This window comes from Pan paniscus, chromosome X, assembly GCF_029289425.2.
Source record: "Pan paniscus chromosome X, NHGRI_mPanPan1-v2.0_pri, whole genome shotgun sequence".
In the NCBI taxonomy this organism is placed as follows: Eukaryota; Metazoa; Chordata; class Mammalia; order Primates; family Hominidae; genus Pan; species Pan paniscus.
In genome coordinates, this window is record NC_073272.2 from 62,664,462 (window position 1) to 62,736,550 (window position 72,089).

At 38.0% G+C, this 72,089-nt stretch overlaps 1 long non-coding RNA gene across 3 annotated transcripts; it reads left to right on the top strand.

Moving 5' to 3' along the window:
* The first annotated feature begins 25,254 nt into the window (after window positions 1-25,254).
* On the top strand, window positions 25,255-51,166 carry LOC117977611 (uncharacterized). Of its 3 annotated transcripts, none has more exons than XR_008622760.2 (3): window positions 25,255-31,672; window positions 32,316-32,382; window positions 32,641-51,166. It is a non-coding gene; the product is annotated as an uncharacterized LOC117977611 (long non-coding RNA). The 3 variants fall into 3 exon arrangements; XR_008622761.2 differs by having other exon boundaries at window positions 25,255-31,588; XR_008622759.2 differs by having other exon boundaries at window positions 25,255-32,382.
* The last annotated feature ends 20,923 nt before the right edge of the window (window positions 51,167-72,089 follow it).

Here is a 72,089-nt window from a genome sequence, read left to right on the forward strand (position 1 = left end):
GCTGATAAACAACTTCAGCAAAGTCTCAGGATACAAAATCAATGTGCAAAAACCACAAACATTCTTATACACAAATAACAGACAGAGAGCCAAATCATGAGTGAACTCCCATTCACAATTGCTTCAAAGAGAATAAATACCTAGGAATCCAACTTACAAGGGATGTGAAAGACCTCTTCAAGGAGAACTACAAACCACTGCTCAATGAAATAAAAGAGGACACAAACAAATGGAAGAACATTCCATGCTCATGGGTAGGAAGAATCAATATCATGAAAATGGCTATACTGCCCAAGGTAATTCATAGATTCAATGCCATCCCCATCAAGCTACCAATGAGTTTCTTCACAGACTTGGAAAAAACTACTTTAAAGTTCATATGGAACCAAAAAAGAGCCTGCATTGCCAAGACAATCCTAAGCCAAAAGAACAAAGCTGGAGGCATCACTCTACCTGACTTCAAATTATACTACAAGGTTACATTAACCAAAACAGCATGGTACTGGTTCCAAAACAGAGATGTAGACCAATGGAACAGAACAGAGCCCTCAGAAATAATGTCACACATCTACAACCATCTGATCTTTGACAAACCTGACAAAAACAAGAAATGGGGAAATTATTCCCTATTTAATAAATGGTGCTGGGAAAACTGGCTACCATATGTAAAAAGCTGAAACTGGATCCCTTCCTTACACCTTATACAAAAATTAATTCAAGATGGATTACATGTTAGACCTAAAACCATAAAAACCCTAGAAAAAACCTAGGCAATACCATTCAGGACATAGGCATGGGCAAGGACTTCATGTCTAAAACACCAAAAGCAATGGCAACGAAAGCCAAAATTGACAAATGGGATATAACTAAACTAAAGAGCTTCAGCACAGCAAAAGAAACTACCATCAGAGTGAACAGGCAACCTACAGAATGAGAGAAAATTTTTGCAATCTACCCATCTGACAAAGGGCTAATATCCCGAATCTACAATGAACTTAAACAAATTTACAAGAAAAAAACAAACAACCCCATCAACAAATGGGTGAAGGATATGAACAGACACTTCTCAGAAGACGACATTTATGCAGCCAACAGACACATGAAAAAATGCTCATTATCACTGGTCACCAGAGAAATGCGAATCAAAACTACAATGAGATACCATCTCACACCAGTCAGAAAGGTGATTATTATAAGTCAGGAAAAACCAGGTGCTGGAGAGGATGTGGAGAAATAGGAACACTTTTACACTGTTGGTGGGACTGTAAACTACTTCAGCCATTGTGGAACACCATGTGATGATTCCTCAAAGATCTAGAAATAGAAACACAATTTGACCCAGCAATCTCATTACTGCGTATATACCCAAAGAATTGTAAATCATGCTGCTATAAAGACATATGCAAACGTATGTTTATTGCGGCACTATTCACAATAGCAAAGACTTGGAACCAACCCAAAAGTCCATCAATGATAGACTGGATTAAGAAAATGTGGCCCATATACACCATGGAATACTATACAGCCATAAAAATGGATGAGTTCATGTCCTTTGTAGGGTCTTGGATGAAGCTGGAAACCATCATTCTCAGCAAACTATCACAAGGACAGAAAGCCAAACACCACATGTTCTCACTGATAGGTGGGAACTGAACAATGAGAACACTTGGACACAGACTGCGGAACATCACACACTGGGGCCTGTCGTGGGGTGGGGGAAGAGGGGAGGGATAGCATTAGGAGAAATATCTAATATAAATGATGAGTGAATGGGTGCAGCACACGAGCATGGCACATCTATACATATGTAACAAACCTGCACGTTGTGCACGTGTACCCTAGAACTTAAAGTATAATAAAAAAAAATTTTTTTAATCTTCCAGAAACAAAGCTAGTCAGTTGAATCCACCTTATACCACAATCAAACTTTCAAGGTCATCAAATAGAATATAGAGAAAAAAAATCCAAAGGTCAGCAACCTCAAAGACTGAAAAAATATCATCTCACAAAGAGGAGAAAGAACCAGTGCAATAACTCTGACATCTCAAAAAGCCTGAGTGCCTTTTTCCTTCAAATGACATCACCTTTCCAGCAAGGGTTCTGAACTGGACTGAAATGGCTGAAATGACAGAAATAAAATTCAGAATATGAATAAAAACAAAGATAATTTAGCTAAAGGAGTACATTAAAATCCAATTGAAGGAAGCTAAGAATTATGATAAAACAATCCAGGAGCTGACAGACAAAATAGCAAGTATAGAAAAAATATATAAATGATCTGTGTCAGAGCCGAGAAACACACTACAAGAATTTCATAATACAAACACGAGTAGTAATAGCAGAATAGACCAAGCAGTGGAAAGAATCTGAGTTTGAAGTCTGGCTTTCTGAAATAAGATAGTCTGACAAGAACAGAGAGAAAAAAGAATGAATAAAACCACCAAGAAATATGGGATTATGTAAAGAGACCAGATATGTAACTCATTGGTGTCCCTAAAAGAGATGGGGAAAGTGTAAGCAACCTGGAAAAATATTTCAAGACATTATCCACAAGAACTTCCTCAAACTAGCTAGAGAGGAAAACATTCAAATTCAGGAAATGCAGAGAACCCCAGTAAGATACTTTACAAGAATATCATCCCCAAGATACAAAATCATGCTAAAAATGTTAAAAGCAGCTAGAGAGAAAGGTTAGGTTACCTACAAAGGGAAGGCCATAAGACTAACAGCAGAACTCTCAGCAGAAACACTACAAGCCAGAAGAGATTGAGGGACAATATTTAACATTCTTAAAGAAAAGAAATTCCAACCCAGAATTTCATGTTTTGCTGGAAACAAAACTAAGCTTCATAAGTGAAGAAGAAATAAGATTCTTTTCAGACAACCAAATGCTGAGGGAACTTGTTACCACTAGACCAGTCTTATAAGAGCTCCTGAGGAAGCACTAAATATGAAAAGACCACTACTAGCCACTACAAAAACACACTGAATATACAGACCAGTGAAACCATAAAGCAACCACATAAACAAGTCTGCAAAATATCCAGTTAATATCATTATGACAGGATCAAATCCACACACATTAATACTAATCTTAAATGGAAATGGGCTAAATGTCTCAAATAAAAGGCACAGAGTGGCAATCTGGATAAATAATTAAGATGCATTGGTATGCTGTTTTTAAGAGACACATCTCACATGCAGTGACACACATAGGTTCAAAATAAAGAGATGGAGACATATCTACAAAGCAAATGAAATACAGAAAAACAGCAGGGGTTGCACTGTGAGTTTCAGTCAAAATGGTCTTTAAACCAACAAATATTTTAAAAAAAGACAAAGAAGGGCATTACATAATGGTAAAGGGTTCGATTCAACAACAAGAGCCAGCTATCATAATTACCCAACACAGGATCACCCAGATTCATAAAGCAAGTTCTTAGAGACTGTCAAAGAAACTTACACTCCCACACAATAACAGTGAGAAAATTCAACACCTCACTGACAACATTAGACAGATCACTGAGACAGAAAATTAACAAAGGTATTCAGGGCCTGAACTCAACTCTGGATCAAATGGACCTGATAGACATCTACAGGACTCTCCACCAAAAAAAAAAAATAGAATATACATTCTTCTCATTGACACATGGCACATACTCTAAAACCAATGCCATAATCAGAAGTAAAACAGTCCTCAGCAAATGCAAAAGAGCTGAAATTATAACAAACAATCTCTTGGACCATACCAAAATTAAATTAGAAATCAAGACTAAGAAATTCACTCAAAACTATACAATTACATGAAAATTGAATGACCTACTCCTAAATGACTGTTGGGTAAATGATGAAATAAAGGTAAAAATCAAGAAGTTCTTTAAAACTAACGAAGACAAAGATGCAACATACCAGAATCTCTTGGAAAGAGCTAAGGTGGTGCTGAGAGAAATATTTACAGCACTAAATGCCCACATCAAAAAGTTGGAAATATCACAAGCTAACAACCTAACATCAAAACTAAATTTACTAGAGAACCAAGAGAAAACTAACCCCAAGCTGGCAGTAGACAAGAAAAAAACAAAACTAGAGCTAAACTGAAGGAGATTGAGACACAAAAAACATCTAAAAGATCAACATATCCATGAGCTGTTTTTTTTGAAAAAAATAATAAAATAGACTGCTAGCTAGACTAATAAAGAAATAAAGGAGAAAAGATAAAAATAAACACAATCAAAAAGAATGAGGGGAATATTACCACTGACCTCCACAGAAACACAAATAACCATCAGAGAATATTATAAACATCTCTATGCACACAAATTATAAAATTTAGAAGAATTGGATAAATTCCTGCACACATACACCTCCCAAGACTGAACCAGGAAGAATTCAAATACCTGAACAAACCAATAACGAGCTCTGAAATTGAATCAGTAACAAATAGCCTACCAACCAAAAAAAAAAAGCCCAGGACCAGACACATTCAAAGCTGAATTCCCCCATAGGTACAAAGAAGAGCTGGTCCCATTCCTGTAGAAACTATTCCGAAAAAAAATGAGGAGGAAGGAGTACTCTCTAACTCATTCTGAGGCCAGCATCTTTCTGATACTGAAACCTGGAAGAGACACAACAATAAATGAAAATTTCAGGCAGTATCTTTGATTAACATTAATGCAAAAATTCTCAACAAAATACTAGCAAACTGAATACAGAAGCACATCAAAAAGCTTAATCACCAAAATCAAGTAGGCTTTATCTCTGGAATGCAAAGTTGCTTCAACATATGCAGATAAAAAAAGGTGATTCATCACATAAACAGAACTAAAGACAAAAACCACATGATTATCTCAATATATGCAGAAAAGACTTTGATAAAATTCAACACATTTTATATTAAAAATAACTCTCAATAGACTAGTTATTGAGGGAACATACAGCAAAATAATAAGAGCCATTTATGACAAACCCACAGCCAACATCATAATGAATGGGCAAAAGCCAGAAGCATTCCCTTGAAAACAAGCACAAGAATAAAGATGCCCTCTCTCACCACCCCTATTCAAAATAGCTTTGGAAGTCCTGGCCAGGGCAGTCAGGCAAGAGATAGAAATAAAGCACATCCAAATAGGAAAAAAAGAAGTCCAACTGTTCCTGCTTGCAGATGACATAATGCTATTACTAGAAAGCCCTATAGTCTTGGCCCAAAAACTTCTTAAGTTGATGAACAACTTCAACAAAGTCTCAGGATACAAACCAATGTACAGAAGTCATTAGCACTCCTATATATCAAAAATATTGAAGCCAAGAGCCAAATTAGGAATGTGATCTTACTCGCAATTGCCACACACACAAAAAAAATACCTAGGAATATATCTAATCAAGGAGGTAAAAGACCTCCAAAAGGAGAACTACAAAGCACTTCTCAAATAAATCAGAGATGACACAAACAAATGAAAAATCATTCCATGCTCATAGTTAGGAAGAATAATGGCTATACTGCCTAAAGCAATTTATAGATTCAATGCTATTGCTGTTCAACTACCAATGATATTATTCAGAGAACTAGAAAATACTATTTTAAAATTCATACAAAACCAAAAAAGAGCCTGAATAGCCAAGGGAATCCTGATTTAAAAAGAGTGGCATCATGCTACTCCACTTCAAATTACACTAAAGGGCTACAGAAATCAAAACAGCATTATATTGCTGCAAAAACAGTCACATAGACCAATAAAACAGTTTAGAGAACCAGGAAATAAGGCCACGCACTTACAACTATCTGATTTTCAGCAAAGCTGGAAAAAGAAAAACAACCAATGGAGAAGGACTCCCTATTCGATAAATGGTGCTGGGATAACTGGCTAGCCATATGCAGAAGATTGAATTTTGACCCATTTCTTATACCATGCACATAGTTAACGGAAGGTGGATTAAAGATTTAAATGTAAAACCCTAAACCTTGAAGACAACCTAGTCAATACCATTCTGGATAAAGAAATGGGCAAAGATTTTATGATGAAGACATTAAAAGCAATTGCAATATAAGCAAAAATGGACAAATGGGGTCTAATTAAGCTGAAGAGTTTCGGCACAGCAAAAGAAACTGTCAACACAGTGAACAGACAACCTACAGAACAGGAAGAAATATTTGCAAACTATGCATCTGACAAAGGCCTGATATCCAGCATCTATAAGAAACTTAAACAAACTTACAAGAAAAAAAAACAGTTTTAAAGTAGGCAAGCAACATGAAGAGACACTTTTTGAAAGAAGGCATACACATAGCCAAAAATCATATTTAAGAAGTTCAACATCACTCATCATTAGAGAAATGCAAAACAAAACCACAATGAGATACCATCTCACACCAATCAGAAAGGCTATTCTTAAAAAGACAAAAAGTAACAGGTGCTGGTAAGGTTGCAAAGAAAAGCGAACACTTATACACTGTTGGTGGGAGTGCAAGTTAGTTAAACCATCGTGAAAGACAGTGTGGTGATTCCTTCAAGACCTAAAAACAGAATTACCATTTCACCCAGTAATACCATTACTGGGTATAGACCCAAAGGAATATAAATTATTCTATCATAAAGACATATGCATAGGTGTGTTCATCACAGCACTATTCACAATAGCAAAGACCTGGAATCAACTTAAATCCCCATCAACAGTAGACTGGATAAAGAAAATGTGGTACATATACAGCATGGAATACTAAGAAACCATAAAAAGAATGAGATAACATGCTTTGCAGGAACATGGATGGAGCTGGAGGCCATTATTCTTAGCAAACTAATACCGGAACAGAAAACTGAATACTGCAAGTTCTCACTTATAAGTGGGAGCTAAAATGATAACACAAGGGCACATAGAAGAGAAAAACACACACTGGAATCTATTGGAGGATGGAGGGTTGGAGGAGAGAGACCAGGAAAAATAACTAATGAGTACTTGGCTTAATACCTGAGTGACGAAATAATCTGGACAACAATCCCTCATGACACAAGTTTACCTATGTAACAAATGTACACACGTACCCCTGAGCTTAAAATAAAAGTTAAATATAGAAAGAGCATGTGGACATAGGAGATGGAGGCATTTCTTTGCTTCCCTCACCCCTGTGGCAGACTGCTGACTGCCAAGTTATCATAAAAACCCTCTGCTCCTGTATGCCCAGGCATCATTGCCATTGTTGACAGAGAGTTGAAAAGTTTTTGAGAGCAGAACATCAGGCAACCAACTTGCACAGGTTCATTCATTTCTCTTCAAACTTGAGCTAAGGTGTTGGTTGGCATTCTGGTTGTGCACTCATTGTGGGACACTATCCTGCCCAGGGAATCTCAGCCCTTGTGTCTCTGCATCCCTAGATTCTCCACAAATATTTACCAAAAACTTCTCTGACTCTGGCAACCACAGGGAACTGGCAGGACTCTGGGGACCTTAGGATCCCTGAAGAACTATCCTTCGGTATGGGACAACCCTGGAGGAAAGGGGAGCACAGCTCATGAAAGCACCCACTAGGACAGAGGAAAGTTGATTACAAGCCCTTCCCTGCCCAAGAGCCCCCTGCTTGTGACCAAAGTGTGCTTCTCCAAGCATAGAGAGATGAAGTCTTAGTGCTTATCTGTGGATGGGGGGCAGTGTTGTTCCAACAGGGTGGACAGGGAACACCAGTGTCCCAAAAGGGTCATAGAGAGGAGGTCTCCTTCCAGTCCACTGATCCACTGCTATGAGTGTAGCTGTTACGTTTCCTACTAGGGCTTGATATCAATGCACTCAGACACAAACTTTTCAGCACTATCTGGGGCAGCGGCATTACCACTGAAAGTCTGCAGTATGCATTCCCAGACTTGCATAATGGATGGGGCTTATCACCCCCTCTCTATATTCCTGCAGTGAGTGCAGAACAGCCACAGAGCTGTCTGCCATTTCCTGAGAGAAGAGGTTCTGTCCCAAAGTCATTTATGGGGTACCTGCCAGATGGGCATTTTCCACAGATCTAAGTTCCACTGTGGCCTGGAAAAAAAGGACAGTGTCTATTTGAACTAAAAGTCATGAAACCTAGGACAAGAGTGTGGTAAGAAAGTTGGTCATGTTCCTGCCTTCTCAGGATGAGAAGATGGTTCAGCCCCTTATTCCTTCCACCACAGAGACCACAGCCCATCCCACCATGAGCTCACCCTGCCACCAACATCAGGGAGGGTGCTTTTACTTGTCACCTAGCTATCTAGGGGTGAGCTCATTTGTAAGTGCCACCTAATGGAATAGAGATTAAACTGCACACCCAAATAAAAATGTGCTGACAGAAGGACATAATACTAGGAAACAGGATGAGAAAGCCACCACACACACACAAAAATCTACCTATAACCAACGAACTTAATACAAGCCTTGATCTTCAGAAATCACCCAAAATTGAAGACAAGCATAAACAACATAAATTACTGTCACATCTCAAGAAAGAAAAGAATAAAAAATTAAAAAGTCCTCTTTAAAGGAAAGCAAATTCAAAAATAAGAAGTGACAGTCCACGTGAGAATAAATCAGCATAAGAACTTCAGCAGTAAAAGCAGACAGAATATTTTGATGCCCTCAAAAGATTATATAAGCTCTCTAGCAAGGGATCCTAACCAAAATGGATTTTTTAAAATGACAAATAAATAATTCAAAATATATATTGTAAGAAATATCAATAAGATCCAAGATAAAGTGAAAAAGCAATGCAAAGAAATCAGAAAAATATTCAGAATATGAATGAAAAATTTACTAATGAGACATATCTTTAAAAACACAGAATTTGTAGAAATAAAAGTTAAAGAAATTATAAAATATAGTTAAAAGCTTTACTAATAGACTAGACTAAGTGGTAGAAATAATTTCAGAACTTGAAGACTGGTCCTCTGAATTAACCCAGTCAGACAAAAATAAAGAAAGAGGTATTTAAAAATAAGCCAAGTCTTTGAGAAGTATGGGATTATGTAAAGAGACCAAATCCATGAAGTGTAGGCATTCCTTAGGAAGAAGAAGAAGAAAAAGTAAAAAGCTTGGAAAATGTAATTGATGGGTTAATTCAAGAAAATTTTAATGGTGAAACTTAGAGAATTAAACATCCAGCACAAGAAACTCAAAGAACACCTGGGAGGTTCTCTGCAAGACAAATCTTATCAAGGTCTGTAGTCATCAGACAATCCAAAGTCAATATGAAGGAAAAAGGTTTAAAAGCAGCCAGAGAGAAGCATCTAGTCACATATAAAGAGAATCCCATCAGACTAACAGCAGAAATCTCAGTAGAAACCATACAAGACAGAAGAAATTCTAGGCCTATTTTCAGACTTCTTTTAAAAAATATGCTAGCCAAGAATTTCACAACCTGCTAATCTAAGTTTCAAATATGAGACAGAAATAAATTCTTCCCAGACAAGCAAACACTAAGTAAATTAATCATCCACATTACTGACACCTAAAGAAATACCCAAAAAAAGTTCTACACATGGAAACAAAAGGATGAAACTAATCATCAAAAAAGCACACATAAGCACAAAGCTCACAGATTCTAGAAAGCACTTCCAAAATTGAGACTACAAAGCAAGTAGGTAACCACATTATGAGAGGACAAACTCTCACATACCAATATTAACTTTGAAAGTAAATGTACTAAATGCTCCACTTAAAAGATATGGGCTGGCAAATTGGATTTAAAAGAAACCACAAAATCCAGCAAATTGCTGCCTACAAGAGACCCACCTAATGGGGTATAAACACCCACAGACTGAAGGTAAAATGGTGGAAAAAGATATACCACACAAATGGAAAACAAAAGTGACCAGGAGTAGCTATAGACACACAAAGTTATTATATATTAATAAATAATTCAATTCAACAAGAAGATGTAACTATCCTAAATATACATGCACCAAACATCAGAGTATGCATATTCACAAAACAAGTACCACTAGATCAAAAAATAGAGATAGACAACAATACAATAATAGTAGAGAATGCAACACCCCATTGACAGCACTAGACACATAATTATGAAACAAAATCAACAAAGAAACTCTGGATTTAAGCTTGACTCAACCCCAAGTGGACCTAAAGAGACATTTACAGGACACTCTACCCAACATCTTAAGAATATAAATTTTTCTTCTTTGAGTATGCATTCTTCTTGAAAGTAAACCATATCCTTGGCTATAAACAAAGTTTCAATAAATTCAAAAAATAAAATAATATCAAGTATCTACTTGGATCACAGTTGAATAAAATTAGAAATAAATACCAAGTAGAATTCTCAAAGCTATATAAATAAATAAAATGTAAACAATGTGCTCCTGAATGATCATTGGGTAAATGATGAAATTGGGCAGAAACGAAAAACTTTGTTGAAACAAATAAAAATAAGCACAACATACAATAACCTCTGAGACACTGCTAACAGAAATGTTAACAGCATTAACTGCCTACATCAGAGAGATAGAAAGATCTCAAATTAACAACCTAATATTGCACCTAAAAACTGGACAAACAATAACAAACTAAATCCAATGCTAGCAGAAGAAAGGAAGTGATAAAGATCAGAGCAGAACAAAATGAGACAAAGACCAAAAAAAAAGGATAAATAAAATCAAATGTTTTTTTTTTTTGAAAGATACTCAAAATTGGCAGGCCAGTAACTAAACAATAAAAATGAGAAATGTTTTAAATAAGCACAATGAGAAATGATAAAGGTGAGATTACAACTGATACCACAGAGATACCAAGCAATCATCCAGGACTATTATTAAAATCTCTATGTGTACAAACTTAAAAACGTAGAGAAAATAAATCAATATAGATAAATTCCTGGAAATATCCAACCTCTCAAGATTGAACCAGGGAGAAATGAAAATTCTGAACTCAATAATGTGTGATGATATTGAATCAGTAATAAAAAATCTCTCAAGGGAGAAAAAAAGCCCAGGACCAGATGGAATCACAGCCAAATTTTACCAGACATGTAAATAAAAGTTGATAACAATCTTACTGAAACTACTCAAAAAATCACAAAGAAGGATTTTTCCTTAACTAATTATCTGAAACTAGTATCACCCTCATACCAAAATCAGGTAAGGGAACACACATATGCACACACACACACACACACACACACCAAAAAAACCTCTCATTGGCCAATATCCCTGATGAACCCAAGTGCAAAAATCCTAAAAAAATACTAACAAATTAACTACACATCAAAATGATAACACATCCCAGTCAACTGGGTTTTATTACATTGATGCAAAAATGGTTCAACATAGACAAAACAAATAAATGTGTTTTACCACATAAACAAAATAAAAATGAAAACCATAAAATCATGTCAATAGATGCAAAAGAAGAATTCAATGCAATTTAATATCTGTTCTTGATAAAAATTCTAAAATATCTATACAATGAAAGATCATACCTCAAAATAATAAAAGGTATGTATAACTAACCCACAACCAACATTACACTGAATGAGGAAAAGTTGAAATCATTCACCTTAAGAATTGGAACAAAACAATGATGTCCACTCTTTTCTTTTTTTCCGAGACCGTCTCACCCTGTTGCCCAGGCTGGAGTGCAGTGGTGCAAGCTCAGCTCCCTGCAGCCTCTGCCTCCCGGGTTCAAGTGATTCTCATACGTCAGCCCCATGAGGAGCTGGGACTACAGGCATGCACCATCATGGCCAGCTGATTTTTTCCATTTTTAGTAGAGTTGGGATTTCACTGTGTTGGCCAGGCTGGTCTCAAACACCTAGCTTCAAGTGAACTACCCAGCCAGGCCTCCGAAAGTGCAGGGATTACAGTTGTGAGCCACTGCACCCAGCCTCCACTCTTACCACTTCTATTTAGCACAGTATTCTGGGTCCTAGCTAAAATAATCAGGCAAGAAAAAAAGTAAAAGGCATCCAAATTGGAAAAGAGGATGTCAAATTATTTATCTTCACTTATGACATAATCTTATACAGAGAAAACTCTAAAGACTCCTCTAAAAGGCTTCTAGACTTGAAAAATGACTTCACTAAGGTTTTAGGATACAAAATTGATGTACAAAAATCAGTAGAATTTTTATATGCCAATAATAATGAAGCTGAGAGCCAAATCAAGAACTCAATACCATTTACAATAGTCACAAAAATTTAAATACCCAGGAATCAATTTAATAATAGAGGTGAAAGATCTTTTCAAGGAGAGCTATAAAACACTGATGAAAGAAACAAATGGAAATCATTTCATGCTCATGCATTGGAAGAATCAATATTGTTAAAATGATTATACTTTTCCAAGCAATCTACAGATTCAGTGAAATTCTTATCAAATTACCAACATAATATTTTACAGAATGACAAAAAAAATCCTAAAACTCACTTGGAACCAAAAATAAAAAGCATAAATGTTCAAAGCAATCCCAAGCATAAAGTACAAGCATGGAGGCACCACATTACCTGACTTTGAATTATACTACAAGGCAATAGCAATCAAAACAGCATAATAATGATACAAAAATATATATGGAACAGATCGATGAAACAGAATAGTGAACCCAGGAATAAAGCCACATACCTACATTCAACAGATCTTCAACAATGTCACCACAAATATATAATGGGAAAAGAACACACTATTCAATAAATTATGCTGGAAAAATTGGATAGTCATATGCGGAAAAATAAAACTGGGCCTTTATTTCTCACCATATACAAAAATTACTCACAATGGATTAATGGCTTAAATGTATGGACTGAAACTACAAAATTCTTAAAAGAAAACCTTGACTGAGTTCTCAATAGCAAATTCAACAGAAACAAAATAGACAAATGGAACTAAATTAAAGAGCTGCTGCATAGCAAAATAAACAGACTATACAGACAACCTATAGTAAGGGAGAAAAATATTTACAAACTATGCATTTGACAGATGCTTAACATTCAGAACCTACAAGAAACTCAAAAAAACAAGAAATAAACAAATAACAGTTAAGTGAGCAAAGTACATCAACAGATATTTATCAAAAGAAGATCTAGAAGCATCATCCAACAAACATGAAAAATGCTCATCACTAGTCATCAGAGAAATACAAATTAAAACAACAATGATATACCATTTCATAACATTTATAATGGCTACTATTGAAACATAAAAAAAACAGATATTGGTGAGGGTGCAAAAAAAGAAAACATTTACACACTGTTGGCAGAAATGTAAATTAGTACAATCTCTATGAAATACAGTATGGCAATTTCTCAAAGAACTAAAAACAGAACTGCTATTTGACCTAGCAATTTCACTATTAGAGATCTGCCAAAGGGAAAAAAATATATATTATATCAAAAAGATACCTGCACTTATATGTTTATTGCAGTACTATTTTGAAAAGCAAAGTCGTGAAATCAATCAAAGTGTCCATCAAGAGATAACTGGATAAAGAAAATGTGCTATATATGCACTATGAATTACTACACAGCCTTAACAAAAAAATTAAATCATCTCCTTTCCAGCAACATGAATGGAACTGGAGGCCTTTATTCTAAGAGAAATAGCATTAGAAAATCTAATGCCTCTTGTTCTCACTTAGAAGTGGAAGCTAAACAATGGCTACACATGAGTATACAGAGGAAAATAACAGACATAGATGACTACCAAAGGGGGAAGGGCGGGAGCAAGTGGAGAGTTGAAAAGCTACCTATTGGGTACAATGTTTACTGTTTGGGTGATAGGCACACTAGAATTTCAAACCTCACCATTACACAATATATGCATGTTACAAACTTGCACATTTACTTTCTGAGTGTATATATATATATATATAAAATATTCCATATATTACATATATATAAAATATTCCATATATTATATATATATAAATATTCCATATATTATATATAAAAAATATTCCATATATTATATATATATAATATTCCATATATTATATATATATGGAGTCATATTACTTACCTTTAGCCTATTGAGTTGTGTGTGTTCCACATATGTATAGCTTAACAATATATTTAATTTAATTATATATATACATACACACACACACACACACAAAACTAGCTAGGAGATAATCACACCTAAAAACAGATCATCTAGGAAAGAACACTGGAATTCAACAGAGGAATAATGACAAGCGCAAAAAGCAAGGAAGTAGGGAAGCAAGGCAGCCTATTTGCCTATATGGCCAGGATTGTTGGGGAGCCTGGAGAGCCTTCCTAATGCAGGACAGGTAAGTGAGAGATCCTCAGCAGTCCACTTTCCTGCAGAGGACTCCTAAAATCATAGCCGCAAGAGAGTACCTAGACCCTCGGGAACACCAAGAAAAATATAAGCAGCTGCCTGGAAACTGCACAAAGACACTGCTCCAGAAAAAGAGAGAGAAAGAGAGACAGAGCTCACCCTGGGTCCCACAACTCCCTAAATCATAAGCAGCTGCAGCACGGTGCCATTTTTAACAGCACAACACCCACCAAACTGTGTCCTTCTTGGGGTTTAACAGCTTCTGCATCTCAACATCCATGGAGCCCTATTGGCATTCCTCACCTACAACCACTGATTTCCCCAGCAGGAAAGCAGCCAGAAATTTCCAATCACCCTAAGGACAAATTTCATTGCCCACATTTGCCACTGCTGCAGGCAGATGTGGCACCAAGAGATGACCAAAACATAGCCCTCAGCTGCCTGCCTAAAGCTGCTTCCACTCAAAAAAGAAAAACCTGCACTCCCCATGACAGAACCACAGCACAGTGGCAAGTGCTACCACCTGAGCATTCTGCTGGGAGTCTGGGTTTTATGCTGCTCCTGTCTACAAGAAGTAATACCTGAACACATCACTGAGAAGCCTGAGGGAAGATTTTTTTTGGCCTGGCTACACACCCCTAGTACGTGAGCATGACATCTAGGGGCCTGAAGATTACCCAGTTCAGTCAACCATTGATTGGTCCTTGAGCACTTCTCTTAGTGTCTGAGGTCAGGCTCACTAAACCTGCTGCTACCACCACAGCTGGCACCCAACTGCTCATGCCACATATGAAGGTGGAGAGCAGTCTGCCAGGCCCAACAAAGCCACCATTGATACCAGCATGAACAGCTTTGATTTCAAAGAGTTGTCTCAGAACAGCTACTTCCTTCATCTACTTCACACCTACTGCTCAGGTGATCAAATCCTGTCCATCTACCTAACTTACTACTGTCACTACCAGCATCTAAGTAAGCCACCTGGAGACCTGATATTTGGTCAGCCTAGACCTGATAACACTGCTGCCAGCATACACTGCTCTGAGGACCAAGAACTGCCATACTCAGCCTGCCACTGCCTCCAGTGTGGCCTGAATACTGAACCATATGGCATCCTAGCTCCCAGGAAAAATTTACCATACTCTTCACTAACAACCACAACCAAAGCCACCAACGAAATCAAAGCTATCACTGATGCTATTTACAGCTGGAAAATATATACAGAGACTAAACTACTAAACACACTCAGAACCAAAGCCAAAGTGATCTGCACAGGCAAAATCATAGATACATCTTCAGGAATATTCCTCCCCTACGAAAACAAATTCAAAAAAATAGAAGTGGTGACTGTTACACCAGTGTTCAAATATTGATGTAAAGACACAAGAAACATTTAAAAACGCAAGAAAATATGACTCTTCAAAAGGAACAAATTAATTCTCCAGCATAAGATTCCAATAAAAAAACAATGAGTAAATTTCTAGAGAAACAAATCAAAATGGTGGTACTAAAGAAGTTCATTGAGATACTAGAAAATACTGCAAGACAATCCAATGAAAACAAAAAAAAATCAGTATCTGAATGAGAAATTTAACAAAGATGTAGCTATAAAAAGCAAACAGAAATTCTGGAACTGAAATTTATGGAATAACATACAAAATACATTTGAAAGCTTCAGGAATAGAATAGATCAAATAAAGAAAAATTTCAGAATGTAAACCCAGGTCTTTTAAAATAACACATTCAGACAAAAATAAAGAAATAAATGTTAAGAAGAATTAGCAAAGCCTACGTGACATGTGGAATACCATAAAGTGATCAAATATTCAAATTTTTGGAGTCTTAGAATGCAAAAAACAACAGTTAAAAATATTTGGAAAAATTATAGATTACAATTTCCCAAAACTGGCAAGAGATTTAGACATCCACATAGAGGAAACTCAAAGATCCCCAAAAACACAATTCAAAACAGTCTTCTCCAAGGCACATTATACTCAAATTGTCAAAAGTGAAATACAAAGAGAAAATTTTAGAAACAGCAAAAAAAATGGCTAGTCACTTGTAAAGAAACCCACATCAGCAAATTTCTCTGCAGAAATCTTACAGGCCAGGAGAGAATAGGATAGTATATTCAAAGTGATAAAAAAAATGGCAGCCAAAGATACTCTACATAGCAATAGTATCCTTTATAAATGAAGATGAAATACTTTCCCAGACATGCAACAGCTAAGTAAGTCAATCACAACTTGGCCAGTACTACAAGACATGCTTAAGAAGTCCTACGTCTTATAGGAAAAGGCTGATGACTATCATCGCAAAAACAGAGCAAAATATTGAAATCACTGGTACAGCAAACACAAAAGTACAGAGGAGAAAAAAACTCAGTGTTATCACTACAGAGTAGCATCAAGCCACAATATTATACAATCAAGGAGAAAGAAATAAATAAACAATATCCAAAACAAACAAATAAATTAACAGACAGAAGTAAGCCCTCACATATCAATAACAGCATTACATGTAAATGGATTAAATTTTCTACTGAAAATATATAAAGTGGCTGAAGGGAATGGATTTTTAAAAATTACCAAACTGTATGCTACCTACAAAAAACTAATTTCATCTGTAAAGACACATGCAAACTGAAAGTAAAGGTACAGAAAAAGATATTTTATACAAAGAGAAAACCAAAGGGAGAAGGAGTAGCTATACTTATACCAAATATAAAAGACATTAAGTCAAAAACAGTAAAAAGAGACAGAAAAGGTCATTATATAGTGGCAAAAACAACAATTCAGAAAGAGAATATAAAAACTTTAAATATATATGCATTCAACACCTGAGCACCAGGTATGTAAATACTAGATCTAAAGGGAGAGATAGCCTCCAATACAAAAATAGTTAAGGACTTCAAAATGTGACTTAATGTTAGACAGATCATCTTAAAAAATTAACATAGGAACATGGATTTAAACTGCACATTAGATCATATGTACACAACAAACATTTAAAGAACACTTTATCCCACAGCTACAGAATACACATTGTTTTCATGAGCACATAAAATATTCTCCAGAACCCCGGCAAAGTGGCTCCTGCCTGTAATCCCAGCACTTCAGAAGGCCGAGATAAGAGGATAACTTTAGGCCAAGAGTTCGCAACTAGCCTGAACAACATAGCAATACCTTGTCTCTACAAAAAAAAAAAAAAAAATGTGTTTAATTTGCTAGGTGTGGTGACACACACCCGTAGTCCTAGCTACTCAGAAGGCCAAAGTGAAAGGTTCCCTTGAGCTCAGGAGTTCAAGGCTGTAATGAGCTGTGATCATACCACTGTACTCCAGCCTGGGAGACAGAGCAAGACCCTGTCTTACAAAAAATAATACTATCCAAGATAGACCATATGTTAGGACACAAAACAACTCTCAACAAATTTTTAAAAATAGAAATAAAATAGAAATTATACTATGTATCTTCTCAGACCACAATAAAATGAAACTAAAAATCAGTAACAAGAGAAACTTTGAAAACTATATAAGCACATGTAAATTAACCCATATTATCCTAAGACACCCTTGGGTTAAGGAAAACATTAAGGAGGGAATCAAAAATTTCTTGAAACAAATGAAAATGGAAACAACATGCCAAAATCTCTGACACACAACAATAGCAACACTGACAAAAGTTTATAACAAAAAATACCTAGATTTAAAAAGTAGAAAGATTTCAAACAATCTAATGGTGCAGCTCAAGGAACTAGAAAAGAAAAGACAAACCAAATCCAAAAGTAGCAGAAGTAAAGGAATTAAAAGATAAGAACAGAATCAAATATATAGAGACTAAAAGAATATACGAAGTATTACCAAAATTAGGCAGGATGCGGTTGCTCATGTCTGTAATCCCAGCACTTTGGGAGACTGAGGCCGGTGGATCACCTGAGGTTAGGAGTTTGGAACCAGCCTGGCCAACATGGCAAAACCCCATCTCTACTAAAATGTAAAAATTAGCCAGGTGTGATGGTGCATGCCTATAATCCCAGCTACTTGGAAGGCTAAGGCAAGAGAATTGCTTGAACCCGGGAGGCAGAGGTTGCAGTGAGCCTGGATCACGCCACTGCATTCCAGCCTGGATGACAGAGTGAGACTCTGTCTCAAAATAAACAATCAAACAAAAGAATACATAAATAATTAAAATGAAGTATTACCAAAATTAAAAGCTGATTGTTTATAAAGATAAAAAATGATAAGCCACCAGCCAGACAAACCAAGAAAAAGAAAAAAGAGTCAGATAAGTAAAATCAGAAATGAAAAAAGAGACATTAAAACTGATACCACAGAAATAAAAAGAAGATCATTAGAGGCAATTATGAACAACTATACACTGACACTGGAAAATGTAGAGAAAAAGAAGAAATTCCTGGACACATACGGCCTATCATGATGCAATCCAGAACAAACAGAAAACCTTAACGGACCAATAACAAGTAATGAGATTAAATCCGTTTTTAAAAATCTCTCAACAAAGAAATGTTCAGGTCCAGATAACTTCACTGTGAATTCTACCAAGCATTCAAAAGAAAACTAACACCAATTTTTCTCAAACTATTCTTAAAAAGTAAGGAGGAAGGAATTCTCACTAACTCATTCTATGAGGACAGCATTACCCTGATATCAAAACAAGACAAGAATGCACAAAAAGAAACCTACTGGCCAATATCCCTCATGTCCACAGATGCAAAAATTCTTAACAAAATACCAGAAAACTGGATCCAAAGTGCTTCAACAAAATAATGCATCATGATTAAATTAAATAGGATTTATCCCAGTGATTCAAAGACGATTCAACATATGCAAACAATAAATGAAATACATCAAATCAATGGAATGAAGAACAAAAAAAGATAATATGAATAGATGCAAGAAAATATTTGATAAAAATTAACACTCTTTCATAATAAAAACTCAAACAGTGACAGAGGAAATAACCCTAAACACAATAAAGATTATATATGACAAACCCACAGCTAACATCATACTGAATGTGGAAAAGCTAAAATTATTTCCTTTAAGAACTAGGACAAGAATTCTCACTTTCAACACTCACATTCAACATCATACTAGAAATCCCGGCCAGATAAATCAGGTAAGAGGAGACAACGAAAGGCATTCAAATTGGAAAAAAAAAAAAAAAAAAAGTCAAATTGTCCATCTTTGATGATGATATGATCTTACACCTCAAAAAAAAAAGAAAAGAAAAGAAAAAACTGAAGACTCCACCAAAAAATTATTAGATCTAATAAATAAATGTAGTAAATTTGCAGGACACAAAATCAAAATACAAAAATCTATAGCAATTCTATATATCAGTAATGAATTACCTGAGAGAAAAAAATCAAGAAAGCAAACCCATTTAAAATAGCTACAAAAATACAATATACTGAGAAATAAATGTAACAAAAGAGATGAAAGTTCTCTGCATGCAAATCTGCAAAACATTTATGACAAAAATTGAAGAGGACACAAACAAATGGAAAGACATCCCATGCTCATCGATTGAAAGAATTAATATAATTAAAATGACAATACTGCCCAAAGAAATCTACCAATCTATGCAACCCATATCAAAATACCAAAGTCATATTTCACACAAAAAGAAAAAAATATAAAGTGTATATGGAACCCCAAAAGCCTTGAAGGTCAATGCAATCCTAAGTGAACAAGAATAATCCAGAGGCATCACACAAGCTGATTTCAAAATATATTACAAAAAAATGCAGGAGGTTGAGCAAGATCACTAGATAGATCCTTCTAGCAATTGTACCTCTGCAGGAACACCAAATTGAAAAAGTAAAAAGGAATATCTTCATGAGAACCAAAAAATCATATAAGCAATCATAGTACCTGGTGTTAACCTAATATGAAGGAAAGTGGTACTGAAGAAGATAGAAAGAACAATCTTGTATTGCCTACACCATTCCTCCCCCGTTCCACAGCAGTGCTGTATGGAGAGGTATTGTGTGAGCCTGAGGGAGAAACAGCAAAGTGATTGTAAGACTTGGCATTGGAACTTAGTGCTGCTCTGTAACAGTGCGATGGAACACAAGGCAGAATTCTGCCAACACCCATGGAAAAAGCATTCAGACCAGCTCTGAATCAATGACAATTCTTAGTGTCAGCAGGAGAAAGCCAAGAAATACCTGGCTCCACCACTAGCTGGCTAGTGTGGCCCCTGGGACCTAGAATTAATTTGTGTAACCATCATGCCACAAGGACTGTAGTCCTTGTCCAAGCCCTGGTTATGTGCTGGAGTTGGAGGCAGTGGACTTGGAATGCAGAAGACCCAGTGAAACATCAGCTGTGGCAGTCAAGGTAGTGACTGTATAACACCGCCCGAATTCCAGGAAGTGCAGATCACAGATAGAATCTCCTTCCACTTTAGAAGATGACAGGGAAGAGTACAGAGAAGTTTATCTTGCAACTAGGGTACCAGTTTAGTCATATTGAAATAAAGCACCAAGCACATTACTGAAGCTCCAGATTTCAGGCTTTAGCTACTGGACAGCATTTCTAGACCCACACTGGACCAAAAGAAAACTTTGAAAACTGGTGCTGATTTTGGAACATTTGGTAGAATTCATCAGTGAAGATAGCTGACTGTGGGCTTGTTTTGGTATGGGAAGTTTTTGATTATTGCTTAAATTTCCTTACTAGTTATAGTCCAGTTCAGAATTTTTTTCATTTCTTTGTGATTCATACAGACTAGGTTGTATGTTTATAAGTTTATCTTTTTTTCCTATATTATTCAATTTGTTAGTTATAATTTTTATTGTAGTCTTTTATACTCCTTTTTATCTCTGTCACATCAATTCTTATATCCCCTCTTTCATTTCTAAATTCAGTTATTTGAGTCTTCTACTTTTTGTCATAGTCTAAAGATTTGTCAATTTTATTGATCTATTCAAAAAACTATCTTTTGGTTTTGTTTATTTTTTTCTATTGATTTTCTGTTCTCTAATTTATCTCTTCTCTAATCTTTATTAATTATTCTTCTTCTGCTAATATTGGGTTCAGTTTGTTTTCCTCTTCTAGTTCTTTGAGGGCTTGTGAATGTTTCCTAATTGAAACAACATGCATGTTTCTGCTTAGGAAATCCCTCTAGTGTCTCTCTGCGATATTGCAGCCTCTAAGTGGGGGCAGTAAGCTATAGAACTGAAGCCTGCTAACTCTAGTTGTAGAATTAGTCATGTTCTTGTTTTCAGTGGTCTGCAATTTAGCCACTTATTCTTCTCATCACTTAGATGCAGGCAAGTTAGAAAATAGTTGCTTGGACAGCACCATGAGAAGTCAAAATGTTAGCTGTGGATTCCACTCTTTTCCATTTCAAAGGAGAAGTTAGAAATTAGGGATTTCCTCCCAATCACATTGTACTGTGCTGGGGAAGGAGGTGCTCTGTTGAGTAAATGCCATAGTTTCTTTCTCCTGGCTTCAGCTCACCTTGGTGCAGGAACCTTTTAACTGGTTTTTGGATTTGTCACAAAGGCTACTGACTCATATGTTTTAGTTCAATTCTTGTTTCCTTGGGTGAAGAAGCATATGGGGCTTTAATATTCTGCCACCCTGCTGAAGTTACTGCTTACATCATGCAGTGTTTCAGAATGGTCAATCTGACTGAAAGTTGTAATAGAGATCTTAAAAAATATTATTTATTTTTGAATAAACAAAAATTTTTCATGAGGCCACTACATCTAAATTTCCATGTAAAGCATCCAATGGCCATGAAGTGTTGATAATCTGGATAGATTCCTTATGGTTTCTATGGGTCTGCTAACCAGAGAAGGCCAATTCCAGATACCTGATAAATAATTAAAGATATGCTTCAAAACCATATAAATAAAACATGTCCAGGGAGAAGTCATGAAATCTCAAGCACTTTTAAATTGAATTACTTCCCCTTTGTGATTTTATTATCTTGCTTTATCCTGAAGATTCCATTAAGTGGCTGCTGGGTATATGCAGCGAAGTAATATTTTCAGGATTCCACTATTTCTATTTGGGGGCTATTTGATGGTAAGGTGAATTAAATCCACTTATTTAAATTTTAAGGCATTAGTAGAAGGCAAGCTCATTAGGAATGGATGTGCATATGTTCTGAAAAATGCAGATGAGCCTTTATGAATCTTCATTTGCAGAAATGTGACAATCATTTATCAGAAATTCCCAATTTTTCCAGTTGGCACTGATAACTTTAAGGCTCAGATGAAGAACTCATGGAAATGAGTCATCAAAATCATGAAATATTTTTGGTTTGTTTGTTGAAAGGTTCATGTCAATGAGAGTGAGGTATATTTGATGTATACATTTCTTATCAAAGGTCACATAAGTGGGACAGGAAGAATGACCCCAGCATTGACATGAGAGATCTAGAAGTAATATTAGCCACATTGAGAAGGTAGCTGCTTGTAAAGGGAGGAACAAATCATTGGGCAGGATGCTCTAAGGTAGCAAAGGACTCCACATAGTGTTACAGAATATCCTATAACATTACAAGGGTAAATGAAAAGGGCTATTAGGACTAAAATTAAAATCAATTCCAGTGCTTACTAGTAAATATTAGCCTATTGTGGTCCTCCAGAATTCTGGTTTAGAATAATATTCGCACACTTAAATTGTCAAATTAGCAATATCAGTGATATACACCTCAAAGAGTTATTTTGAGAATGAAATAAGATAATATGTAGGAAATATGCAGCAGAGTCACTACCTAAAGGTGGGGTGTATGGCAGCATGGGGAATTGCTAATACACATATACACATTCCAATATAAAATGCCTTTTTGAATCATGGCAATGATAACAGTGTAGTATAATGAGCCAAAGATGACCTATGTGTATTGAACCCTAGGTTTTTTAATTCTTTTCTCCTATGTGTGTGTTTTTTTTAATTTTCATTTTTCTTTATTTCTTCTAAAAAAAAAACAGGTTACATGTGCAGAATGTGCAGGTTTGTTACATAGGTATACATGTGCCATGGTGGTTTGCTGTACCCAGTGACCCATCCTCTAAGTTTTCACCCCTCGTCCCCCAATCCTGCATAGAATTCCATGGTGTATATGTACCACATTCTCTTTATCCAGTCTCTCATTGATGGGCCTTTGGGCTGGTTTTATGTCTTTGCTATTGTAAATAGTGCTGCAATAAACACATGTGTGCATGTGTCTTTATAGTAGAATGATTCATATTCCTTTGGGTATATACCCAGTAATGCGATTGCTGGGTCAAATGGTATTTCTGGTTCTAGATCCTTGATGAGTCACCATACTGTTTTCCACAATGGTTGAATTAATTTACATTTCCACCAACAGTGTAAAAGCGTTCCTATTTCTCCACAGCCTCGCCAGCATCTAATGTTTCTTGACTTTTTAATAATCGCCATTCTGACTGGCGTGACATGGTATCTCATTGTGGCTTTGATTTGCAATTCTCTGATGATCAGTGATGTTGAACTTTTTAAAATATATTTGTTGGCCACGTTAATGTCTACTCTTGAGAAGTGTCTGTTCATATCCTCTGCCCACTTTTTGATGGGGCTGTTTTTTTCTCGTAAATTTGTTTAAGTTGCTGTTTACTTCTTCACTGCAATATGATAACTGTTAGCTCAAAAACCTGCTGGTGCCAAATGAATTTTTGCACATCAAAATTGCTTTTTTCCTTTTGAACATCTGATCCAGAGACTTCTTTCTATAATACTGAGTGACATCGCCTAGACATATAGGCCCCTCTCTGATACATCTGTGCTCTCTTCAGAGAGTTCCCTTGTCTTTTCCCCTTCTGTGTCATGGACCCCTGGCCATATGCTTCGGGACCGTTTCAGGCTGTGAAAGTTTTATCCTGTCATGTGAAAGCACTGCCTAATAAAGCTTCTTGAGTGTTACTGCCTCTCATCATCATAGCTTCTTCCTTGATTAGCCCCAAATCCCTGGACTCAAACAGGTGATGACAAAGATGGGATTTTGGCGATTAGAGTATGGGCATGAAGACTGCCTAGCCAGTGAGACCACCCATTGACATAATGATCCTGGATAGCTTTAAGTGGTTGGGGCTTAAAATGTAAAACACCTCTGCTTTAGTTTGACATGGCATTGCTTCATGCTGTATTATACTCTATAGTTTTCATGGTTTTCTCCTGTGTCTCATTAGTCTGACCGAGGAAGCACCAAAATGTCTTTGAACCTACATCATGAAAACTGAATTTCTGTGTTACAGGTGTTGAGATACTCAGGGAAGGAGGCTAAACCATTTACTGGGACCCCTCACTAGGCAGGCTCTGAATATTGTAATACTTGTGGGCCTTAATAAGAAAGAGAAGAAATGCAGGCCTCTAGAGAAAAAAAAATGGATTTTCTTTGATCCCATAATGGAGATTCCTGCAGTGGGACTGGTGGTTTGGGGAATTCTTTAATGAGAAGGCATCTTCATCCTTAGGGACTACTATGGCAGGTTAAGGAGCCAGTGAAGCTGAGATGCAGGACTAGGCCAGTCAGCTAAGTGAAGTTAGGGGCAGCAGCTTTGTAAATATCATGCCTCTGCTATTGTCCCATCTGATCTGCTGCTAAAAGTGATGTAAATTCTAGTCTCTCCCCAGCGGGATATGGCCACACCAAACCTTTGGACTGAGCCAGCTAAATCATTACTTAAAATGAGTAAATACATGGAAATCTATATTCCTGATTCTCTAAAGACTCCAAAGGAGGTGGCTACTCATGAAAAAATGTTGCAAACCGTGAGACATATGTTGGGCCCTGTCTTTGACAATTTCTCACCAGGGTGCCACTCAGAAGGGATTTAAAAGCTCAAACTCCCCAGGGGAAATAAGTTAAGCTGAGCTGGCAAGGAAAATCATGGGAAAACAACCAGCACCATTTTTTAAGAAGTAGAACTGTGTCACCGTAATAGGAACTGGGATAACTGGGATAATGTACCCACTACATTGCCAGTAACTACATGCAAAGTAATAAAATAGAAAAGGCAAAAGGAAAAGACCAACAAGGAGGAACTAGTTATCAGCTGGAGGAAGAGACTTGTTCCATCTATTGTCCTAAGGCCCAGTAACTTCTTAAGGATTTAACCCATAAACCACTCGCGGTTTAAAGTGTGAACCCAAAATATCTGAGACAGGTCTCAACCAATTTAGAGAGTTTACTTTGCCAAGGTTAAGGACATGCCCATGAAACAGCCTCAAGAGGTCCTAATGACTTGTGCCCAAGGTTGTCTGGGCACAGCTTGGTTTCACACATTTTAGGGAGACAGGAGACATCAATCTGTATTTGTAAGATGTACACTGGTTCTGTCCAGAAAGGCAGGAAAACTGGAGGAGGGGGAGGTGACTTCCAGGTCATATATAAATAAGAAACAAAAGGTTGCATTCCCTTGAGTCTCTGATTAGCCTTTTACCAAATACGCAATTTACATGTGAGAGGAGGTATAGTAATAGTCACTTATCCCTTAGTCTGACCTTAGTAAAACAATAGGGTAGAGGAAGAAATCAGACATGCCCTTGGCCTAAGAGGGATGACTTTGAGGTCTGTCTGTCCTTTGTCCACAAAGAATTTCTTTGTGGGCAAATAATGAGGGAGATATGTAGTTTTTTTTTTTTTTTTTTTTTTAATCTTTGTAGCTATCTTGTTTAGGAATAAAATGGGAGACAGATTTGCCTGACATAGTCCCCAGCTTGATGTTTTTATTGGCTTAGTGATTTGTGGGGGGGGGGGGCGGGGGGGGCGGGGGGTCCCAAGATTTATTTTCCTTTGACATTTACCCCCTTTTTAAAATCTTTTGGAGAAAGCATTTTAGAAGAAAAAGAGTTTTTTTTTGTTCCAGATTTGCCTCATGGCTAGGATGGTTTTTTCCTAGACAGGTAGGTCTCACGTTATCAGGAAAGGTCATTTTTAGTAGGTTGTGAATTCTTACGTTCTACAAAGAAAAAACAGGAGGAAGAAGGGAGAAAAACAACAACAACAAAAATATGAAGAGCAATCCTGAAAAATCAATATAGGCCATCTTACTCTGAAGTTCATACATCAGTAGGCAGGTATGCAAGTGGTTTATATATGTAAATAGGTTGCTGCCATTTCATTTTCTTCTGAAGTTTACCTTTTCTCGCTTCAGTTTGCAGGGCTTAAAGAAAGCACAGGTTAATTTTTGGTGATTTCAAATCAGGAAAAGTTGGGAGGGGGAAGGAAAGAAAATAAAATTGTAACTATTATTTTGAAGACTTGTAGCCAGGAAAAATTTTAGAATTCAGTCCATGCTGTAGAAAATAATAAAAATTCAAAAACATGAGGCAAGACTAGAATCTAACAACAGGTGTACTGTAGTGCAAAAGAAAAATAAATCGTGGGACCCCCAAATCACTGAGCTAAAGGGAAAGTCAAGCTAGAAACTGTTTAGGGCAAACCTGCCTCCCATTCTATTCAGTCATCCTTCTGCTCACTGAGGTAAATGCATATCTGATTGCCTCTGTTGGAAAAGCTTATGAGAAACTCAAAAGAATTCAACCTTTGTCTCTTATCTACCTATGACCTGGAAGCCCACTCCTCAATTCTAGTCATCCCACCTTTTTTGGACCTAACCAATGTTCATCTTTCATATATTGATTTAATTCTCATGTCTCCCTAAAATGTATAAAACCAAACTGTTCCCTGACTACCTGGGCACATGTCTTCAGGACCTCCTGAGGCTGTGTTACGGCACATGTTCTCACTTGGCAAAATAAACTTTCTAAATTTGCTGAGATCAGTCTCAGATATTTGGGGTCCACAGTTTGGTAACCATTAAGGGATTCTTAGTGGAGGTGCCCTGACATTGACAAAACTCCTATTGGTGTCCGGTACCAGCTTGAGCTATCCTTAAGGCTCAAACTAATAGAACATTTTGCTGAGGTCTGGAAGCCACCTTCCCCCTCCCCGCCCAACTTCCCCCGTGCTTCCAGAGAATCCCTGATCTTCAATAATTTGGTTAAAGTCTAAAGTGTATTTTGCTGTACAGCTCCTTTTTTTTGGAGTTTTACTTGCTTCCAATAAGGAAGGCAAGTTTTCCTGTTTCCATGATGATGAAAGGCAGGTAACTCCTTTCTGGAGTTTGAGCTTGTTTCCAACGGGAGAAAAGTTTAAGTTTTTTCCTGCTTCTAGGATGGTAGAGAACAGTCTTCAGCCTGAGATCCATCCCTAGGTATGTAGCTGAATTGGGGTATTTTTCTTGGCTAAAGTTAAGACTAACAACAAGCTGGTCTTAATTTCTCCTTAACATTAGAGCACTCAGTAATCAGATAAATTGGGAGATCATTTGTTTTGCTTAATGGTTTCTTGTTGTTCTTTGTTTGTTTCTGTATTTGTTGTTGATTTGGTCTTTCTCCCATTGGGTTTGACCAACTCTATCCGACTTGATCAAATCCAAAGGAAAGTTCCAAATTATGGAGAACAAGGCCTCTGAAGTGGCTAAATTTCCACACACAAAAAATAAAAATAAAAAAGATGGGGAATGGGTTGGGAGAAAAACAGCAAACAACAAAAACGATTTTTTATTTTGACTACTTAACCGGCTTTATTTACATAATAAGCCCATCTTTTTGCTAGACAAACCAAACTGAAAGAGCAATGGCTGTCACCCCATGCTGCAGTTTCATAGCTGAGGTTCTACTTTCTTTCTTATTTTCCCTGTGACAGCCTGAGTTTGCTTCCTAAATCAAGACCTTTGTGTTTTGATACTTGTTACCTCTGAAATATCAACAATCTGTCCTAGCTAAAATGTGGTAATGATGTCAGAGGTGTTTAAACCAGAGCAACTCCATCTAAAATGGGGGATGGGTAAAATATGACTGAGACCTACTGGGCTGAATTCCCAGGAGGTTAGGCATTCTAAGTCACAGGATGATCTAGTACGTCAGCACAAGATACAGGTTATAAAGTCTTCCTTTGCTGATAAAACAGGTTGCAGCAAAAAAAGCCGGCCAAAACCCACCAAAGCCAATTTGGGGATGAAAGTGACCTCTGGTTGTCCTCACTGCTCATTATATGCTAATTATAATACATTAGCACGCTAAAAGCCACGCCCAACAGCACCATGACAGTTTACCAATGTCATGACAATGTCAGGAAGTCACTCTATATGGTCTAAAAAGGGGAGGAACCCTCAGTTCCTAGAAGCACACATCCCTCTCCCAGAAAACTCATGAATAATCCAGCCCACGTTTAACATATAATCGAGAAATAACTAGAAGTATCCTTAATGGAGCAGTGCAAGCCACTGCTCTGCCTATGGAGTAGCCATTCTTTTATTCCCTCACTTTCTTAATAAATTTGTGTTTACTTTATGGACTTGCCTTGATTTCTTTCTTGTGTGAGATCCAAGAACCCTCCCTTGGGGTCTGGATTCAGACTCCTTTCTGGTAACATCTTTCTGGCAAACCACTAAGGGATTATACTGAAATGACCCCCGACCCAAAGGAAAATCTTCTGTGTGCAGCACCACTAGGCCAACTTTGGGTAAGTGAGGCGCATTTAACTCGGTAAAGAATGGAATTGGGTTAGAGACCCAACTTAGAAAAGTTAGAGTCTGCCCTAAGATAGAGAGGGTTAAAGACCCCCTCTTAATAAAAGGCAAGGGTGCTTGACTGAACCTGTGTGGGGCCCAACTTAGGAAGGTTAGAGCCCTTCCTAAGATTTATGGGGTTGGAGGCCCCTCTCAGTAAAGTTCCTCTCGGCTAAAAGTGGGTTTGGCACTACTGGATGTTAACTGCTATTTTCTTTGGACTTATCTGCCTTGCACTCTTTGCTGATGGCTATGGGAGACAGAATTAAACATATTCAGGATCAAAGGACATGGCGAGCTATTTTTCCCCAAAAGGGAGACACTCGAGAGCTGATGGGACTTCTGGATAAGATCCCTTTGTGACTGAAAAGCAGCTGCTTGAACTTTTGATTAAGTCTAACTGCAGTGGGTGGGTCTTTCTCTGGCCTCCCTGAGTTCCTCACCTTCCCCACCCTGCTTCAGGCAATGCTTTTCTCCCTTTCTCTTCTTTCCCTGTCCTATCTTTTCTGTCATTCAGGGGAACCTTCTTGCCCAGAGATCGCATGTTGAAAAATGTCCTTGGGAGCTTTGTCTTGGTCTCTGCCATATCTTGTATACATGTGGTGGTACTTTCTCTTGGTCTCTGCCATCCAGGGAAGAGGAATTTGGGGGTACATGTCATAGTTATCTCTGAAAATTAAATTGAGCCATTAAAAGCCAATGCAATCTCAAAATTGACTGCTCTAGTCTCCTGGGAAGAGCAATAAAATATTTCCAATTCTACAGCTTAGCAGCTAAGGCTTTGTGTTTTTCCAGTGGTGGCACAGGTTCAGGGTTCAATTCCTGGCTTAGGGAATAAGCCCTTTCTGGTTTGATATCTGCATGACATTTACCATTTGTTGATTATCTTCCCCTCCACAAACCATGTTGAATTTTTCTTTCTTTGAGGACAGAAATATTGGCCATTTGGCCTGGCTAAATTTGGGTAATAAGAAATTTAAAAGGATCTTTTTAAAAAGAGTATTACATTTAAAAGTCAGCCTAATTAAAAGAGGATATTCAAGCTCTAAAAGCCTGGGACTCCTTGTGAACAACAAGTAGTGCCACAGACCTTGTTTTGGGAAAAAACTCTTTTTTTTTGTTTGTTTTTTCTCATGAAACCCCAGGAACCAGAAGTGGAGAGATCCCTTCAAAATCTAAGGCTCTTTTCTCTTTTGCATTGCATTATCAGGTGTTTTTAACCCTTGGGGGGATCAGAAATTGCTCCACATCATAATAGAACTTTGGTGTGTAATAACTGGGTAGGAAATATGCTTTGGGGAATAGCTAATGACAGTTAAAGGTGAATATTTGGCTTTTCACATGTTTGGATCAGAGGAGCATGCTCTTGGCCACCTAGAAGGTATGGCAACGTGCTCATCCCTGCCCCACACTGAGACCTAAGAAGACTCCCATGGAAGATGGGGTAATCACAGAGTAGGTTGAGTGGCTTTGAATTGCTTTGCAGTGAAATGCACAGTAAAATCATTGCACTGTCTTGTTCTGTAGCATTTGTCTTTTTTGGGATTTAAGATATGATATAAAGTGGGACCCTTAAATTTTGGGGGATCTTTTTTGCTTTCCAGCTGTGCCTGTTTATTAAGCCATAGAAACCGCATGTTTTCCTGGCCCTGTTCCTCCAAGGGCTCCACCCTGAAGCAGTAATCTGATTAAGAACCTGGCAAATAAAAAATCTTAAAACTACTGGAACATTTCTGTCTATGTATTTATATGTGTTGTGTGTGTGTGTGATATGAAAGAGCTTTGATTGTTTTCGAAAATCATAAGAGCTTAAATCTAACATTCTATCAGAAAATAAAAACGAACGAATGCCTTTTAGTTCATGTGACTTTAGTAAAGTTTCAGAAATAAAAACAGTTTTGAAGATCATTGGTAAAATTCAAATGTCTTCAAAATTCAGACATTTGGTCTGAAGTAGGTTAAATATTAAGTTTGCTAGATGTGTTAGGGTCATAAACGGCTTCTTTGATTTTTGAAAATTGTTCAACCTACTTACTTTGAAGCAGATTCTAGGTAAAGCCTGGGGATATGTGGTGTTAGCCATGCCTCCTAGTTATGCTGGATAGTCAAACCTTATCTGCACTTCTTTCTGTGTCCTAGGCTCCAAAGGTAGTACATAGTTAAAATCACCTACAATCCAGGTTTTTCCACCAATGGTTCCTAAGAGTTCTTTCTTTAGGCTGTATTTGTGAATATATGTTTTTGGTAGGTGTTCCAAAATTTTTAGAAACTTCTGTAACTCTGATATAACTTAGTGTATGCTATTAATAGTTATAATAATTGTTATGTAAAATTGTTGTATGCCACAGAAGTCACCAAAATTCTTAGTCAATTGTGGCTTTAATAGAGACTGCCCTAAAGTGTTTTGTCATCCAGGGACAATTGTTGCCTTGTTTTTTTTTTTTGTTTTGTTTTTGTTTTTCTTTAGAGGTGGTTTCATAATCAGCTACAGAACTCTAATAGGTGTTCTTAAATGCAGGTTTCTGATAAATTTGGAGATTGTGATGTTAGAATAGAAGAAAAAACTTTCAGGATCTCCTGGAGTGCTGAAATGTTCACGAATATCAGGCAGAACAGGAGTTAACAACATGGACTGGACTAATAGAAGACTAAAGTAATCTTTTTGACTTTTTGCTTAAAAGGATCCTCTGTTTTGTTTTTCAGAGCCAATAAAACTTTTCTTTTGAGTGATTTGCAGCTTTTAACAAGTAAGTAAAATATACTCCTGTGAACAAAATTTGGAGCATATTTGTTTCTCTCTACCTGATTTCTCCAGAATTTGGAAACTATTTGTGAGTATTCTTAACTTATGACAATATAGTTATTTGCATAAGTGCAATAAGAATGTTTTCTTCTGTAACAGGACAAAATAAAAGAAACCAGTTATTTTACCAAGGCTTTGACTGGAATGGCTTGCTTTCCTTTAAGGAATCGAATTTGGCTTACAGGGCCAATAAAAGCCCCTTGGGAAAACTGGCCTCATACCCTGTCTACACTGTCCTGTACAGGGTTCCTGACCTGTAGTAAATAAAGAATGTCACTTTCTAACAGGCCCAGGAGCCCTAGGTTATCTTGGGACCTCGAAAAAAGAGGAATTTACCTAACTGATAAATATTTGATAGTACAAACCTATGGCTAGGCTTGGCTTTGGAAAAAAGCCTTATCTGAGATTCCTTTTGTGGAACAAAGTCCAATCAAAGCCAATTTAAAAAGCCTATGTGAAAAATGATTATTTTTGCTGTACTTTACACAAATAATCAGGCTAAGTGTAAGACTATGGCGTATTTTTGCAAACAAATCAGCCCTGTTAGGATTTGTCTTTAGTAAAAATGGGAGAATGGAGAGATAGAAAAAACATATTTTAAAAACAATGGTACACTTGTTATAAAATTGTGATCTCATCAGTTATTTTTGAGTTTTCTTTCTACGATTTAGACTGAACCTGCTTATTTCTGTGAACCAACCAGTGATCTCTTATGGCTGTTCAAAAGTAACAAGAGAGGTGGGTAATGTAAAAAATCTAGATCAATATTCTAATTCTGAGCACATATTGGAATGTATAGCATGTATAGCAACTCCATATCACTTTGGTTCCAAAGTCTCCCAGTTCATGAAAAGCCTTCTTATTTAGTTTACTTGGGATAATTTTACTTATTTTGTTTTACTGTTGTGAAATATAGTGCTGTCGTACTCTTTGCGTAGGAATGCAGGATAAGCTTACTGAATGTATTCTTAAATTGAACACTTATTAATCTTCCAGATATCACCTTTTGTCATAACTCAAGTCTTATGAATGGCCCTCACCATAACGATGCTTTTTGACTGAGCTCTTCTCTAACCTGAATGCAAGAGGTTAGGCATGAATATCATCCCCCCTGTTCAGCCTGAAGAAGTTACAGAAGATGAATCTTCCTCTCTCTACAGCCCTTAGGATTAAGGGTTCTCTTACTGAATGTATTCTTAAATTGAACACTTATTAATCTTCCAGATATCACCTTTTGTCATAACTCAAGAGTTATGAATGGCCTTCACCATAATGATGCTTTTTGACTGAGCTCTTCTCTAACCTGAATGCAAGAGGTTAGGCATGAATATCATCCCCCCTGTTCAGCCTGAAGAAGTTACAGAAGATGAATCTTCCTCTCTCTACAGCCCTTAGGATTAAGGGTTCTCTTATAAAAGGGAGGGGGTAAATATGTCAGAGACATTTGAACCAGAGAAACTCCATCTTGAATAGTCCCTGTGTAAAATAAGACTGAGACCTACTGGGATGCATTCCCAGGAGGTTAGGCATTCTAATTCACAGGATGAGATAAGAAGTCTCCACAAGATACAGATTATAAAGATTTGGCTGATAAAACTGTTTGTGATAAAGAAGCTGGCCAAAACACACCAAAACCAAGATGCCAACAAAAGTGTCCTCTGGTTGTCCTCACTGCTCATTATATGCTAATTATAATGCATTAGCATGTTAAAAGACACTCCCACCAGTGCAATGACAATGTACAAATGCCTTGGCAACATCAAGAAGTTACCCTATGTGGTTTAAAAATGGTAGGAACCCTCAGTTCTGGGAATTGCCCACCCGTTTTCTGGAAAACTCATGAATAATCCACCCCTTATTTAGCATATAATCAAGAAATAACTGGAAGTATCCTTAGTGAAGCAGCCCAAGCCACTACTCTTCCTATGGAGTAGACATTCTTTCATTAGTTAACTTTATTAATAAACTTGCTTTCACTTTATAGATTCACCTCAAATTATTTCTTGCATGAGATCCAAGAACCCTTTCTTGGGGTCTGGATCTGGACTCCTTTACAGTAACAATGAGATTTAAAAATATTATTTTAAGGAGCTCAATGGTTAAAAGTCAGCGTAATTAAAAGCTAACATCCAAGATGTGTGCATGTGTGTGTGTGTGTGTACATGCGCACGTGTGTGTATGTTTGCATTAAAAGACTTTATGGTTTTTTTTCTCTCCTAAGACCTTGTCTCCTCTGAGCAAAAGTTTATTATTTTTTTCTCAGTTTATTGAATTTCATTGTCTTCATTTAGTTCTGCTGTCTCTGCTTTCTCTTGCCTCCGTCTGCTGCATGAGGGGCCTAAAACAGCTTATAATAGCCCGGGATTCACTGAAGAAAACAGACAAAGCACCAGACTCTCTTCTGGGGAGAAACTTGTTTTTCTTTATGGAACCCCGAGAGTGGGTAAAAAGAAAAGTTTGTCTCAGATCATAAAGTACTTGCTTTTGCATTGTGTTACCAGATTTTTTGACTAAAATAGTTATTATAACGGAGGCTATTCTTGGGTACTTAAGAAAGAGGATAGTTTAGACATTTAGAACGGTCTTTGTTAATGTTTTTAAAAGTGCACTGTAAAAGCATCATGTGGTCTAGCCTCATAATAATTCTCCCTGTCTGGAGACCCAGGATTCAGTATGGGCCCTATCCAGAGTTCAGAGATACAGTTAAAAGATAGGTAGTCTCTATCTAAATACAACCGGTCTCCCCTTACAGTCCTATGACAGATTTCTATAATTTTTATTTGGCATCCATTTTTAATCTCCCTCTAGCACCAGACTACTTCTCTCTGTACTATGAGATGTAAATGTCATTACCATATTTTTTTTAACGTAAGATTTCCTTTAATATGCAAACTTAGGACTATCTAGCAGACAATTGCCTAGGGTAATGAAATAGTTTATTAAGACTGTGTAACAGCTCCCCAGTTCCAGGCAGTGCAGCTCAGGGATAAAATTTTTCCACTTTAGAAAATGAGAGGGAAGAGTACAGAGAAATTCATCTTGCAACTCGGGTACCAGTTTAGTCACACTGAAATAAAGCACCAAGCAGATTACTGAAGCTCTAGATTCCAGGCCTTAGCTACTGGACAGCATTTCTAGACCCACTCTGGACCAAAAGAAAATCCACCGTTCTGAAAGAAATAAAAAAAAATTAAAACTTAGTTCTGACAGAGTTCACCACATTCAGACATAAGAGCTTCTGGGCCTTGAATAACCATAAGCAGTAGCCAGGCAGTCATTGCCATGAGCCTTGGGTGCAATCCAACAGTGTACTGGCTTCAAGTGTCATCCAGTGCAGTGCTACCTGCGGTGGCCATGGGATTGCTTGTGGCACTCCTCCAAAAACTTCAGGCAGCCCAGCATGGAGAGAGAGAGAGAGAGAGAGGAGAGAGAGAGAGAGAGAGAGAGAGAGAGACTCCTTTTGATTAGGACAAAGAGAGGGAAGAGAGTGAGATAATTTTTCTGGTAACCCGGGAAATTTTCCCTTAACTTAACCAACACCACCAACATGGTGCTTCAAGGAGTCAGCAAGAGCTGCGCTGTTACTGAATTTAGAACTTAGTGTGCCTTACAATCCTGATATGGCTGCAGTGACCACAAAGTTAAATTACCACTCTAAATACCCTTTGAATATGTAAACAGCCTTCTCGAGAAGTATGGGTAAAAATAAGTGCAGAATACTAAGATTAGAGTACATACCTAACTCTTCAATGAGCAGACACTGAAAAATATCCACAAGCATCAAGAACATACAGAAAAACATGACCTCACCAAATGAACTAAGTAAGGCACCAGTGACCAACTATGAAGTGTCAGATATATGTGACCATTCAGACAGAGAGTTCAAAATACCTGCCTTGATGAAGCTCAACAAACTTTAAGATAATACAGACAATAGAGTCACAATTTTATTAGATGAATTGCAAAAAGAGACTGAGAAACTATGAAAAATCTAGCAGAAATGCTGGAGCTGAAAAGTACAATTAACATACTGAAAAAAATGCATTAGACCCTAGCAACAGCAGAATTGATAAAGCAGAAAAAAAATAGTAAGCTTAGAGACAGGCTATATGAAAATACACAGAAGAGAAAAAAGAATTTAAAAATTAAAGCATGACTATGAGATATAGAAAATATCTGCAAAGGGGCAAATCTAAGAGTTCTTAGCCTTGAACAAGACGTAGGGAGAAAGGGGATAAAGTTTATTCAAAGATATAGTAACAGACAATTATCCAAACCTAAAGAATCATAGGAATACCGAGGTACGAGAAGGTCCTAGAACACCAAGTGGATTAAAGCCAAATGAAACATCTCCACGCATTTAATAAATTCTCAAAAGTCAAAGATAAAGAGAGGATACTAGAAGCACCATGAGAAAAATAAACAAATAGCACATAAAGGAGCTCCAATATGTATGGCAGCAGACTTCTCAGCAGAATTCTTATAGACCAGGGGAGAGTGAGATAGCATATCCAAAATGCTGAAGAAAAACAAATCCCAACATGGAATATCGTATTCAGCAAAATTATCCTTCAACTATGAAGAAGAAATAAACACTTTCCCAGACAAATAAAAGCTGAGAGATCATGTCTACATCAGACCTGTCCTACAAGAAATGGTAAAGAGAGTGCTTCAATCAGAAAGAAAAGGCAGTTACAAAATGACAAAGAAATTATCTGAAGATATAAAACCTGTCAGTAATAGCAAGTACACAGAAAAGTACACAGTACTATAACACTGCAATTGCAGTGTCTTAGCCACTCATATCTTTAGCAGGAAGACAAATAAACTGCCAAAACTGATAGTGACAAACATCTTTCAATAGATAGACAATATAAAAAGATACAGAGACAGACAAAGTCATAAATCAGAGGAAATGACGTTAAAGTGTAGAATGTTTTCATAGTTTTCTCTTTGCTTATTTGTTTTGCTCTTTTTGGCAATCAGAGTTGTCATCAGTTTAAAAATTGGTTATAAGATGTTATTCATCAGCTTCATGGTAACCACAAACAAACCCCTATAACATAGATTTAAATATTGAAAATCAAGAAATCAAAACAAGCTACTAGATAAAATCCTTTTTTACACAAAGGAAGACAAGAAAAAAGAGAGCACCACCGACAACGAAAAAAAAAAAAAAGTAAAAAAGTGGCAGTACTACTCTTTACCAATGAATAATCAGGTTAAATTTACACTAAATTATTCAGTAAAAGTTAAGAACAGCTGAATGGATAAAAAACAAGATTCAGCTATATGCGGCCCACAAGAAAGTGGCTATACCTGTGAAGATATGCATAGATTAAAAATAAAGGAATAGAAATAGTTATTCCATGGAAATCAGAATCAAATAACACTAGGAGTAGTGCACTTATATCAGGTAAAATAGATTTCAAGACAAAAACTACACAAAGAGACAAAGAAGATCATTACATGATGATAAAGTGGTCAAATCAGGAAGAGAATATAACCGTCGTATGGAACCCCGATATATAAAGAAAATACTATTAAAAAAGAGAGAGACAATGGTAGCAGGTGACCTAAACACCTCATTTTAATCATTACACAGATCAACCAGACAGAAACTCAACAAAGAAAGGTTCAACTTAATCTTCACTCTAGATCAGGTGAACCTAATATACATTTATAGAACATTTCATGCAACAGCTGCAGAATACACATACTTCTCATCAGCACATGGAATATTCTCCAGGATAGACCAAATATTACTCCACAAAACAAGTCTCAAAAAATTCAAAAAAATTCTGAGCAAGCAGCCTGACTAGATGCAGCTGAGAAGTCCTGCTCCCACGGAAGGAAAATATGATTTCAACTACACCAACATAAATTGAACAGATCTTTGGAGAGAAAATGCCAAATGTGGACGGAGAAGAGACGCAGATGCTGAGGCTGTAAAGGGAGGAAACTGGGAACACGGCACGGAGTACCTGAACACCAAGTCTGGTTCCCAGCCCCAGACAGTGCCTGGGAAAGGGGACTTCCCCTTAAAGGAGCCCCATGGCCCAAAAGACCCGACAACAACATCAATAACAACAAAATTGTGGGCACAGTGCCAGTGATTGTAGGTGGCGCCTGAAAGGCCCAGGAGCAGGTCTGGCGAGAGGGTTAACTATCTTCCCCTCGCACCTCACAACAGAACTGCAAGCACAAGGATGCACAAAGAAACCACGCAACTAACAGCCTACCTACCGCCCATTGCTCTCAAGCGCCATCTACTGGAACACAGACAAAACTACAAGAGCAAAAAACTACTCACTGTGAAACCGAAGGGGCAAGAATTCAACAACGAACACCCCGTGCAGAGACTTGGTCCTCTGAAAACTTCCAGAAACAAAGCCAACTAGCCATACTCAATTTACATCACAGTTAAAAAATATGAGCCTCCCAAGATGAGGAAGAATAAATGCAAGAACTCTGAGAATGCAACAAGCCAGAGTGTCGAGCATTCTTATACACGAATAACAGACAAACAGAGAGCCAAATCATGAGTGAACTCCCATTCACAATTGCTACAAAGAGAATAAAGTACCTAGCAATCCAACTTACAAGGGATGTGAAGGACCTCTTCAAGGAGAACTACAAACCACTGCTCAATGAAATAAAAGAGGATACAAACAAATGGAAGAACATTCCATGCTCATGGGTAGGAAGAATCAATATCGTGAAAATGGCCATACTGCCCAAGGTAATTTAATAGATTCAATACCATCCCCATCAAGCTACCAATGACTTTCTTCACAAAATTGGAAAAAACTACTTTAAAGCTCATGTGGAACCAAAAAAGAGCCCGCGTTGCCAAGTCAATCCTAAGCCAAAAGAACAAAGCTGGAGGCATCACGCTACCTGACTTCAAACTATACTACAAGGCTACAGTAACCAAAACAGCATGGTACTGGTACCAAAACAGAGATACAGAACATATGGAACAGAACAGAGCCCTCAGAAATAAAGCCACATATCTACAACCATCTGACATTTGACAAACCTGACAAAAACAAGCAATGGGGAAAGGATTCCCTATTTAGTAAATGGTGCTAGGAAAACTGGCTAGCCATAGGTAGGAAGCTGAAACTGGATCCCTTCCTTACACGTTACACAAAAATTAATTCAAGATGAATTAAAGACATAAATGTTAGACCTGAAACCATAAAAACCCTAGAAGTAAACCTAGGCAACACCATTCAGGACATAGGCATGGGCAAGGACTTCATGTCTAAAACACCAAAAGCAATGGCAACAAAAGCCAAAATTGACAAATGGGATCTAATTAAACTCAAGAGCTTCTGCACAGCAAAAGAAACCACCATCAGAGTGAACAGGCAACCTACAGAATGGGAGAAAATGTTCGCAACCCACTCATCTGACAAAGGGCTGATATCCAGAATCTACAATGAACTCAAACAAATTTACAAGAAAAAAACAAACAACCCCATCAACAAGTGGGCGAAGGATATGAACAGACACTTCTCCGAAGAAGACATTTATGCAGCCAAAAAACACATGAAAAAATGCTCGTCTTCACTGGCCATCAGAGAAATGCAAATCAAAACCACAATGAGATACCATCTCACACCAGTTAGAATGGCGATCATTAAAAAGTCAGGAAACAACAGATGCTAGAGAGGATGTGGAGAAATAGGAACACTTTTACACTGTTGGTGGGACTGTAAACTAGTTCAACCATGGTGGAAGACAGTGTGGTGATTCCTCAGGGATCTAGAACTAGAAATACCATTTAACCCAGCAATGCCATTACTGGGTATATACCCAAAGGATTATAAATCATGCTGTTATAAAGACACATGCACACGTATGTTTATCGCGGCACTATTCACAATAGCAAAGACTTGGAACCAACCCAAATGTCCAACAATGATAGACTGGATTAAGAAAATGTGGCACATATACACCATGGAATGCTATGCAGCCATAAAAAATGAAGAGTTCATGTCCTTGGTAGGGACATGGATGAAACTGGAAACCATCATTCTCAGCAAACTATCGCAAGGACAAAAAACCAAACACCGCATGTTCTCACTCATAGGAGGGAATTGAACAATGAGAACACATGGACACAGGAAGGGGAACATCACACTCCAGGGACTGTTGTGGGGTGGGGGGAGGGTGGAGGGATAGCATTAGGAGATATACCTAATGCTAAATGACGAGTTGATGGGTGCAGCACAGCAACATGGCACATGTATACATATGTAACAAACCTGCACATTGTGCACATGTACCCTAAAACTTAAAGTATAATAATAATAATAAAATTAAAATGAGACCAGTAATGGCTCTTAACCAGTCTGAAATAAATGAAATGACAGACATGGAATTATCTGGATGGCAAGGCCGCTCTTCAAGATTCAGTATAAAGCTGAAACCCAATCTGAGAAAACCAAGTAATCCAGTGAAATGATTCAAGAGCTGAAAGACAAAATAGCCATTTTAAGCCAATCCCAGGCTAGACTTCTTGAGTTGAAGGATTCACTGCAAGAATTTTATAACACAATCAGAAGTATTAATACCAGAATAAACCAAGCTGAGAAAGAAATCTCAGAGCTTGAAAACCAGTTCTTCAAATCAACTTAGTCAAAAACAAATAAATAATTAAAGAGAAAAAAACTAACAAAAATGAACAAAACCTCTGAGAAATATGGAATTATGTGAAGAGACTCAATCGATGATTAATCAGCATCCCTGAGATAGGAGAGAGAATAAACATCTTGGAAAATATATTTGAAGTTATAGTCTATGAAAATTATCTTCCTCTCACTAGAGAGGTTTACATGCAAATCCAAGAAATACAGAGAACTCCAGGCAGATACTATACAAGACAACCATCCCCAAGGCACATGGTAATCAGGTTCACCAAGGTCAATGCCAAAGAAAAAAATTAAAGGCAGCTAGAGAGAAGGGGCTGGTCACCTACAGAGGGAACCCCATCAGGCTAGCAGTAGACCTCTCAGTAGAAACCTTGCAATACAGAAGAGATTGGGCACATATTTTGAACATCTCCAAGGAAAAAAAATCAACCAATGATTTTATATTTTGTCAAACTACACTTCCTAAGTGAAGGAGAAATAAAATCCTTTTCATTCACGCAAATGTTGGGGGAATACATTTCAACCAGATCAGCATTACAAGAGGCCCTTAAGGGAGTGCAAAACGTGGATTCGAAAGAACAATACCTGTTACCACAAAAGCACACTTCAGCACATAGCACACAGACACTGTAAAGCAACTACGTCATGAAGTCTACATAACGGCCAGCTAAGAAAATGATGAGATGATCAAAATCACATATATCAACAGTAACCTTGAATGTAAAAGGGCCAGATATCCCACTTAAAAGACACAGCATGGAAGGCTGGATTAAAAAAAAAAACAAAACTCAATCATTTGTTGTCCTCGTGAGACCTATCTCACATGTAAAAACACGTAAAGGCTCAATGTAAAAAGGGAGAGTGATATCTGCCATGCAAATGCAAAATTAAAAGAGCAGGAGTCGCTGTTCTTATATCAGATAAAATAGACTTTAAACCAATAAAAGATAAGAAGAGTAAAGAAGGACATTACATAATGATAAAGACTACAATCCAACAAGAAGCTTCAACTATAATCCTAAATATATACATACCCAACATTAGAGCACGCAGTTTCATATAACAAGTTCTTCTTGGCCTACAAAAAGACTTATACAACCACACAATAGTAGTGAAGGACTTCAACATCCCACTGACAGCAGTAGGCATACCATCAAGGTAGGAAATGGTAAACTCTGGACTTGAACCAGTCACTTGACTAATTGACCTAATAGACATCTGCAGAACATTCATCCAACAATAAAAAAAAAATACATTCTTCCCGTCTGCACGTAAAATAATTTCTAAGATTGACCACATGCTCAGTCATAAAGAAAGCCTCAATAAATTCAAAAATTTTGAAATCATACCAAGCATACTTTCAGACCACAGTGCAATAAAAATAGAAATCAAAGTCAAGAAGACCTCTCAAAACTACATGCACACCTGAAAATAAAACAACTTACTCTTGAACAGCATCAAAATTATGGCAGAAATTTAACAAAAATTAAATTAATAAAAACAGGAACACAACTTATTGAAATCTCTGGGATGCAGCCAAATCAGTGTTAAGAGCAAAATGTATAGATCTAAACGTCTTCATCAAAATGTTAGAAATGTTTCAAGTTAACAATCTAACTTTTCACATAAAGGAACTAGAAAGGAAAGAACAAACCAACCCAAAATCCAGCAGAAAATTAAAAGAAAAAACTAAAATTAGAGAATAACAGAGCCAACGACAAAAACCACATGATTATCTCAATAGATGCAGAAAAAGGCCTTTGACAAAATTCAACAACCTTCATGCTAAAATCTCTCAATAAATTAGGTATTGATGGGACTTATCTCAAAATAATAAGAGCTATCTATGACAAACGCACAGCCAATATCATACTGAATGGGCAAAAACTGGAAGCATTCCCTTTGAAAACTGACACAAGACAGGGATGCCCTCTCTCACCACTCCTATTCAACACTGTGTTGGAATTTCTGGCCAGGGCAATCAGGCAGGAGAAGGAAATAAAGGGTATTCAATTAGGAAAAGAGGAAGTCAAATTGTCCCTGTTTGCAGATGACATGATTGTATATCTAGAAAACCCCATCATCTCAGCCCAAAATCTCCTTAAGCTGATAGGCAACTTCAGCAAAGTCTCAGGATACAAAATCAATGTGCAAAAATCACAAGCATTCTTATACACCAATAACAGACAAACAGAGAGCCAAATCATGAGTGAACTCCCATTCACAATCGCTTCAAAGAGAATAAAATACCTAGGAATCCAACTTACAAGGGATGTGAAGGACCCCTTCAAGGAGAACTACAAACCACTGCTCAGTGAAATAAAAGAGGATACAAACAAATGGAAGAACATTCCATGCTCATGGGTAGGAAAAATCAACATCGTGAAAATGGCCATACTGCCCAAGGTAATTTATAGATTCAATGCCATCCCCATCAAGCTACCAATGACTTTCTTCACAGAATTGGAAAAAAAACTACTTTAAAGTTCATATGGAACCAAAAAAGAGCCCGCATCGCCAAGTCAATCCTAAGCCAAAAGAACAAAGCTGGAGGCATCACGCTACCTGACTTCAAACTATACTGCAAGGCTACAGTAACCAAAACAGCATGGTACTGGTACCAAAACAGAGATATAGACGAATGGAACAGAACAGAGCCCTCATAAATAATGCCACATATCTACAACCATCTGATCTTTGACAAACCTGACAAAAACAAGCAATGGGGAAAGGATTCCCTATTTAATAAATGGTGCTGGGAAAACTGGCTAGCCATATGTAGAAAGCTGAAACTGGATCCCTTCCTTACACCTTACACAAAAATTAATTCAAGATGGATTAAAGACATAAATGTTAGACCTGAAACCATAAAAACCCTAGAAGGAAACCTAGGCAACACCATTCAGGACATAGGCATGGGCAAGGACTTCATGTCTAAAACAGCAAAAGCAATGGCAACGAAAGCCAAAATTGACAAATGGGATCTAATTAAACTCAAGAGCTTCTGCACAGCAAAAGAAACCACCATCAGAGTGAACAGGCAACCCACAGAATGGGAGAAAATTTTTGCAATCTACTCATCTGACAAAGGGCTGATATCCAGAATCTACAATGAACTCAAACAAATTTACAAGAAAAAAACAAACAACCCCATGAAAAAGTGGGCGAAGGATATGAACAGACACTTCTCAAAAGAAGACATTTATGCAGCCAAAAGACACATGAAAAAATGCTCATCATCACTGGCCATCAGAGAAATGCAAATCAAAACCACAATGAGATACCATCTCACACCAGTTAGAATGGCGATCATTAAAAAGTCAGGAAACAACAGATGCTAGAGAGGATGTGGAGAAATAGGAACACTTTTACACTGTTGGTGGGACTGTAAACTAGTTCAACCATGGTGGAAGACAGTGTGGCGATTCCTCAGGGATCTAGAACTAGAAATACCATTTGACCCAGCAATGCCATTACTGGGTATATACCCAAAGGATTATAAATCATGCTGCTATAAAGACACATGCACACGTATGTTTATTGCGGCCCTATTCACAACAGCAAAGACTTGGAACCAACCCAAATGTCCAACAATGATAGACTGGATTAAGAAAATGTGGCACATATACACCACACCATGGAACACTATGCAGCCATAAAAAATGATGAGTTCCTTTCCTTTGTAGGGACATGGATGAAGCTGGAAACCATCATTCTCAGCAAACTGTTGCAAGGACAAACTGCCGCATGTTCTCACTCATAGGTGGGAATTGAACAGTGAGAACACATGGACACCCGAACGGGAACATCACACACCGGAGCCTGTTGTGGGGAGGGGGGAGGGTGGAGGGATAGCATTAGGAGATATACCTAATGTTAAATGACGAGTTAATGGGTGCAGCACACCAACATGGCACATGTATACGTATGTAACTAACCTGCACGTTGTGCACATGTACCCTAAAACTTAAAGTATAATAAAAAAATAAAAAAGAATAACTTAATAAATTTGAATTGCAGAAATCTACACAAACTATCAGTGAAACCAAGAATTGGATCTTCAGAAAAACAGATACGATTGATAGACCCTTTCTTAGATTAACAAAGAAAAAGAGGGATACCAGACATGCGAAGAAGAACTGGTACTAACCCTGCTGAAACTATCTCAAAAATTTGAGAAAGAAGGGCTCCTTTTTAACTTATTCTATGAAATGAGCATCAGACCTGTATCATAATCTGACAGAGACACGCACACACACAAAAGAAATCTCAGACCAATATTCATTGTGAACATAGATGTAAAAATGCTCAACAAAATAATACCAAACCAAATCCAGCTGCAGAGCAACACCTCAAAAAGTTAGTACACCATAATCAAGTAAGCATTATTCCTGGGATGAAAGGATGATTCAACTTATGCAAATTATAAATGTGCTTTAGCACATAAACAGAATTTAAAGCAAAGACAATGTGATCATTGAAATAGATGCAGTAAAAGCTTTCAATAAAATTCAATATCTGTTCATGATAAAAAAAAAAAAACCTCAACAGACTAGGCATCAAGGGAATATACCTCAAAATAATAAAAGCTGTCTCTGACAAACCCATAGCCAACATTATATAAGTGAGAAGAGGCTGGAACAATTCTCCTTGAGAAGTGGAACAAGACAAAGATATCTACTCACACTACTCCTATTCAGTACTGGAAGCCCTAGCCAGAGCAATCAGAAAAGAGAAAGAAATAAAAGGCATCCAAATAGGAAAAGAAAAAGTCCAACCATCTCTCTTCCCTGACAATATGATTCCATACATAGAAAATCCTAAAGGCTATGCCAAAAGGTTCCTAGAACTGATCAGCTACTTCTGTAAAGATTCAGGATACAAAACCAATGTACAAAAATATCAGTAGCATTTTTACCAACAACACGTAGGCTGAGAGTGAAATCAAAAACGGAAGTTCCCTTATAGTAGGCTCAGAGAAAACAGAGTACCTAGGAATGCAGTTAACCAAGAAGGTGAAAGATTACCATAAGAATAACTACAAAACACTATTTTAAAAAATCAGAGATGACAGAAACAAAACAAAACAAAAATATATGCTCATGGACTGGAAGAATCAATATCATTAAAATGTCAACATGACACAGAGTAATTTACAAATTCAATGCTATTTCTATCAAATGACCAATGTCATTCTCCACAGAATTAGAAAAACTTTTTCTAACATTCAGACAGAACCAAAAAAGACCTTAAATAGCCAAAGACATCTTAAGCAAAAGAACAAAGCCGGAGGCATCACACTACCTGACCTCAAATGATACTACAAAGTTACAGTAATGTAAACAGCATGGTACTGGTACAAAATCAGACACATAGACTAATGGAAAGAAAAGAACAGAAAATTTAGAAATAAAATGAAACACCTACTGCCGTGTGATCTTCAAGAAGGATGATAAAAACAAGCAATGGGAAAACGACTCTTTATTCAGGAAATGGTGCTGAGATAACTGACTAGCCACAGGCAGGTAAAGCTGGACCCTTGCTTTTCACCATATACAAAAGTTAACTCAAGATGAGTTAAAGATTTAAATGTAGGACCTCAAACTACAAAAGTCCTAGGAGACAACCCAGGCAATACTCCTCTTGACATTGGCTTTGGCAAAGAATTTTTGGCCAAGTCCCCAAAAGCAGTTGCAACAATAACAGAAACAGATATGTGAGACCTAATTAAAATAAAGAGCTTATACACAGCAAAAGAAACTATCAACAGAGTAAACAGACAACATACAGAATGGGAGAAAACATCCACAAACTATGCATTCTACGATGGCCTAATATCTAGAATCTATAGAGAACTTTAAAAAAATCATTAAGAAGAAACAAATAACTCCATTAAAAATTGGCAATGACAGCGACACTATTCACAATAGCAAAGACTTGGAACCAACCCAAATGTCCATCAATGATAGACTGGATTAAGAAAATGTGGCACATATACACCATGGAATTCTATGCAGCCATAAAAAAGGATGAGTTCATGTCCTTTGTAGGGACATGGATGAAGCTGGAAACCATCATTCTCAGCAAACTATCACAAGGACAGAAAACTAAACACCACATGTTCTCACTCATAGGTGGTAATTGAACAATGAGAACACTTGGACACAGGAAGGGGAACATCACACACCGGGGCCTGTTGTGGGGTGGGGGGAGGGGAGAGGGATAGCATTAGGAGATATACCTAATGTAAATAACGAGTTAATGGGTGCAGCACACCAACATGGCATATGTATACATATGTAACAGACCTCCACGTTGTGCACGTGTACCCTAGAACTTAAAGTATAATAAAAAAAAATTGGCAATGACATTGAACAGACACTTCTCAGAAGAAGACATATAAGCAACAAAAACTCATGGAAAATGCTCAGCATCACTAATCATCAGAGAAATGCAAATGAAAACCAAATTGAGACAACATCTCACACGAGTCTGAATGGGTATTAAAAAGTCAAAAAACAATAGATGCTGGTGAGGCTGCAGAGAAAAGGGAACACTTATGCATTCCTGGTGGAAATGTAAATTAGTAGAGCCACTGTGGAAAACACTCTGGAGATTTCTCAAACATCTCAATACGGAGTTACCCTTTGATGCAGCAATTCAATTACTGGCTATGTACCCAAAGGAAAATAAATCATTCTACCAGAAAGGCATATGCACTCTTATGTTCATTGCTGTGCTATTCACAGTAGCAAAGACATGGAATCAACCCAGATGACAATCAATGGTAGATTGGATAAGGAAAATGTGGTGTATATATACCATGGAATACTATGCAGCCATAAAAATGTAATAAAATCTTTTTTCTTTTTCTTTTTAGCAGCAACATGGATGCAGGGGGAGGCCATAATCATAAGGGAGTTAACACAAGAAGAAACAACAAAATTCCACATGTTTTCATGGATAAGTGGGAGCTTAACACTGAGCATGGGAACATGAACATGAACATGAGAAATATAGACACTGTGGACTCCTAGAGGTAGGTGGTAGGGAGTGGAATGTTGGTTGAAAAACTACTTATTGAACGTTAGGCTCACTACCTGGGTCCAAAATTGCCATGTAACAATCCTACACATGTAACCCCTGTATCTCCCTGTATCTTAAACAAAAGTTGAAATTCGGAAAAGAAACTGCCTTCACGGTATCCCTTATGTGTTGCTATATCGTGTTTTCAGTTTCATTTGTCTCAAGATATTTCATGATTTCCCTTTTTTGATCCATTGCTTATTCATGTGTGTGTTGTTTTGTTTCCACATATTTGTGTATTTTCCAATTGTCCTGTTGTTATTAATTTCTAGATCCATCTTATTCTGATTGAAAAAGAGGTTTGCTATTATTTCAATCTTCTTAAATTTGTTAAGACTTGGTTTGTGGTGTAACATGTAACTTGTCCTGGAGAATGTTCCAGGTGTGCTTGAAAAGGATGTCTATTCTGCAAAATGAATATGCAAAAATGGCTAGCATTCCTATACACCAACAATAGGCAAGCAGGGAGCCAAATCATGATTGAACTCCCATTCACAATTTCTACACAAAGACAGAAATACCTAGAAACACGGCTAACAAGGGAAATGAAGGACCTCTTTAAGGAGAACCACAAACCACTTCTCAAAGGAATCAGAGAGAACACAAAAAAAAAATAGAAAAGCATTCCATGCTCATGGACAGGAAGAATCAATATCATAAAAACGGCCATACTGCCCAAAGTAATTTCTAGATTCAATGCTATTTCCATTAAACTACCATGGACAGACTTCACAGAAACAGAGAAAAAAAAAAAAAAAAGACTTTAAAATTCATAGGGAACCAAAAAAGAGCCCGAATAGCCAAGACAATCCTAAGCAAAAAGACCAAAGCTGCTACCTGACTTTAAACTATACTACAAGACTGCAGTAAACAAAACCACATGGTACTGGTACAAGGACAGACACACAGACCAATGGAACAGAATAGAGAATGCAGAAATAAGACCACACACCTACAACCAACTGATCTTCGACAAACCTGACAAAAATTAGCAATGGGGAAAGAATTCCTTATTTAATAAATGATGCTGAAAGAACTGGCTAGCCATAGGCAGAAAATTGAAACTGGACCCCTTCCCCACACCATATGCAAAAATTAACTCAAGACGGATTAAAGACTTAAACGTAAAACCCGGAACTATAAAAACCCTAGAAGAAAATCTAGATAATACCATCCAGGACATAGGCATGGGCAAAGATTTAATGATGAAAACACCCAAAGCAATTGCAACAAAAGCAAAAACTGACAAATGGGATCTAAATAAACTAAAGAGCTTCTGCACAGCAAAAGAAACTATCATCAGAGTGAACAGACAACCTACAGGATGGGAGAAATGCTTCTTCAATCTATCCATCTAGCAACGGTCTAACATCCAGAGTCTGCAAGGAACGTAAGCAAATTTACAAGAAAAGATATAACCATTAAAACGTGGGCAAAGGACATGAACAGACACTTCTCAAAAGAAGACATACATGCAGCCAACAAACATATGAAAAAATGCTGAACATCACTGATCATCAGAGAAATGCAAATAAAAATCACAATGAGATAGCACGTCACACCAGTCAGAATGGCTATTATTAAAAAGTCAAAAAACAACAGATGCTGTCAAGGTTGCAGAGAAAAAGGAACGCTTTTACACTGTTGGTGGGAGCGTAAAGTAGTTCAACCATCGTGGAAGACAGCATGGCAATTCCTCAAAAGACCTCCAGGGAGAAATACCATTTGACCCAGCAATCCCATTACTGAGTATATACCCAAAGGAATATAAATAATTTTATTATAAAGATACATGCAATGTGTGAGTTCATTACAGCTCTATTCAAAATAGCAAAGATATGGAATCTACCTAAATGCCCATCCGTGGTAGACTGGAGAAAGAAAATGTGGTACATATACACCATGGGATACTATGCAGCCATAAAAAGGAACAAGATCATGTCCTTTGCAAGGACATGGGTGGAGCTGGAAGCAATTATGCTCAGCAAACTAATGCAGAAACAGAAAACCAAACAACGCATGTTCTCACTTACAAGGGGGAGCTGAATGATGAGAACACATTTATACATGGAGGGAACAACACACACTGTGGCCTGTCAGGACGGTGGGGTCAGGGAGAGCATCAGGAAGAATGGCTAATGGACACTGGGCTTAGTACCTAGGTGATGAGGTGATCGGTGCAGCAAACCACCACGGCACACATTTACCTACGTAACAAACCTGCACATCCTGCACACGTGAACTTAAAATAAAAGTTGAAGACAAAAAAAAAAAAAAAAAGAAGAAGAAGAAGAAAAGAGTGTGTATTCTGGGACTGTTGGTTGCAGTGTTCTGCATGTATCTAAGTTCATCTGTTTATAATGTTGTTCAAGTTTGTTATTTCCTCATCAATTTTCTGTATGCATGTCCTATGCATTGTTAAAAGTGCAGTATTAAAATCTCCTATGATTATTAAATTGCTGTATATTTTTACCTCTCAGTTATTCACTGTATGCTTTATATATTTATGTTCTCTGATGTTTGGTATGTATGCGTTTATAATTATTATATCTCGTTGGTGAGTAGGTTCTTTAATTTTACACCATATACATAAATCAACTTAAAATAGATTAAAGATTTAAGTATAAGACCTGAAACTGTTCAACTCTTAAACAAGAGTATAGATAAAAACTCGCTGACATTAACCTGGGCAATGATTTTTTTGATATGTCACTAAAATCAAAGGCAACAAAAGCAAAAAGATACAAGTGGTATTACATCAAACTGGAGAGCCTCTACACAGCAGAGAAAACAATCAACAAAATAAAATACAGCCTATTGAAAGGGAGAAATGTTTATAAATGCTATATCTGTTACTGTGTTAGTATAAAAATATATAACAAATTCCTGCAACTCAATAGCACAAATCAAATAACACAATTTAAAAAATCATCAAAGGACTTGAATAGACACTTCTCCAATGAATACATACAAGCAGCCAACAAGTATATGAAAAGGTGTTCCACATCACTAACCTGAGAAATGCAAATCAAACCATGGTGAGATGTCACTCCACACTTGTTAGGATGGCTACTATGAAAAAGACGGGAGATAACAAGTTACGAAGAAAATGTTAAATAATGGGACCCCTTGTACTCTGTTGGTGGGAATGTAAAATGGTGCAGCTGCTATGGAAAATAGTATGGAGGTTCTGGAAAAGATTAAAAATAGGACTACTATATGACCCAGCAATTCCACTGCTGTGCATATACCCCGCAAAATAGAAATCAAAATCCTGAAGAGAAATTTGTACTCCCATGTTCATTACAACATCATTCACGGTAGCCAACATATAGAAACAATCCAAGTAGCCATTGACTGATGAATAGTGAAACAAATGTGGTATATACAAAATAGAATGTTATTCAGACTTCACAAAGGAGAGTATCATGCCGTAAACAACAACATAGATAATCATAAAGGATATTATGCTAAGGGAAATAAGCCAGTTAGAGAAAGATAAACACTGCATGACTGTCCTTGTATATCTGAAATATTAAAAATTAAAGAAGCAGAGAATAGAATGGTGATTTCAAGGGGCTAGTGGCATTAAAAATGGGAGGTTGTTGTTTACCAGGTTTAAAATTTTTGTTATGCAGGATAAATAACTCCTAGAGATTTGCTGTACAACCCAGTAACAGTAGTTACCAGTATTGTATTGTACAATTAAAAATTTGTTAAATGGAACTTCTTATGTTAAGTGGACTTACCACAATAAAAATATATGGTACAAATATTGAGCTCCATGTAATAGATTTGTTCTGTATAGATTTATGGGTTAGAAATTTCAAAATTATTTAATGTGTATTGAAATTGTATTTTGTTGATAATTGAAACCAAATTTTCTATTCTTAGAGAAGTGAATTACAAATGTGGTAAAGGAAATGCGAAAATGAGCCCGGTGGTGTTGGACTAGAATTATAGATGTTAGTATGAACAAACAAACATGTAGCTTATGTTCTATCTCTATCTCTATCTATCATCTATCTATATCTATCTATCTATCTATCTATCTATCTATCTATCTATCTATCTATCATCTATCTATCTATCTATCATCTATAGATATTATGCACACGCTTCTATGTGTTTTTGTGTGTATGTGTGTAAAAATTATCTATATTTTTATTTCTGTATCTATATTTCTATATCTATATATTATTATATATAATCTTCTATGTTTGCATTCTTGCCCCCTGAGAGGAGTAAGTAGAAGCATGGACACCTCAACAGCAATAAGCACATCTAGCACAAAGATCTTGGCTTCCATTTACTATTATCTACTAAATGGAACCAGAGCTCCTTGGAGAAATGGCTAACTCTATGTTTAGTACAGAGAAAATACAAGATGAACCAGACATATATTTTTGTGCCATTAATTAAGGAAGTTTCAAAGACTGATAAGTACACACAAAGAACACGGAAGACAGTTTGAACAGGATTTCCCTTACCAAATCAGGGACATATCCGTGTATTCATACTTAGATAGATAAATGAATAAATAAGTACTGGAAACATCAAAGGTCATTTTTACAATATAATTGCAAGTAAATGTAGATGAAAATGTTGATATGAAAAAAATCACAAGTTGGTCACCACCATAAAGCTATTTATTTCTGATGAAAATCATCAATAAATACTAGAATTATTGGGTGAAAGTATGGTGAGACTAGAGATATTTACATATTCTCACATTATATCTCCCTAAAAGTATTTATTAATTACAAAGGAAAACACAGTAACTTGGCAGTGGACAAATCTAGCAGATATCACCTTAGCCAAGCGATCAAATTTAATATCAAGAGTTAATGGTGCAAATAGTTATTCTTTGCTTCCTGTTATGACGTACTGAGAATAACACAGTAACAATGGTGTGCTAATCCTTCCTAAACTGTACAATATCAAGTGAATTAATAGGAAACAAACCAGCAAAAAGCACAAATTGAAGGACAGTCTACAAAATACTGGCCTTTATATTTTAAGTATTAAAGTAATAAAAAACAAATGTTAAACAACCAATCCACATCAAGAGAGACTAAAGAGACATTACAACTAAATGTGGTATCTGATAATGTATCAGATCCTGGACCAGAAAAAGGAATATATTTATTTGGCTTTAAATGACATTAGTGGGATAGATGGTGAAATTCAAATGAGGATTTTAGATTATCAGGGTAGGAGTACTTCTTCTTAAATTGCCAGAGAGTAAACATTTTAGACTTTCTGGGTCATGGGATCACTGTTGAAACCACTGAACTCTGTCCTTGTAAAACAAAAACAGCTGTAGACAAGAGATAAGCCAGTAGGCTTGGCATTGTTCCAACACAATTTTATTTACAAAAACAGGCAGTTGTCCCACGGGTTTTAGTTTACTAACACCTAAATTAGATAACAGGACGACATTAATGTTAGTATACTCATTTTTAAAATTCTTATCCTGAGAGTGTGCATATCTTGCTTTTAAGATTATATATTAATGGTAAGAATATATGCACATATATATGTGTGAGTGTATTTCTGAAATATACATATATACATAACGAAACAGATGTACTATGTTATGTTTTAAAATGTAATGTATTAATAGAAAATTTCAGGTATAGTGAGTAAGTCGAACATACAAGGAGATGATTGCCATTAATAAGATAGTTTACTAGCTACAGTTCCCACAAGGAAGGGGCACACCGTGCCACGGGAGGCCAAATAAAAAAGCACTAGGGTCTGCCAGAAGGTAGAGGAAGAGGAGAGAATTGTGGTCAAGAACCTCTGTTGTTGTTCCTATGGGAAGAAATTGGTGAGCCTATTTAAGCTGGTTTACAAGTGTCTGGTTTTAATAATTTCAAGAATACCTTGCATTGGCAGTGATTAAGGCAGAGGGATAGTGGCCCAGAGATAAAAGACCAAAAAAGGAAGTGGTTAACCGTGTATCCTCTGTATTGATTGACTTGTATTTGAAAAGCACACTGTCAGATTAGTTATTTTCTTGCTCTAGGAAATGGCTAACCCTGGGATGAGCAGTCCCTCCAGGGTCAGCAGGGCCCCAGATCTCAATACATCAGAAAAGAGAAAATTAAAAAATATATATATTTTACATATATATATGTGTATATATATATGTATATGTATATATATGCATATATATATGCATATATATACACATATATATGCATCTATATATACGTATATATAGATGCATATATATATATATGCTTAATACAAGTAGCCCTATGTTGCTTTGACATAATATTATGGAACATTTGAAATGACAACAGGGGAGAAATTTAGTGAATAGAGCATACGTTTCTCTAAACAACGCAGAAAACATTTTATTATGAGAGTAAAAATGAGAAACTCAAGACAAAGTATAAAGAGTCTTAGGCTGGCTCATAGATAAGATTATTGTTTATATGGCATTAGCCAAGAAAACTGATCTAAATTTTTTGAAACAAAAGGGGGTTTCAAGATGACTGACTAGAAATATTTTATGCCTACCTCTTTCACTTGGATGAACCAGAGTAGTGCATAGACAGTAACACTTCCTAGAGAAAATGCTGGAATTCAACATAGAAGTGACAGGGGGCACTAAAAACAGGAAAGGAGAAGGAGGAGAGGGAGCCTCCCTGGCCAGGATTGGCCAAGAGCCAGTACTGACTCCCCAGTGCAGGGGAGGGATGAGTAAGAGACTGCCAGTGTCCCATGACCCCACCATAGAAGTGTGCAATCCTGGCCACTTGAGAAATGCTTAACCTTCTCGAACCTGGAAACTAACAGAGAAAGTTGCCAGGAGACTGTGGGGACAGAACTGCTCCAGGGAGGGAGTTCATGCTGACACCCTTTCTGAGATCTAAGTTGGTAGAAAGGTGCCATTTTCAAAACTAGCCTCCAGCAAACTGCATGCTTTTCTGAGACCCAGAGGCACCAGGACTAGACGTTCCGGAAACTCAGGCTGCCACAGCTGGGACTGGGCAGGGAGCTAGCACTACCCCTTTAGCTGGGGCTAAGAAGTGCATGAGGCCTGGATGGTAGCAGCCAGTGCCATAAAATGAGTATTGCACTGCCAGGACCTAAAATGAAGTCATGAAGAGGGCATGAGTTGCCACTGGAACTTGATCATGAGCTGAGTGTGGGCTCCTGCAGTCTGGGCAAGAAGTTGAGTCTCACTGGGACTGAGCTGTGAAGGGGAGAACATGCATTCTCCACACCATGGCCCAGGCTGTGACTACCGAGGGTAGCCCATCATCTCTGGGCATTATCCCCAACACAGAGGCCACCACCCTCACCCAATGACTCTCCCTGGGGCATGAGAAATACCCTTACCCCCTGCCCACCGTGGCTGGTGAGTACTCTCAAAATAGGGGGCCTGAGCACAAGACTGTCCAGCCGAGTTTGCTCCCCATTCCAAGACAGATCACATAATCTAGAGACCTGAGTATTGCACAAGCCAAACCACCACCTTGGGCACATGAGCATTCCTCCAAGGGTCCTGAGATTGGGCGTAAACTTCACGCTGCTACCACCTCACCTGGAAACTATCTGTAAGAACCACCTGCAGGCCTGGAGACTTGCCCACCCAGAACATTGCAGCCAGTGCCAACATCAATGCACACCACGTGAGACCCAGAGAATCTTCCTGCCATTGCTACTCCCATTCCCCATGCAACACCAGTTGCCCATAGGACGGAGAACTCACCCAACAATCTCGTCCACCACTGCCACGACAGGAATCCTAGCAAGCCATCTGGAGCTCCAAAAATCAACCCATTAGTAACTGCCAGCACAGGTGCCAGTGTGCACCACCCTGGGGCACAAGATAGGCATGCTAAGCCCACCACTGTCTACACTGGGGCCGGAAGACTGGCCCAACTGGCATTCAAGTCCCCAGCACAATACCATCACAGCCTCCATAAACAAACGTGCCCTAACCCACTGAGGAAATCACAGATACCACTAATGCTGTTTACGGCCAAATTGATCATAAAGAGACTACACTACTGTATGCCCCCAGGAGCAAAGCCAAAGTAGCCAATCCAGCCAAAAACCATAGATGCATCTTCAAAAATTCCTCCTCATCAAAAGTAAATTAAAAAAATAGAAAGGAGTGACTGTTACACCAGATGTACAGATGTCAATGGAAGGCCACAGAAAACATGAAAAAGCAAGAAAACATGGCATATTTAATAAACACAATAATGCTCCAGGGAAGGATTTTGATTAAAAAAGAAATTTTTGAACCCCAAAGTCAAGAAGTCAAAATATTAATTTTGAAGAAGTTCGGTGAGAGTCAAGAGAATTCTGAAAATAATATGAAGAAATCAAAAAAACCAATTTAGTATATGAATGAGAAATTTATGAAGAGAAAGGTATTTTTTAAGACCCTAATAAAAATTCTGAAACTGAATAACTCTTTGAAGAAAAGACAAAATACATTTAAAAGCTTCAAGAGGCCGGGCGCGGTGGCTCACACCTGTAATCCCAGCACTTTGGGAGGCCGAGGCTGGCAGATCACCTGAGGTCGGGAGTTCGAGACCAGCCTGAACAACATGGAGAAACCCCATCCCTACTAAAAATACAAAATTAGCCAGGCGTGGTGGCGCATGCCTCTAATCCCAGCTACTCGGGAGGCTGAGGCAGGAGAATCGCTTGAACCCGGGAGGCGGAGGTTGCAGTGAGCCGGGATCGCACCATTGCACTCCAGCCTGGGCAACAGGAGCGAAACTCTGTCTCGAAAAATGAATGAATGAATGAATGAATGAATGAATAAATAAATAAATAGAAAAGCTTCAAGAATAGACTAGATCAAGTAGAAAGAAGAATCACACAACTTGAAGACAGGTATTATAAAATATTCCAGTCAGGCAAACATTTTAAAAAGAATTAAAATGAATGGTCAAACCCTTGGTGACATTTAGGAAAACATAAAGTGACCGAGTTTATAAAGTATTGGTATCCCTGAAGGCAAAAATCAAAGAAAGGATTAGAAAATCTACTAACAAAACAATAGATGAAAACTTTTCAAGTCTAGCAAGAGATTAGAGATTCAGATACAGGAGTCTTAATGATCCTTAGGTGGATACAATGCAAAACTATACACAGCCCATTATAATCAGACTGTCTCAAGTCATAGTTAAAGAGGAAATTCTAGTCTCCTATAAAGCAAGAGGATGACTCATTGAAGAAAATATAGAGATGTACAGACATCAGTGGAAGGACACAGGAAACATGAAAAAGCAAGGGAAAAGCATCTAGTCCTCTATAAAGAAAATTTCAAAAAAATAAAGAGAAGAAAAATAAGCAGCAAATTTCTAAGCAGAAACCTCATAGACCAAGAGAGAATAGGATAATATATCCAAAGTACTGAAATAAAAAATAATCTCCCACTAAAGAATATGACACCCAAGAAAATTATCCTTCACAGATGAAGGATAAAGTCACTCCCACACAAAGAAATGCTGAGGGAATTAAGTACCATTAGACCAGCCCTAGAAAAAAGCGCTCAAGGGAGTCCTAAGCCTGGAAGTGAAAGCACAACATTTACCATTATAAAAACACAGGAAAGTACAAAACTCATTGGTAAAACTGTCACACAAAAGAGAAAAGGCCCAAATCATACCACTGCCAAACTTCACCAATTCACAATGACAAACTATAAGAGAAAAAAGAAACAAATAATAGATAAAACAACCAGAAAACAATGAATAATATAACAGAAATAAAGACTAACATATCAATAATAACCTTGAACGCAAATGGCTTAAATTATTTTCTTAAAAGATATAGCTTGGATAAATGGATAAAAACAATCATAATCTAACTACATGTTGGTTACGAGAAACTTACCTTACCAGTAAAGACACATCTAGGATGAAAGTAAAGAAATGGAAAAAGATTCCACATAAAAGAAAACCAAAAGTAAGCAGTAGTGGCTATACTCATATCAGATAAAACACACTTTAAGTCAAGAACAATAAGAAACAGATGGTCATTATATAATAATAAAGAAATCAATCCAGCAAGAGTATACAAAAATTCTAAATATACATGTACCCAACACTGTAGCACCCAGATTTATAAAGCAATTATTACTAGACCCAAGGAGAGAGATGACTAAATTATAATAACAGCAGGGGACTTTGACACCCCATTCTCGGCATTAGACGGATCATCTAGACAGAAAATCAAAAAAGAAACATTAGATTTAAAGGGAATGTTAGACCAAGTAGACCTGAAAGACATTTACACAACATTCTATCCAACAACTGCAGAGCATACATTCTGTTTTTTTTCCTTTTTCTTTTTTCTTTTTTTTTTTTTTTTCTTTTTTTTACCAAGTTTTCGCTCTTGTCCCCCAGGCTGGAGTACAATGGTGTGATCTCGGCTCACTGCAATCTCTGCCTTCAGGTCCAAGCGATTCTCTTGCCTCAGCCTCCCACGTAGCTGAGATTACAAGCACCCACCCGGCTAATTCTTGTATTTTTAGTAGAGACGGAGTTTCACCATGTTGGCGAGGCTGGTCTCAGACTCCTGACCTCGGGTGATCCACCTGGCTCGGCCTCCCAAAGCGCTGGGATTACAGGCATGAGCGACCGTGCCCGGCCCATACATTCTTTTTATCAGCACACAGAACATTCTTTATGACAGACCACATGTGAGGCCACCAAAAGAGTATGAACAATGTTTTAAATCATATCAAGTGTATTTTAAGGTCACCATGAAACAAAACTAGAAATCAATACCCAGAGAAACCCTGGAGACTATACAAATACATGAAAATTAAACAAGATGCTCCTAAATGACTGTTGGGTAGGTAAAAACATTAAGATGGAAACAAGGAAGTTTAAGATGGCTGACTAGAGATGACAGATGCAAGTTCTCCCTAGAAAGAAGAACCTAAATTATGAATAGATAATCATACCTCTAATAGAATATCAAAGAGAGAGTACTAGAATTCAAAATATAATTTATGAAAAACAAAACCCTAAGCCACAGAAGAAAAAAAAAAAAGAAAGAAAAGAAAAGAAAAAAAGAAAAGAAAAGAAAAGAAAAGAAAAGAAAAGAAAAGAAAGCTAGAGGCCAATGCAGCTGACATTGGTTAGGAGTCCAGAGGAACTCAGTGTTCAGGGAAAGGGTAAGTAGAAGTATTTTGATAGTCCTCATTCTTGCTGTGAACTGCCAAGATCCTTACAGTGGGAAAGCTCCTCTGTCCTCCCAAATCCTGAAAATAGCATGGACCGCAATTTGGAGACCCCTGAGGGCAGTGCACTGGACTGTGGATTCACACTGGGTTATTATTTACCATTTCCCCAGACCCAAGCAGGTGCTATGCTGTGCTACTGTTGAAGGTGCATCCGTAAGGGAACTGTATCCTCTTCTGGGAACCACAGTCCTTGTGTATCCAAAACCCAGGAGCTCCTGCTCACATTCTCCAGTCCTGCTCAAAGGGCTGCAGTGGCAGAGTGCTGGCTGGACCCAAAGGAGCTGCAGGGTCCCCAGTAACCTAACCTTCAGGGAATGCTACTCCTAGGAGAAATAAGAGTGCAGTACACCAAAAAGGCAACCCCTGAGAGAAAGGAAACCAAAGTGCATGCTTTCCAGGGCCCAAAAGCTTCCTGACTGGGGCTGTGAAAAGTGACTTCATTTTTAGCAGTGGCACAAAATTTGTGCTTGGCTCTCCAAGCAAACAGTGAAATCCCCTTTCACCAGATGAGCAGCCTTAGTGTCATAACCAGGCCTAGAGGAGACCCTTCTTCCCCATGCACACTGTTGAAACCACAAGCACTGCTGCTGTCCCAGGAGGCTGGGGCAGATGTACTGTATGGCATTCCATCTGGGGCTGTGAGGGGCAACTGTGACCCCAATGGCCAGGCTTGTGTAAACAGTGGGTTCCCGCCCTCTCTCTGTGCAGAGATGCAGTACTGCTGCTACAGAGAGCAGGAGAGCCCAAGAGCTGTGTTTGGAGCCATGGAGGGAGACTTCACACTACATCCACTTCCAGCCACCACAGGGGTTTAGTGTGGAGCGGCTGGGCTGATTTCTCCTGTGTTCGTGGGCTACATTGGTGCTTAAAAGCAAACTGTATTTCCTAACCTATATGAGTATCCCAAATTCTAAGACGGGCGTGAGGGGAAGGCTGATCCCTTTCCTTCCTGCCATGACTATGGCACTGGCACCTCTCCTACCTCCCCATACAGACACCTCAGTGATCGCTCATTGCTCAAGCATTTTACCAGGAGGCCGAAGACTCCCTTGCCACCCCTGTCAAAGCTGTTGCTTGTGCCTGTCAGTGGAAAGACTTAGTGCAGGCTTTCTCATTCTGGCATCACTCAGCTTTGCCAATCCCCTCCATGACAGCGGGTGAAACCCAGGCTCTTGTTTGCTCCAGGGCCCAACTGACCAACTGGGACATGGGTGCACTTCTCAGGGCTTACAAAGGTCAAGCATAAAGCATACCACCTCCACTGAAGTTGGCTTTTACCTGCAAGTGACACCTGCTGGTCTGAAGGTCAACTTGCACATCCCATCACCACATCAGCTGACACCTGCGCACAGCACTTAGGAACAAGACGAGCTTCTCGCAACCTCTGCTACCATGATTGCTCATGCAATCCAAGCTACCCAAGAGGGCATGGGCCTGCTCACCATCCTGGTACACCACTATTACAACTGGCATTTGAGAAAACTCCACACTAAAACTATTTATAACCATGGAAAACATAGTGTCTTTGCCACTGAATGCACACAGAAACAAAGCCAAACAGACTTGTTCAGCATACATCATAGTCGCATCCTCAAAAGAAAACAACAACAACAACCACAACAACAACAAAAAACAGGTCCTACCACAACAAAAGTAAATTAAAAAATAAGAAGTAACTGTTCATTCAGATGTGAATAAATCAGTGTAATAACAGGGGAGGGTGGATTTTCAAGATGGCTGACTGGGAACATTGAATGCCAGTTTTCCCCAGTAAGAAGACTACAGGTGCTGGAAAATGGACATGATCTGTATGAAAAACTGATGGAAGAGAGCCAGGACCTGTTGGAGTGCACATGGGCAGAAGCTGGAATACAGAAAAATAGAGCAGCAAGAGTTTGGCAGGGAATGACCCTTGAGGAACTTGGAGCCCCACGGAAAGAACGGGTGGGAGTGCTTGTCTAATCTCATCACCCCTTCAGCAACCTGCTGAATGCCAAACTGTTGGGAAGCCCCTCTGCCCTTGTGACCAAGGACAATTCTGTTTTGGGTGACTTGAGAACTTCCCAGGGACAGAAAACTGGATGGCCAGCTGGCACAGGTGTGCTTGCTCTTCCTTCAGGCCTTAAACGAGATGAAGGGCACCATACTGGTTGTGCACCCATGGTAGGCCACTTCCCTTCCTGGGAAATCTCTGCTCCTGATTCACCACACCACCAGATTTCCCACAAACACACCCCACAACCTTCTCTGGCCGGCCAGTCCCCAGGAAGCTGTGGGACCCCTGACAATCTATCCTGTGGAGTGAGCAGCCCCTGAGAGAAGGGGGACAGGGTCCATCATAGCCCACCTTGGGACAAAGGAAGTATGGGCATGGTGTCAATTACTGAAGGGGCATCACCAGCTGCCAGGCACCGTCATAGAGAGAAGGTCATCTTCCAATTCCCTGTCTACTGTTGTGGGTGCAGCACAGGTTCTCCCCACTAGGGGCCAGCATGTATGCACCAGGAGAAAGCACTTCTCATACTTTTAATAGCAGCTTCATTCTTGTTGGAAGGGAGCCTCTGCTGCTTGCACTTGCAAGAAGGTGGGGCCCAACTGCCCCTCACTACACAGAACTACAGCTTCCCAGCAACAGAGGCCAGACAAGCTGCAGAGCTGCCTGCTCAGGACTGGTGAGAGAGGCTCTGCCCTGAGCCCATTTTGGTGGCAGCTGCCACAGAAGCATGTCCTTCAGTCCACAGCCACACTGAGGCCAAGAATCAAAGGACAAAGTTTATACAAGCCGAAGGTCATGAGCCCTGTGACCGGGGTGTGATAGGAAAGCAGATAGCATTCCTTCCTTCTATTGATGAGAAGCTGGTGCACATCCCTTCCCCTAAGACTTCTGTACACCCCCACATGATCTCCCCCCACCACCACACTATCAGGACAGAAGCTTCCAGTCATCATCAGCCTACCTGAGGGTGAGTTAGCTTTTACTTTTAAGTGCCACCTAGCGGACTAGAGCCTAAACTGCACCACCAAATTAAAAGCTTGCTGTCAGAAGGGCTTAGTGCTAGTGCACGAGGCTTCCTGGGACCTCTGCACTCTCAGCCCTGCAAGAGATAATGTGTTGGCCCATATGTCTGATCTATCACGATAAGAAGTGACATCTAAGAAAACCATCCTGCAGAAGCTATACATAACCAAGAAACACACACAGACCGTTGGCCCCCTGAAAGCGCTCAGAATAAAGCCGAACTATTATACGCAACATACACCAGTCATACACTCGAGGGAAAAAAGAATTAAGAAAAAAACCCAAAATTACCATCTAAATAATAGCAAATTCAAAAACAAGAAGTGGCAGTTCCCTCAGAAGAGAAGAAATTGGAACAAGAATGCTGGCAGTACCAAAAGACCGTGTCTTGACACGTTCCAAAGGTCACGTTAGTTGTCTAATAATGAATCCTAACCAAAATGAAAAGTCTGAAATGACAGATAAAGTATTTAAAATATAGACTGCAAGAAAACTCAACAAGATCCAATAGAAAATTTAAATCCAACACAAAGAAATCAGAAAAACAACACAAGGTAAGAAAGACAAAATAGTTATATTTTTAAAAATAAAATGGAAATCCTAGAATTAAACATCTCACTATAGAAATTTCAAAATATATTCAGAATACATTTGGAAGCTTTAATAATAGACTACACACAGCAGAAAAAAATTATTTGACTCTGAAAAACGCCCTTTTGAATTAACTCAGTCAGATAAGAAAATAAAGAAAACATGTTTAAAACAATGAACAAAGTCTTCAAGTTTCAAATATGAAACTATGTAAAACGACCAAACCTATGACTTATTGGCATTACTGAGAGCAAAGGAGAAAAAGTAAGTAACTTGGAAAACACAGCTGAGGGAATAATTTAGGAAATTTTCTCTAATCTTGTTAAACAGGTTGACATCCAGATAGAAGGAACTGAAAGAACACCTGCAAGATACAATGCCAAGATGACTATCACCAAGGCATATAGTCATCAGACTTTACAAGGTCAATGTGGAAGAAAAAATCTTAAAGCAGCTAGAGAAAAAGGGTCAAATTACCTGTAAAGGGAATTCCATCGGATAAATAGTAGACTTCTCAGAGAAACCTTACAAGTAAGAAGAGATAGGGAGCCCAATTCTAGCCTTCTTAAAGGAAAAAAAAAAGCCAGCCAATAATTTTATAACTTGACAAACTAAGCTTCATAAATGAAGGAGAAATAAAGTCTATCCTAGACAAGCAAATGCTAAGAACGTTATTCAGCACCAGACTGGGATTACAAAAATGCTCCAAGGAGTTCTAAACATGGAAACGACATTACTTGCTACCAGACAACAACACATAAGTACAAATTCACAGATCTCATAAAGCAATTACACAATTGAGAATACAAAGTGAATACTACTATGACAGGAACAGAACCTCGAATGTCAATATTTACCTTAAATGTAAATGAACTTAATGCTCTACATAAAATACATAGATTGACAAATATAATTTAAAAAAGAACACCCAACCATCTGCTTCCTTCAAGGGACCCATCTCTCATGTAACGACACCTACAGGCTCAAAGGAAAGAGATGGAGTAAGATTTACCTGCAAATGAAAAACAAGAAAGAGCAGGGGTCACTATTCTTGTATCAGATAGAACAGAATTTAAGCCAGCAACATTAAAAAGGACAAAGAAAAGCATTACTTAATAATAACGGGTTTGTTTAATACTACAAGAATAAATAACTAACTTAAATATATACGTATTCAATATTGGAGTACACAGATTTATAGAACAATTACGAATAGACCTATGAAATGATGTAGACAACCAAACAATGATAACCCCACTGACAGCAATAGATACGTCAGGGCAGAAAAGAAGCCAAAAATATTTCTAAACTTAAATTTGACATTTGACCAACTAGACCTAAAACATCTGTAGAATACTCCACTCTACAATAATAGAATACACATTTTTCTCATCTGCACAAGAAAGGTACTCATGCCTTCACCACATGCTTGGCCATAAGGCAAGTCTCAGTGAATCAAGAAAAATTGAAATCATACCAAGCGTCTTATTAACCACAGTGAAATAAAAACAGAAATCAATTCCAAGAGGAACTCAAAACCATGCAAATACTTGGAAACTAAACAACTTGCTTCTGAAAGACTTTGGGGTAAATAAGGAAAGTAAACAAAAATCTAAAAATTATTTGAAATAAATGAAAATGGAGACACAACATACCATTTGCATTAGTCAGAAAAAAATAAAATACCTAGGAATACACCTAACCAAGGAGGTGAAAAATCTCTACAAGGAGAACTAAAAAAACACTGTTGAAAGAAACCAGAGACAGCAAAAACAAATGGAAAAACCTTAAATGCACATGGATCGGAAGAATCAATATTGCTAAAATGTCCATTTTGCCCAATGCAACCTACAGAGTCGATGCTATTATTATCAAAGTTACCAAGGTCATTTTTTACAGAATTAGACAAGAACTATTCTAAAATTTATATGGAACAAATGAGCATGATTACGTAAGGTGAGGCTAAGCAACAAAACAAAACAAAACAAAACAAAACAAAACAAAGCCAGAGGCATCACACTGCCCAACTTTACACTGTACTACAAGGCTACACTAATCAAAGTAGCATGACACCAGTACAAAAACAGACACGTACACAAATGGAACAGAATAGAGAACCCAAAAATGAAGCTGCAAATGTACAACCAACTGATCTTTGAAAAAGTCAACAAAAATTAACAACGGAGAAAAGACACACTATTCCATGAATGATGCTGGAAAAACTGGCTAACCATATGCAGAAGAAAGAAACTGGATGCCTACCTCTCACTATATATAGAAATTAACTCAAGACGGATTAAAGACCTAAATGTAAGATATCAAACTATATATGAAAAAAAAAAAACCTAGGAAACACTGCTCTGGGCAGTGGTTTAGGCCAAGAATTTATAATTATGTTCTAAAAAGCCAAGGTAACAAAAGCAAAAAATGACAATTTGGACCTAATTAAACTAAAGAGCATATTCAGAGCAAAACAAACTATGACTAGATTTTTAAAATAACCTGCAGAATACAAGAAAATATTAAAAGACTATGGATCCCACAAAGGACTAATATCTAGAATCTATAAGGAAATTAAACAAATCAGTAAGAAAATAACAAATGATCTCATAAAATGTGGGCAGCAGACATGAGCAGACACTTCTCAAAAAAGACATAAAAGCAGTCAACAGACATGAAAAAATGCTCAGCATCACTAATCATCAGAGAAATGAAAATCAAAACCATACTGAGACATCCTTTCAAACCAGTGAAAATGGCTACTACTGAAAAGTGAAAAAATAGCAGATGTTGGTGAGCCTATGAAGAAAAGGGAATGCTCATACACTGTTGGTGGGAATGTGAATTAGTTCAGTCACTGTGGAAAGCAGTTTTCATATTTCTCCAAGGGCTAAAAGTGGAACAACCCTTCAACCCAGCAATCCCACTACAGCATACATACTCAAAGGAAAATAAATCGTTCTACCAAACAGACACATGCACTCATATGTTTATTGCCAGACTACTCATATAGTGTTGACATAGCGAAGACATGAAATCAACTTATGTGTTCATCAATGGTAGATTGGATAAAGAAAATGTGGTGTATATACACTGTGGAATACTACACAGCCATTGAAAAAATAAAATCATGTCCTTTGCTGCAACATGCCTGCAGCTGGAGGCCACTATCCTAAGTGAACTAATGCAGAAACAAAAAACCAAATACCACATATTCCCACTTATAAGGAGCATGTAAACATTGGGTACACATGGGCAAAAAGATGGGAACAACAGACACTGGGGACTCCAAATGGGGGAAAGGAGAGAAGCGAGCAAGGGTTTAAAAACTACCTAGTGGGTATTATGGTCACTATTTGGGTGACGGGAGCAATAAAAACCCAAATCTCAGTATCATACAATATACCCATGTAGCAAACCTGCACATGACCCCCTGAACTTATTTTAAAAAAATAAAAAGGTAGAAAGATCACAAATAAACATAGCATTATAAATCAAGTGACTAAAACAAAACAAGGGCAAACCCAAATCATGGTTAGCAGAGGAAAAGAAATAACAAAGATCAAAGCACAACTGAATGAAATAGAGATCAGAAAACAATACAAAAGATTAATAGAACGAAAAGTCGAATCTTCAAAAAGATGAACCAAATGTGCCAACCACTAGCTAGACAAACCAAAATAGAAGATCCACATAAACCAAATCAGAAATAAAAAAGGAGACATTACAACTGATACCACAGAAATACAAAAGATCCTCAAAGACTACTGTGAACAACTATGTACTCATAAACTGGTGTTGTAGTCTCGCCAGTTCACCAAGATGTAACAGTCTCTCATTGTCTGAGATAATACCTGGAGTTCTTTGTCTCATGTCCAAGGTGACTAAGAAGCGGGGACACAAGGGTGAGGTTGGAATGAAAGTTTAATAAGTGAAAGAAGAAAGCTCTCTGCAGCAGAGAGGGGAGCCCGAATGGGTTGCCCACTATGAGGCTGGGGTCTGGGGATTTTATGGACTGGAAAGGGGAAAGAAATGTGCTTAGTCTGTGGGCTGTCTTGGAGAAAGCATGATTCAGCTTGGCCCAGGACCTTGGCCCGGGACCAATCAGGAGTTGATGATTCATAGAGGCTAGTCAGCTTGGCCTGGGACCTATCAGGAGCTGAAGTGAAAGTTTGGCCCGGGACCAATCAGGGGCTGAAGTGATGATTCATAGAGGCTGGGATCACAGTCCAAAAATGAAAGGAAAGTGCCCACTTGAACCCAACGAAGCACACCATGTTCATGCCCACAAAAGGAGAGGAAACTTTTTCCTTGGAGCCCGTTGATTATACATAGGACAAAGGCGTTTCTATGTTGGGCCTTGTTCCCTTATCTGAGTGAGCCAGAGGTTTGTGCAAGTTTTTGTCTGAATGGGCTGGAGGTTCTCCTATCCATGCAGCCACGGGCATGTCTCCAGGCACAACCCCCTGTGCTAGTTCCCTTATCAGTGCCAGCAGCTTAATTTCTTTCCCCCAGGCAGCTTTTTGTGTTATATGGGGATGAGGCACTGACCCGTGGGTCAGGGGCTCTCCAGGGACCCTTCCCTTGCTGTCTACCTAAGGCAACCTAGTTAACTCCTCTCACTAGAAAACAGAGAAGAAATGTATAAATTCCTGGGGGAAAAAAATTGAACCTCTCAAGATTGAACCAAGGAGAACAAGAAATCCTGAACAGCCCAATATTGCGTAGTGAGACTGAACCAGTAATAATAATCTCCCAACAATAGCAACAAAAATGCCCAGAATCAGAATGATTCACAGCTCAATTCTAGCAAATGCACAAAGAACAGATACCAATCATTCTGTAACATGTCAAAAATAGAGAAGCATGGAATTCTTCCTAACTCATTCTGTGAAGCCGGTACTACCCTGATACTAAAGCCAGATAAGAACACTACCAAAATAAATGAGAAGTGCATACCATAATTCCTGATGAGCACTGATGCAAAAATCACCAGCAAAATACTAGCAAATAAAATGTAACAGCACATCAAAAAGATAAGACACCATGACCAAGTGGATTTTATTACTGGGATACAAGGATGTTTCAACATATGCAAGTCAATAAATGTGATACAGCACATAAATATATATCAAGGGCACAAACCATGTGATTATCTCAATAGATGCAGAAAAATTATTTGACAAATTTCAACATTTCTTCATAATAAAAACTCTCAGCAATCTAGGCATTGAAGAAACATACCTCAAAATAATAACGGACGTATATGACAAATCAACAGTTGACATCATCTTGAATAGGAAAATGTTGAAGGCATTTTCATTAGAAACTGGAACAATATAAGGATGTCCACTTTCACTACTCCTATTCAACATACTGGTGGAAGTCTTAGCCAGATCGGTCAGGCAAAATGAGGAAATAAAGGAGTTCCAAGTTGGAAAAGTGGAAGTCAAATTCTTTCTGTTTACTGATGATATAATTTTATACCAAAACACCCTAAAGATTCCCCAAAAAGACTCTAGATTTGTTAAATGAATTCTTCAGGGTCTCAGGACACAAATCAAAATACAAAAATCAGTAGCATTTCTAAGCACCAATAACAAGGAAGCTGAGAACGAAATCAATAAGGCAATCCCATTTACATCGATTACAAAATAAGTAAAGTAGCTAGAAATACATTTAACAAGGGAGGTGAAAGATCTCTACATAAAGAATCACAAGACACCCATGGAAAAACATCTCATGGTCATGGATTGGAAGAATCGATATAATTAAAAAGACCATACTTTTTTTTTTTTAACATGGTGGATTAGAGGCATTGCTAGCATATCTCTCCCACTTGGAAGGACAAAATAGTGTGCAGAGGTTCACACTGTGAACTATTTTTCATGAAGCAATGCAGGAACTGAACAGGAAAATGGAAGGAATCCACAGACCCTTTGAAGGAAGTGGCAGGTTGCAGCCTACACCACGAGTCAAGTGTGGGTCCTCAGTGTGTGAGAGGGGAAGAAACTGCCTCTGGGATACACACCCCTCCCAGGGAGCCTGAAAATCCAGGCCGCAGTGGGAAGCCTTAACCCTACTCAGTGCAGGAACCAAATTGGAGAAGGTCATGGAATATAAAAGTAGGAGCAGCAGCAGGAAGACCCTGGCGTGCACTCCCAATCTCCAGAGCAGACTGAAAGAAGCCAGTCTTTATTGTTTCTCACAGGGGACCCTGCAAAGGTCAGCCAAATAGTTCAGGCAGTGGTTGTAGGCTGAAAGAAGCCCCTGACCGTGTTTCATGGTATATCCTTGGATGGAGACAAACCCCTTTGGCCAGCGCCAGGATGGGGGTAAGTGAAAAGTGAGCTGCAGCCAGAAGTGCAGGAATGAGGTGCCTGGCTTTGTGAGCAGACAGGGAGGGGCATGGCCTAAAAGCCATGGTTGTTATCCCCATGGGGAAAGCTTACAACCTGGGGCAGTTGTTAGTTCTGAGTGCAGGCTTCCTGGAACTTAGCTCACTGCTACCAGTGGAACACTGCAGGGGTGGATCTGCCTCACCAAGTGCGTGGGATCTGTGTGGGGCTTACTGCCACCTGCTACTCCCCACTTCCTGCATGAGCCCTTCTATGCGGCAGAGGCAACAACAATCCCCTCTGTAAAAACCAGGGGCTTGAGAATCACCCCCATTCCCTGACACCGACAGAGGTGCCTCCTTGCCCTGAACACGGTGAGTCAGAGAAAAGATCTGACTGACCAAGCTCCCACCTGCCCTTGCCCCACCACCTGCCCTGGTGGCTTAACACAAAGGACAGAAACCCTTTGGGCAACATAAGGCAAGCAGAAACCCCCACGGTTACTACCAGAGCTGATACTCCTTTGAAAGTGCCACTTTCTTGCTGGAGGCCAAGAAACACAGTCCATTAAGCATCTCCTGGTAGAATAACACTGCACCTAAGAAGAAGAAAATGGCTGCACAACCTCGACTATCACCACTGCCTGCACCACTATGCCTAAGCAGAAGGTCCTGAGTTTGTCCACATGACCAGTTCATTACTACTGTAAATGGCATTTGAGAAAGCCAACACACTAAGGGTATCGTTAACTAAAAAATCTCACACAGTCTACATCAGTCACCTGCCACTCCCATTAGAGCTGGTGCTGCTACCCACCGCTGGGAAACTTGAGGACAGATCACATCACCGAACCCCTCGCACACATGGCCCAGTAGCAGGCTGAAGTGTGGCAACTTCACTGGGTGGCTAGACCCAGAAGAGCAAAAACACTCACAATAGTCTGGCTTTCAGTGACTCCCACTCCTACGGGAAGGGAAGGGAGAGTGCACCACATCAAGGGAACACCCCATGAGACAAAAGAATCTGGACAGCAGGCCTTGAGTGGCAGGTCCTTCCACTGGTGGGAAGTTTCTTTCAGCAGAGGCGCAGTTGTAGTGCTGGGCTCAGAGAGGAAAGTCTGCAGCTACAACCCAACAGTCAAACAGCCCTGGTGCATATGAAGGGTCTTGAAGAAGAGGACATGACATTCAGGGTGACTCCATTCCTGAAGAAGGAACACTTTACAGGTTCAGGCTTGCATGACAGACAGAGCCACAATTCCTCTCTACTTGAAATATCAACATTCCTGCATATGAAAAAAAATGGTGCCTCTCTAATTTGAATAACTTGAGCACTGGGACAGGAGAGTGACTGAGAGGTGGATAGCTTTTCTGCTGTCCTGGCAGGAGACTCAGGTGGCTCCAACTCCTCCCCATGTTAAGACCTCAGTGGAACTCTCTGAGAGCTTCTCTAGCCACTTCTGTCAAGGCTGAGACGACTGCCCAACATTGGGTGTTGCAAAATTACCCAACTGCTTTAGCCACAACCGGTTTCTACACAGGGACACTTTCCCTACTGTCCTGAAGCCTGAAACATCACACAATTCGCAAGTGCAAAAATATTGAACCAGCCCAAATGCCCATCAATAAATGAGTGGATAAAGAAAATATTACATATCTATATATGCGTATGCCATGGAATACTACTCAGCCATAAAAAGGAATGAAATAATTTCATTCACAGCAACCTGGATGGATTTGGAGATCATTATTCTAAGTGAAGTAACTCTGTGATGAAAAACTAAACATCTTATGTTCTCACTCATAAGTTGGAGCTAAGCTATGAGGACTCAAAGGCATAAACGTAATACTGTGAACTTTTGGGACTTGGGGAAAAGGGTGGGAGGGGGTGAATGATAAAAGACTACCCACTGGATACAGTGTACTCTGCTTAGGTGATGGTTGCACCAAAATCTCAGAAATCATCACTAAAGAGCTTATAGATGTACCCAAACACCACCTATTCCCCCAAAACCTATTGAAATAAAGAAAAAGAGTCTTTCTCGTATAAAATTATTTTCTTTTAACCTTTCTTTTCAAAAATACCTTTTCGTATTTATTAGTATACATATATAAATATATATATTCTTTACATTGCTCTTATTTACTGATTACCTTTACCTTGTTTTATAAATACCTTTTAAAATGACCTTTAGACAACATTTATTTTCTTTTAAATAAGAACACATTTATTTTTTTTAATGTTTTTCTATAATACAACTTGTAAAATGGAAAGTAACCCAGACATTTAATAAACATGTATTATTTAAGTTAATATAACTTTAGATTTTAAATCATATGGCAAGATTATTTACAAGCATTTATTCCATTATATTTACCCAGTTGATTAATTTTTTAATAGTTTACCTAGATTACTTATGAAAACTCTGATAGTTATTATTTTAAGTTATTTTTTTGTTTACACGTTTTATAACTTGTGAATTTCAGGTTTTTCCAAGTATAAACCTTGAGGTTACATTAATAGGGTTGTTTTTTTGCCAATCACTCAGGATTTAGCTGTTTTCATTAAACAAAAAATATTAAATGCCTTATTTATCAAATTCTATATAAGCAACGATAATTCTTTTTTGAACTGCATTTACAGCTGTATAACCCTCATGACATATTTTGACATCAAGCAGAGATAAACATAAAACCACTTGAAAAGTAAATTTAAACGATTATGTATGTTGGCAATTCTAAAGCCATTTCTAATTCTATTTCACCAACATTGTACAAACCAGCTTATTTGTTAGAGATTTACTTAACTCACATGAACTTGAAAAAACATTTGTCTTAAAGTCTCTGTTTATCTGATAAAGCATTTGATTTTAGTGCTTTTTAAAGCCAATCAATCAGAGTTCTTTTAGTATTCTTAGTAGTGAAACATCATATACATGACACATAAATACACAGAAGTATTAGACACATTGATAGAAGTAGATCTTATAAATTCATAAGACCTCTTTTTTTTCTCTTCCTTTAGACTTCCAATTTCTTGATAACCGATTTCATTACCCTAGGCAATTGTCAGCTAGATAGTCCTAAATTTGTGTATTAGAGGAACAACTCTTAGGAGAAAAACCAGATAGCAAAATGACGTACACCTCAAAGTACAGACAGAAAGAGTTTGGTGGTACTAGAGAGAGATTAAAAATGAATGGCAAATCAAACACAAATTCATAGAAATCTATGATAAAATTGTGTGAGAAGATCAATTTTATTTAGATACATCGTGTAAATTTGTTCTGTACCTTTTAACTGGATCTCTGATCATGAATCCTGGGTCTTCAAAAAGAGAAAATTATTGTGAGGTTATACCACGTGACACTTTCACAGTGCACCTTTTCTTAAACAAAGACATTTCTGTAAGTGTCTAAACTGCATGCTTCCGTACTTTAAACCTCAAAATAGCCTCTGTTATAGTAACTATTTTAGTCAAAGGTTAAAAAAAGTCAGGTAACAAAATACAAAATA